Source organism: Prionailurus bengalensis, chromosome B1, assembly GCF_016509475.1.
Source record: "Prionailurus bengalensis isolate Pbe53 chromosome B1, Fcat_Pben_1.1_paternal_pri, whole genome shotgun sequence".
Classification (NCBI taxonomy): Eukaryota; Metazoa; Chordata; class Mammalia; order Carnivora; family Felidae; genus Prionailurus; species Prionailurus bengalensis.
Genome location: NC_057344.1, coordinates 168,760,681 through 168,832,606, shown reverse-complemented (window position 1 = coordinate 168,832,606; position 71,926 = coordinate 168,760,681). Strand labels below are relative to the sequence as shown.

At 35.6% G+C, this 71,926-nt stretch overlaps 2 protein-coding genes and 1 long non-coding RNA gene across 5 annotated transcripts; 2 read left to right on the top strand and 1 right to left on the bottom strand.

The window, feature by feature from the left end:
* Positions 1 to 11,611: 11,611 nt before the first annotated feature.
* On the top strand, positions 11,612 to 34,843 carry GUF1 (GTP binding elongation factor GUF1). 2 transcript variants are annotated; one of them, XM_043572744.1, is made up of 17 exons: positions 11,612 to 11,985; positions 13,444 to 13,555; positions 13,890 to 14,038; positions 14,310 to 14,390; positions 15,244 to 15,321; positions 16,610 to 16,693; positions 18,541 to 18,605; positions 19,606 to 19,809; positions 21,642 to 21,781; positions 23,289 to 23,412; positions 23,767 to 23,899; positions 24,717 to 24,860; positions 25,758 to 25,891; positions 28,929 to 29,030; positions 30,476 to 30,595; positions 32,187 to 32,223; positions 33,722 to 34,843. In XM_043572744.1, exons 1-17 carry the CDS (start codon positions 11,821 to 11,823, stop codon positions 33,857 to 33,859), a joined length of 2,010 nt encoding a protein of 669 aa, XP_043428679.1. In that variant the 5' UTR covers positions 11,612 to 11,820; the 3' UTR covers positions 33,860 to 34,843. The 2 variants fall into 2 exon arrangements, with proteins under 2 accessions (XP_043428679.1, XP_043428678.1); XM_043572743.1 differs by lacking the exon at positions 11,612 to 11,985 and adding an exon at positions 12,002 to 12,127.
* A 499-nt stretch (positions 34,844 to 35,342) lies between these two features.
* LOC122478932 lies at positions 35,343 to 36,951 on the top strand. Its single transcript, XR_006296194.1, has 2 exons — positions 35,343 to 36,237; positions 36,486 to 36,951. It is a non-coding gene; the product is annotated as an uncharacterized LOC122478932 (long non-coding RNA).
* Positions 36,952 to 37,248: 297 nt separating this feature from the next.
* Positions 37,249 to 68,236, bottom strand: GNPDA2 (glucosamine-6-phosphate deaminase 2). 2 transcript variants are annotated; one of them, XM_043572746.1, is made up of 7 exons: positions 68,066 to 68,236; positions 64,786 to 64,947; positions 57,730 to 57,831; positions 56,069 to 56,251; positions 49,789 to 49,973; positions 43,722 to 43,896; positions 37,249 to 38,266 (listed from the first exon to the last, which is right to left on the bottom strand). In XM_043572746.1, exons 2-7 carry the CDS (start codon positions 64,907 to 64,909, stop codon positions 38,205 to 38,207), a joined length of 831 nt encoding a protein of 276 aa, XP_043428681.1. In that variant the 5' UTR covers positions 64,910 to 64,947; positions 68,066 to 68,236; the 3' UTR covers positions 37,249 to 38,204. The 2 variants fall into 2 exon arrangements, with proteins under 2 accessions (XP_043428681.1, XP_043428682.1); XM_043572747.1 differs by having other exon boundaries at positions 68,082 to 68,197.
* Positions 68,237 to 71,926: the final 3,690 nt, after the last annotated feature.

The window sequence follows — 71,926 nt, the reverse complement described above, 5'->3', positions numbered from 1 at the left end:
TCTTCTAGTGAGAAGGAGGCTCGGTGTTGGGGAATACCATGAAGAGGAGTTGCAGCAGTAGCACTGGGGTGGAAGTTGTTGATTGTCAAGGTTGATGCATCCTGGAACTACCGTCTCCCCTCTATGCGGCTATTGGTAGTGTCAAAGATAAGAGGTATTTAGTGACAATTTATATTGGGGGAATAGAGCTTTTCATGTCACACAGTACTTTCGCTGAATAATCTGATGATCCAGCCTACTATAAAAATCCAACAGAAGAACTACCATTTGTATTTATTCTTATCCAATGAAAAACAAACATTAAGCTTTACCAGTATTTTGTATACAAATCTATACTGTACCCTCCTTCTTTTCCAGGGCTCATCTGCAGTGTTAGTGAGGTTTTGAGGGAAGAGTCGGAGCCCACAGCTTAGAGGGCTTGACAGGAGTGCCCGTTTTCATCCCTTCCCTTTTGCAGGACAGCAACATATTGTGGTTTATAAATGCTCACTAAATAGAGTAATGGACTGGATTTGTGTTTAACTTAAATTTTCCTCATAAGATCACACATGTCTTCAAAGTCAAAGTCAGAGAACAGATTAAATGAGAAGACAACAAATTAGAACAAAACATAAGAGGAGGAAGCTGATACCAAAAAGGAGTTGGGTTATTTAGGAAGCATGTAAAGAAGCCATTTAGTAAAACAGAATAATTTAAATCCTCAATGGAAATGATAGAGTATAAATGATAGTTCAGAAATTTTAATCAGGGCTGTAGAGAATACACTTAAGATATTACCTTCTAATTCAGAAGAAAACGACAAAGAGATTAAAATGAAAGAGAAAAGAATAGCAAAGAAATGAGCAATTAATAACAGGCAAAAATTTAAAGTATTAATAATTTTAAACTAAAATTAGAATTAACGTTGACCCATCAAATTAACATAGACAAAATTAAGTGAAAACATCTAGTTTTAGTAAATATGAAGGCAATCAGAACTCTCTTAGAGTTTATTTTACTGTACATTGTATTTAAAAATCCATAGCAGGTAATTAGGCATTGAAACACATTATAAAACTTGTATGTTACCTGACTTATCAAATCCAATGGAAAGAATTTATCCTAAGAATGTAATCAGGGACACACATAAAGTAAAATCTCCTACTGGCCTGAATGTCTAAGGGACTAGTTAAATAAATCATGATACACCTCTGCAACTGAACACTTTGTGGTTGGAATTATAGAGTATATAACCTTTCCAGATTAGCTTCTTTCACCACGTAATATATATTTAAGTTTCCTGCATATCTTTTCATGACTTGATAACTCCTTTCTCTTTAGTGCTGCATATTTCATTGTATGGATGTATCACAGTTTATTTATCCATTTGCCTAATGAAGAACCTGTTGGTTGCTTCCAAGTTTTGGCAGTTAAGTTGCTATAAACAACGTGTAGCTTTGTTATAGACATACATTTTTCAATTCCTTTGTGTAAATGCCAAGGAGTGTGATACGTCTATTTCTTAATAGAAATGTTTGTCATTAATATTTGCTAACTTCATGTATATAGGAACATATATGTAAAACATATATAACACTGTAATATATGATATTTAGAAAAAGCAAAACTATGAACACATTAAAGACCAGTGATCTCCAAGGGTTGCAGGACAGTGTTTTTATATGGAAATATCCTGCCAAGCAACTGTTAAAGCTGTGAATTTTAGGCTGTGGATATCATACTATAGTTCTCACAGAATAATAGTGATATTGAGAGATCTTATTGGAAAGGTTGCTTTACAGTTGTTGTAGGAAGCATCTTATATGGTTCTGATTGATACCAGCATCCTGGTGTTCATGTTTTGTATAATACCTTTCCTTGAGTGTAATCTGGACAAGTAGCTTGGTTCTAATCAGTAAAACATGACAATGGTCATGGGGTGTAATGGCCACGATTAAGTTACAAATGATTGTGACTTCTGTCTTGTTGGGAGACTCTATTGTCTGCATGGCTTGCACACTTTGATGATATGAGCTGCATTGTGGGAGAGGCCCAGGAGGCATGTAACTGGGAGGGCTCCAGTAAATAGGTAAGAAGTGAGGATCTCAGTCAACCCAATCTGAATGCTGCTAACAGTCACTGAGTGAGCCTGGTGACAGACCCTTCTCTGGCTGCAACTTCAGATGAGATGCTAGTTCAGATGAGATTCCTAGTTCAAACACCTTCATTGCAGCCTTGTCATAGGCTGTGAAAACAGGGGACCCAAATAAGCCATGTGAGGTTTCTTGACCCAGAAACTATGAGATAATGAATGTGTGTTGCTCTGTAACAATAGATAATAAAAGATCCTTTTCAGTAAAACTGCTTTTATGTAAGTTCTTAAAAAAAACAAAAAACAACTAATTAAATGAACAAAACTCATCTTCATAAAAATCATGCCAATTTTATGAAACTCTCCTTTTCTAAGAAAGTCATATAATTCATCTGGCAAGGCAAAACAGTATCTACTATAATGTGTCTTCTAGATGTCAGACACTCATGCTATTTCTCCCTAAATCATCTGTTATGATGAAGAAGGGAAATGGGAGATATGAGATTCATCCAACAAAACCTACATGATACCAGAGGACCTACAGCTCACCTTTTTCTAGAGGGAAGGACAGTATCAAATTCCTTCACTAAGACCACCACAGAGTTTTGTGTCAGAGATTTCCCTAGTCATCATTTCCTTCAGACACAGAAGCATACATACAATAATGTAAGATGGCTTCTTCCCCCATTTGACCTCAGGCAATTTACTTAGCTTCCCTGGATCTCCATTTTTTTATCAATAAAATGAAGTTTTTGGATTATATGATGATGTATAAAAACACCTCCCATAACTACTAAAATATTGCAAATAAGTGCATCTAAAAAGATGCTACATTCTTGATGTGGCCACTCCAGTAGCTTCTGATAAGAGACTATAATCTTTAATGCAAAGTTGTTGGATGTACAGCCTGAATGTGCCAACAATTTATGCTCACACATTTTATTGCAAACTTAAATCCTCTGCAATCCACAGAGATTCTTTCGAGTAGAGCCTCTAGGCTTTTGTGTTTTTTTGGACACTTATTTTTTCATATTCCTAGTTCAACTTTAAAAGTATTTATTCCTCACACAAAAAACCATAAAATACCTAGAAATAAATCTAACCAAAGACGTGAAATATCTATCCACTGAAAACTATAGAAAGCTTATGAAAGAAATTGAAGAAGACACAAAAAAATGGAAAGAGATTCCATGCTCCTGGATAGGAAGAACAAATATTGTTAAAATGTCAATACTACCCAAAGCAATCTACATATTCAATGCAATCCCTATCAAAATAACACCAGCATTCTTCACAGAGCCAGAACAAATAATCCTAAAATTTGTATGGAACCAGAAAAGACCCCAAATAGCCAAAGAAATCTTGAAAAAGAAAACCAAAGCAGGAGGCATCACAACCCCAGACTTCAAGGTATACTACAAAGCTGCAATCATCAAGACAGTATGGTACCGGCACAAGAACAGACACTCAGTCAATGGAACAGAATAGAGAACCCAGAAATGGACCCACAAAGATATGGCTAACTAATCTTTGACCAAGCAGGATAGAATATCCAATGGAATAAAGACAGTCTCTTCAGCAAGTGGTGCTGGTAAAACTGGACAGGAACATGCAGAAGAATGAACCTGGACCACTTTATTACACCATACACAAAAATAAACTCAAAATGGATGAAAGACCTCAATGTAAGACAGGAAGCCATCAACATCCTCGAGGAGAAAGCAGGCAAAAACCTCTTCGATCTTGGCCGCAGCAACTTCTTATTCAACATGTCTCCAGAAGCAAGGGAAACAAAAGCAAAAATCAACTACTGGGACCTCATCAAAATAAAAAGCTTCTGCACAGTGAAGGAAACAATCAGAAAAACTAAAAGGCAACTGACAGAATGGGAGAAGATATTTGCAAATGACATATCAGATAAAGGGTTAGTATCCTAAATCTATAAAGAACTTATCAAACTCAACACCCAAAAAACAAAGAATCCAGTGAAGAAATGGGCAAAAGACATGAATAGACATTTCTCCAAAGAAGACATCCAGATGGCTAATTGACACATAAAAAAATGCTCAACATCACTCATCATCAGTGAGTTACCACCTTACACCTGTCAGAGTGGCTCACATTAACAACTCAGGCAACAACAGATGTTGGTGAGGATGTGAAAAAGAGGATCTCTTTTGCATTGTTAGTGGGGATGCAAGCTGGTGCAGCCACTCTGGAAAACAGTATGGAGGTTCCTCAAAAAACTAAAAATAGAACTACCCTATGACCCAGCAATTGCATTACTAGGCATTTATCGAAAGGATACAGGTGTGCTATTTTGAAGGGACACATGCACCCTCATGTTTATAGCAGAACTATCAACAATAGCCAAAGTATGGAAAGAGCTCAAATGTCCATCGCTGGATGAATGCATAAAGAAGATGTGGTATACACACACACACACACACACACACACACACACACACACACACACACACACTGGAGTATTACTTGGCAATCAAAAAGAATGAAATCTTGCCATTTGCAACTGTGTGGATAGAACTGGAGGTTATTATGCTAAGTGAAATTAGTCAGAGAAAGACAAAAATCATATGACTTCACTCACATGAGGCCGTTAAGAGACAAAACAGATGAACATAAGGGAAGGGAAACAAAAATAATATAAAAACAGGGAGGGGGAGAAAACAGAAGAGACACATAAATATGGAGAATAAACTGAGGGTTATGGGAGGGGTTGTTCAAGGGGGGATGGGCTAAATGGGTAAGGGGCACTAAGGAATCTACTCCTGAAATCATTGTTGCACTATATGCTAACTAATTGGGATGTAAATTCAAATATAAATAAATAAATAAAACTAGGGAAAAAAAAGTAATTATTCCTCATATTTGTTACTCTAGAAGTGACAATTCCTTTCCTTCAGAGCAAGAAAGAAATAAAAAAATGTTCCACAACAGGGGCACCTCGGTGGCTCAGCTCAGTCACTCAAGCATCTGACTATTACGGCTCAGGTCATGATCTCACAGTTCATGGGATTGAGCATTGAGTTGGGTCATGGGCTGATAGTGTGGAGCCTGCTTGGGGTTCTCTCTCTCCCCTCTCTCTCTGCCCCTCCCTCTCCCTCCCTCTCTCTCTCAAATAAACAAATAAAGATTAAAAAAAAATTCCACAACTGCCAAAGAGAAATAAGCACAAAACTGAATGATACTCCCTATGGTAACGCACTTTGAAATAAATGAATATTTATGAAGTGTTTAATGAATCTAAAACTAATGATAAAAGTCAGAGAAATTAGAAGAGGAAAAATAATCAGCACTGTACAAATAATTTACAAAAGAAAATCAGAGAAGCAAAAAATAACATAGGTAAGACGCAGATGCTAAAGTGATTTTCTAAAAGACAAATGAAGTCACAAAAAATTAATTCCCTTAAGGAATAAAAATCTATTTTTCCTTGGCATTCTTGCTCGTAGACGTGCACTCTCCAGGATTGTTTACTAATCCTTTAATACCTATAGAGACATTATTAACACCAATATCCACCATTGTTTCATTTACTGTCAGCACCTAGTTTTTCTTTGGGAGAACACCCTGCTGAGGTTTGAGGGCCACGTGGTTCTGACCAGAATGACAGCTCATTCTCTGGGAGAAACACTGCAATAACCTTCACTTAGCTATTGCTGTACAGTTTGGGTTCTGATACTCTCTTCAACACTTCTAATCTTGGGGCACAGAGCACATGAGTCTTAATTTCAAGGTCATGAGTTCAAGCCACACGTTGAGCATGGTGCTTGTGAAACGGCGGGCCTACGTCGGCTGACTCCACCTTGTTCTGTGTCCCTCACCTTGACCACGCCTCCTCCCCTTGAGTAACCTCCTGCTCACCCATTCAAACTTCCCGATCAAAACACGCCTGGCGACCTGCGTAACAGGACTCCAACCCTTCCCCAGCTAATTGGCTGAGGCCACAGCCATTACCTCACCAACTGCCCCTAGGCCCCAATAAAACCTTTGTGCTTTTGAAACTCGATCTCTCTCCCTGGCATCTCACCGACGCGTCGGTACAGGTAGGGGATTGAGCTCGTGCTAGCTCCAATAAAGGCTCTTTACTTTTGCATCGGACTCGGCTCCCTGGTGGTCTTTGGAGATCACGAATTCTGGGCATAACACTTGCACTTCCAACCTTATGCCTCCCCATATTTTAGGAGGATAAAAATTACACATTAACATCCATAATAAATTACTTATTTAGGAATTTAACTTTTTATAACAAAATCGATTAAAATGTTTAATTCAGTATTTTCTTTAAGTAAAATACAAATGTTCACTGATATAGCTTTTGGAAAAAGACATAGCTTTCATAGTTTTACTAGTGAAGATCTGTGCTCCCAAATATATGATATTCCAAAGAGTACAGCCATTGTTGAGCATTCCCTTGTAGTTATGAAAGCTACATGCCTGAAGGACACAGCAGCCAGGCTATTCATGTGTGACATAATTTGGTGCATGAGTACTATATCATTCCAGCAGGTCAAGACATTAGGCTAGGTTATCAAACAGGTTTTTGTATACACAAACAATAAATATAGGAATCCAAAGACAAGTCATTTCAGTTATTTCTAAATCCCTGAATCAATAAGTTTCATGGAGGAATTTGTGAACCAGAAGCTTTGCTTTTAAGGTGGTTTTTTTTTTTTTCCTCTTATAAGTTTATTTATTTTGGGAGAGAGAGTGCAAGCAGGGGAGGGAGGGCAGAGAGAGAGCAAGAAAGAATCCCAAGCAAGCTCTGTACTGTCAACATGGAGTGGTACGTGGGACTCAAACCCATGAGCTCTGAGACCATGACTTGAGCTGAAATCAAGACTTGGATGCTTAACCGACTGAGCCACCCAGGCGCCCCACTCCCAACTTTTTTTTTTAAATCATAAAGACTAATACACCATGAAGTAGTTGAATTGTAAAGGCAGTCACAAGAGTCTCACTGGGGCAAAACAAAACAAAATGGTGCCTCTTCCCTTGTATTCTTATTTAATCTTCTAAACCAATAGATATCTGTGATGAATGAAAACCACAGGCCAGTTGATACATTTCAAGTGTGAAATAGGAAAATCTTTTTTTTTTTTTTTTTTTACTTTGGTGTTCTAAAAGTTGCCTTTTTCATATTCAATTCTCTTTTCAAGGCAGGCCAATTTTATCTTTTAGTCAAATTTATTTCTTCTCCATCCCTACCCTATCACTGCCCTAATAAGACATCATCATTTATCTCTCAAACCTATCTTCTAACCTGCCTTCAAGCAGCTGTCAGATTGACCTATATGAAACACTATCTAGCCATGTTACTCCCCTTGCCTAAAACCTTTCCAAACCAGCAGTGGCTGTAACCACCTACAACATGAAGGCCACACTACTCCTTCCATGGTCTGGCTTCTGATTTCTTTTCAAGCTTCATCTCTTTCTGAATTCTAAACTTCTGCAACCTAGAAGTGCTAGAAGTTTCCTACATGTATCATGCCTTTCCTCACATAGGATCTGGAATGCCAAGCTCCACTTTGAATTATCAGCCTAGCTAAGATCGGAACACCAACTTAGGTGGCATAATTTTGTGGCCGATGGAATGATTTTGAAATCTATCAGAGTAGTGTTTGAATGTCCCTTTGTTACATACTATGTATGTGGATTCAAACAAACTATTTAACCTGCTAAAGCCTCGGTTTCCCCATCTCTAATATAGGGGATATAATACTGATTATAGAGTTGTATTGAAGATTAATTGAGAGAGTATTTACAAAATTTTTAGAGGAATATGTGGCACATACTAAGTCCTTATAGTGTGTATAAATTCACTTTCACATGAAGACTCTTCTGAGACCTCCACTCCCTGACTATGAAAGGTGCCTCCCTTCCATTCTCCTGCAACAACCTATCCACATTTCTATCATAGCAATTACAATATTGTAATACAATTATCTTTCATATAATGACTTTCTTCCCTTGATGGTGAATCCTTTCAGTACCATAACCACATGTATTTCATTTTTGCAACCCTGAATTAATACTGTGCTTTTGGATACTTACCGGAATTTCTAAAAAAATGTAAATGCACACCTCACATACTATTCCATGACTGTGAACTGTTTCTCTCATTTAACAAAAGAGTATCCTAGTGTGTCAAGTTATTTTCTCAACTAGTTTATTTACTACCCTCTGACTTCAAAAACTCCCACAGTGTTTGTCATCATCTTTTTATGTATGGTTTGCAAAATTCTAGCCCTGAACTTTTTTCCCAAGCACCTGTTAGATACTGAATATCTAAGTGTCACATTCTAGTAAACATCAATTCATTTTCCAATATACCAAAGCTAGAAAATGTGAAGTCATCCTGGACTCCTACCTCTTTCTACATCAAATTAACCCTGTTAATTCTGTCTCCAAAATACCCACCAATTACTCTTTCATCCCTATTCTCTGCCAGTGACTCATTCAGGCCTTTAGCTTGTCTCACTTAGACTATAAAAATCGGAGCCTCCCTGTCTCTGTCTCCATTTCTCTCTCATCACTTCATTTGCTTTCCTCTTCAGTCTACTTACACACCATTGTTACAATAGGCTTCTGAAAACAAAAACCTGATGTGTTATTTCCTTGCATACAGTACAATAGCTTCTGGGCAGGAAAATGGTGAAATGCTAACTAGCAAGACCTTTTTCAAAGTTCTTCACCAACTTGACTGAAACTGTTTTTTCCACACATAACTCCTGCCACTTTTCTCCCTTTTTCCTCAAATAACTTCTGTTTTGTAATATGAAAGTATTTATAAAGCCCTAATTCGAAAATACATGAAACTCTAAAAATTATCACAGATTTTAAAAACTGACTTAAAAAATGAATTCTAAGCTGTAGTTTTCACTGGAGACACACGGTGGCACCATTTTAGCTGCCTAACAGTATTGGAGGTCCTTTGTTAACATCCCCTAAATACGCTTTTAAAGTTGTGCATGTGCTTGTGAGGACTGCTGTCATGTCATCCTAAACATTATTAACAGTATGCTAGGGTTAAAATGCTTCACAGTAACTTTGAAGCAAATTTAGAGGTGCTAGAATTATTTACGTATTAGGATTTTATTTATTATTCCCTTTATTATGGGCTAAATTGCCCGTCCCCCACCTCCAAATTCATATGTTGATGTTCTAACCCCAGTACACCTCAGAATGTGACTCTATTTGAGGATAAGATCTTTAAAGAGGTAATTTAGAATGAGGTTTTTAGGGCTGGTCCAAATCTAAAATGACTGGCGTGCTTATAAGAGGAGATAAGGACACAAAGAGGTACAGAGGGAAGGCCATGCAGAAACAGGGAGAAGACAATCACCTATTATCCAAGGAGAGAGGAGGCCTCAGGAGAAACCATCCCTGCTGACACACCTTGATCTCTGACTTCTAGACTCCAGAGCTATGAGAAAATGCATTTCTATTGTTTAAGCCAACCAGTCCATGGTACTTTGTTATTGCAGCCCTAGCACACTGAGAAGCCCTTTAAACACGTTTTAAAATACATGTATACAATATACATAAATACAATAGTTGTGGATTGATGTAACCAATCCAATGTAACCAAATGATGTAATACTAAGGATGTAATCTCCCTATTATATATTCATGGGGGAGAGGATTCTTGATTTTTGTCAGATTTTAATTATGTGAGTTCTTCAGAAGTCCTTGCCTCAAAATGCCACTGTCCCAAGTCTTGCCCATTTCCCTCTACCGACCATGAATTCAATAGTTCATATGTTTTTACTTATTTTCCCTTGCTCAACAGACTTTAATGGAATGGTTAAGGGTGCAGACTCTGGAGTTAGACTGTTTGGGGTCACAGCCCACTTCATCACTAACTGTGTAACTGTGGGAAGTTTCTTAAAAAGCCACATTTTTCTCAGATGTCTGTAAAAAATAGTCACAAGAATACCTGCATTCCAGGGCCCTGTAAGGCTTAAACAAGTTGATAAAAACAAAGTTGTGTAGAGTAGTACTGGGAACATAGTGGGTACAATTATGTTGTCCACAATCCCTCTGCTTGGTTAAACTATAGTAAAACTTTTTATCCTTCCAGGCTCAGAGGATAATATACCTCCACTTTGAAACTTTATTGACTCAACCTTCCCTTTCTCCCCAGATTAAAAACTAAATAAACTTGTGCTGTCAAAGATATTGCAGAGGGATGAGCTCTGGTTTCAAATACAGAGTTTTCCATTTACCTATTATGTGATTTCAGACAGTTTGCTTAATTTCTTCGAGTTCCCATATCAAGTCCAGTACCTGACACAACAAATGCTCACTGAGTATTTTTCTAATGAATACACATCCGTGGGTTTAGGAATGTAGCATCAACCCCATAAGATATTGCAGTGTTCCCAGAATGTGGGACTAATGGAGGTACCAAGATGACTTTAAGTGAGACAGACATGGCATCCAGAACACTGAATCATACAGAGAAAATTCTTCCAATTTTATTTCAATACTGCTAATTAAGTCAAGGAGAAAAATCTTTGTTTAGTGCTATGTTTCTAAATTCTTCTGTAATGCCCCATGTTTTCAATCAAGAGAGATTCAGAGCCTTTCATAGGTAAGATGTTAGCATTGAATCACATTTTTTAAAAAACTAATTACACTTATTTTTACTGTTTTAATTTATGACAGATCATTCTGCTTTTTCTATTTATAGTAATGATACAAATTTTTCTTTTAAAATAAATTAAGTATCAAAGGTAATTTGATTTAAAGAAAAATATTAAGTATATAAAAGGAGTATAAAGATATGGTGAAATCGATGAGAATAATATTCAAATTACTGCTGTTTGGGCAACACTGATTTCTGTAAAGTACCATGAATTATCATGTTCATTGTACTTCAAGGTACCTGTAAAGTTTATTCTCTAACAAAGGTGACAGTAGTAATTAGTGTTGTAACAAGTACTGTTTTGGTTAATTAATAGGAGTCCAAGAACAAACTAGAACCAATACAACGGTGAACTCAACACAGCTGCTGTTACCATTCCTCTGTATCGAACACTAGATAGTCCAAAAAAGCTCAAAGGTGATAGTGGGGGACAGACACAGGTCTCATTATCTCTTATCATTACCACCCACCTTACTTAGCCAGAGCTCTGCCCTCTGCAAGGTCAGTATTTGTTGACATCGTAACTTGAAGATGATGGAGACTTCTGGGAGTTCAGTGTGTAACTTTTTTTCACCTTCTCTCCTGTCCCAAACTTTCCCAGGATACATTATTGCAATCAATTTTACCACCCGTTTCCTTACAGGTGCACTAAAATATTAGCAATATCACTAACAACACGGGGACTCTATTTCGACTTTCAGACTTTCAAAAACAGTTGCAATATTATTTGCCATTTGATAGGAAGCTAAATGTCAACGCTGTTTCGAGCTCCAGACTGACACTGCTGGAGAGCGCTTCCCCTCACGTGACTCCCTTACAGCCCCGCGCGGAGGCACGCCGGCGTCACGACGTCGGGAGACGTGCAGGCGCCGAACGGCGGCGCTGCGTCCCCTGTGTCGCACCGGAGTCACTAGTTGGGCGGAGTTGTCCCCGGCAGCTTTTCTTCTCCGCCGGTGTGAAACGGTTTAGGTCTTTTTCGCCGGATCTTAGCCGGGGGCATCTTGTAGGAAATCGCGCTACCGGCGATGGCGCAGAACTGTCTCGAGGTGCAGACCTGACGCCTCCGTCGCGCGAAGGGATGTGGACTCTTGTGGGTCGGGGCTGGTCGCACGGCCGCGCGCTGGCAGTGTGGGCCGCAGGGACCGCACAGCGGGGGCGCTTGGAGCCTCTTCCCACGCCGACCCGTGGGGCCCCTGCCGAGTTCAGGGCTTGGGACAGGCTCTACAGCTCGGCTGAGCGCAAGGTGACCGCCGTTCGGCTCTAATTAACTCTGTTTTAAAAGATGGGAGGGCCCTCCTGGCGGATTTGGAAGCGTGAAGGGCTTCCTAAACTACCTGTGGACGCAGGTTGCGATTATTTAAAGGCGGCAAAGCTGAGAGCTCAAGGTGCGCTCTGGGTTCTGAATCCTCCACCACTCCCCCAATGTGACCTTGGACAAGTCACGTTCTGACTTTCCTAGTTTGTAATGTGGTAACTATTGTTTATTTTATGTGACCCCAAACAAACTTGTTTTCTGAGCCTTTGTTCTGGTGGAGGAGGCACTGTTTGATAACTATGAAGAAATACAGTGTAGGCAGAGAAATAGAGTAGCTGGATGCAAGTTATGAGTAATTGGAAAAAATAAGACAAATATGATTAATTGCCCTTTTCTAAAATGCCTGGGGAATGTAAAATGAATTTATGTTGCAATTTCAAGTTCTTAAAAGTGGTATGGTCCTGTATATCTTTTTAATTGAATGCCAGTTGAAAGATGAGGGGGAGGAGGAATCCACGGGGCAAAAAAATTAGGTTTAGTTTTTTTCTTAGAATTTCTTTCACATGTAAGTTGCACCTTCATTGTCTGCTTTGTATTAGAACATTTATAAAGGTCACGACTATTGTGGGTTTCACTGTAATTTTCCAATTTTTAATGCTGGTTATGAAGTACAGATTTGATTGGAAAAATAAAATATTTAGGGTACAAAAAACCAGACATACTCTACTTATATACCCACTTTTAGCAGGTTGCAGTGAGGCTTCCTAAAGCATTAAAGATGATGTATGCAACTAAAACTCAGGAGTCACATTCTAAAATGTTTTTAAATTTTAAGTGATAAGAGTTTTTATTGTTTGTTTTTTGAGAGTTTTTTGCGGATGTTAAAACTTTTTTCTCTGTCTAAATAAGTTGCCAAACAACAACAAAAATTTGTTTAAATAAAACTTTTGAAGATAATATTAGGAGCACAGGTTTTTAACTAGATATGATTGCTGGTTAAATGTATTATGGGGGCAAAGAATTTCCTTTTTTTTTTTTTTTCTCCTTAAAACATTTCTGTAGCTTTTGTTTGTATGTTTTTGTTTTTGGCCTCAAGAGGTTTTGTTAGACAAGGTGCTTGCTCTAAGCTTTTTCAGGAGCTCTAGGTGTCTTGGGTTCCTCATTCATGAAAATCATTTTCTCAGTGGTGGGAATATTTATAAGGGACTCTTAATTAGCTAAGTTATCACCTTAACAGTGAAACTCATGTATTTGATGAGTGCTATTTTAGTCAATTGTTTGTAATAAGAGTTTAGCTGTATATCTCTTTATTGTCAGAGGAATAATATAAATGTTATAAATGAAATTGTTCAAAGAAGACAAAAGGAACATTTTTGAATTAGTATGTTTGTTTCCTATCATGCAAAATGTATACTCATAAATGTTTCATTTCTCTCTTCTTTCTAGGAAAAAATTGACATGTCTAGATTCTCTGTTGAAAATATTAGAAATTTCAGTATCATTGCACATGTGGATCATGGCAAAAGTACTTTAGCTGACAGGCTCCTGGAACTAACAGGTATTTTCATTTTATAAATGGCCATGAGTGATTAATCATTATTTTTACCATGCTTTTTGAAGTTTTATTTTAATTTAATTTTTATTAAAAAAACTTTTAGTGTTTATTTGTTTTGAAAGAAAGAAAGAGCTTGAGCAGGGGAGGGGCAGAGAGAGGGAGAGAGCGAATCCCAAGTGGGGATTCACAAACTGTGAGATCATGACCTGAGCTGAAATGAAGAGTTGGATATTTAACTGACTAAGCCACCCAAGTGCCCCACCTGGTTTAATTTTGTATCCAGTATTGTGTCTTTTTAAAAGCTCTTAGAGATACCAATAACTATTTCTATTTATAGGCACAATTGATAAAACAAAAAATAATAAGCAGGTTCTTGACAAATTGCAAGTGGAGCGAGAAAGAGGAATCACTGTTAAAGCACAGACAGCATCTCTTTTCTATAATTGGGAAGGGAAGCAGTACCTTTTAAATCTCATTGATACACCGGTAAGTTGAGAATTAATTCTGTCTTTATTACTAAAGTCAGCCTTGTATTAAGAGTGCAAACAAATCCTTGTTCAATTTTTGAACTGAACATTAAATAAACACTTAACTTTGCTTTTTGTTTTCTCAGTATTCTTATGTTTGAGTAACTTGTTTCGCAAGCATCCACTAAAAAAAGAAACCTATTAACTTTCTATCAAGAGGAGTCAGTAGGTTTGGCATAAAAAAATAATTATGGCTAACTTCAGAAGTATCAATGATTTTTGTTCCTCAGGGCCATGTGGATTTTAGTTATGAAGTATCCAGGTCCCTCTCTGCATGCCAGGGTGTTTTACTTGTGGTTGATGCAAATGAGGTAGGTACTTTTAATTTTATGTGGTGTGACATGCTCCTTGGTTGTTCAAGAGATTTTCCTTAAAATATATTTTGGAAATAGAATGTTTATGCTTGAAAATAAGATTTATTATATTAGTTAACCAAAATCATATGCTTTGGTCCTGTTAATTTGAAGTTTTATTGCACTAAAGCAGTCTGGAATGGACTAGTCCATATTTTAAACATTCTATGCTGATCAGAACTGTTAAGAGATTTATCCTTCCAAAAACTCAGTTTGGGGTTTTAATACTAATTTTTAGCAGACCTTGAAAATGAATTTATTTTAGAAGTCTTTTTGGATAATTTTAAGGTAATAATTTGGGAAATGCTAGGTTTAAAGAAACATGCCAATAACATTACTAAGTTCTTTTGTGGTATAAAGATAAACATAAAAACATATTGAGTGATGATGTAAGAGTTGTGATATACTATTTAAAGTAAGCTTTTGATGTATTTCAGCTTCTCATAAACTTTTCATTCTAAACCTGAATGTCTTTGTTGTGTTAGACCTTTCTTGATCTTTTCAGGGAAGGTCAAGGCCTACCTTATATGTATAGTACTGGGTTTTATAAACTGACTGCATGAATGTGTTCTTTGGTAAGCTTTTAGGGTTCATGTTTCACGTTTTTGTCCCTAGTCCTAACAGTGTCCTCCCGTAAACGTTTCCTGAAATGAAAGGAATTTTCACAAGGAATCATCCAGATGCATGGAAGTATAGATACCATAGTTTATACCTCTGCTTTTGGGGAAAATGTGTGGGATGGTATTATATTACAAGTTTTATGATAGTTGGTAGATGGTCATATCAGTATCTTGTGTCTTATTATTTCTAGGGTATTCAAGCCCAAACTGTAGCAAACTTCTTTCTTGCCTTTGAAGCACAGCTATCGGTAATTCCAGTTATAAACAAGGTAATTCCAATGAGACAACAGTGCTGTTTACTATTTTACCTTCTAAAAGTAAATTTAGTGTTTGATTATTTGGTATACTATTTTAATATGAGGGATCTTCAACTCTATATTAAATATATTTGTAGGATTTACTTCTTTGAATTTGCACAGAATAGAATTGCAGCTCAAATTCCTGTATCCTTACATGTAGTTTAGAAGAAACTCTCCCTGAATTACATGGAGGGATTGAGGGCTATTTCTGCAGGAAAGGAATATAGGCAGGGCAGCCAAAATATGTCTGTTACACTAAAGCATAGATAGGAAGGGTGCCTGGATGGCTCAGTAAGTTAAGTTTCCCACTTCCACTCAGGTCATGATCTCATGGTTTGTGAGTTTGAGCCCTCTGTCGGGCTCTGTGCTGACAGCTCAGAGCCTAGAGCCTTCTTTGGATTCTGTGTTTACCCCTCTTTTTGACTCTCCTTGACTCATGCTGTCTCTGTCAAAAATAAATATAAAAAAAATAAAGCATGGATAGGAAAAGAAAAGGCACTTCTAATCTTCGGGGAAATAATGTAATACATGAAACATAAGTGCTAAACTGAGCACTGTTATTAAACCTTAACTTTTATGTTTTAAAACTAATAAAGAATCTTAATTTAAAAATCTGCATTGCATTTAGTTGAATTTTTTGATATTGGAGTTAAATTTAAAAGAGGCAAAGTTGGGGCGCCTGGGTGGCGCAGTCGGTTAAGCGTCCGACTTCAGCCAGGTCACGATCTCGTGGTCCGGGAGTTCGAGCCCCGCGTTGGGCTCTGGGCTGATGGCTCAGAGCCTGGAGCCTGTTTGTGATTCTGTGTCTCCCTCTCTCTCTGCCCCTCCCCCGTTCATGCTCTGTCTCTCTCTGTCCCCCCCCCCAAAAAAATAATAAACGTTGAAAAAAAAAATTTAAAAAAAAAAAAAAGAGGCAAAGTTGCCTTACAGGTAAGACAGTTTGTTGCCATAAGTTATATCTAACTTATAAAGTCAGTTTACAGTTTGGTTGACAAATTGTTACTGAACACTTCTCCTGCCTTGAGTTGCCAGCTGCCTAAATTTTTTGCACGCCCTGCTATCTGCCCTTTGTTTTTCAATGGCTATACTTGTTAAAATTGTATTGCCTGTATCTAGGTTATTTTAACCCTTTTGAAAAGAAAAATAGAGGGATCAATTAGCTTATAAGTATGCTTTTAAATATTTCCAAATACTATTAATATGTAATACATTTTATTTTTACTGCATTAAGTAAGGCATAATGATTTTTTTTTTAAAGATCGATCTGAAGAATGCTGATCCTGAAAGGGTTGAAAAACAAATTGAAAAAGTGTTTGATATTCCAAGTGATGAATGTATTAAGGTAAGATACCCCCCCCCCCTTTTTTTTTGTGAAGACATAGTTATACTTTTAAAAATCTCAGGTATTGGCCTAGTGAAATTTCATAGTATTTGAGAGTCCTGAAGTTTTCATAGTTTTACAAAGTTCTTCATATTTCATTTGATCCTCCCAGAAATCCTTGTTACATGGTTATGACAGATAGGAATTTTCTTGTGATACAGTTGTAAGAATGTTTTTTTTAATGTTTATTTTTTGGGGGGGGAGGGGCAGAGAGAGAGAGGGAGACAGAATCTGAAGCAGGCTTCAGGCTCTGAGCTGACAGCACAGTGCCCAGTGTGGGGCTCTAACTCACAAGCTGTGAGATCATGACCTGAGCCAAAGTCAGATGCTTAACCGACTTGAGCCACCCAGGCGTCCCACTTGAGATACAGTTGAAAGAACTAAGGGTCAAAGATTTTATCCCATTCTTAAGAGTAAGATCTAGAGAGCTAATGTGCCAAGACTAAAATGTAGGCCTTCTGCAATTGATTGCAGTAGTATTTCTTGTTAGCCATTTTGTCCCTATCGAAATACTTCCTTTGATGAGCAGGTTCAAACCAATTTTAAGACATTTGTATGTGTTACAAATCAGGGAGAGGCAGAGAGAGACAGAGAATCTCAAGCAGGCTTCATGCTCTGTGGAGCCCAACCTGGGGCTCTGTCTCCCCAACAGTGAGATCATGACCTGAACCAAAATCAGAAGTTGTATGCTTAACTGACTGAGCCACCCAGGTGCCCCAAGTTGATACTAGTTTCAATTTGAATTTTCATTTTCAAATGATGATTTAAGTGTTGAATAGCCACAACCAAACTGTTGTGCTAGTGCTTGTGTAGTAACTATGTTAGTGCAACAATGTAATGTTTAGCTTCCACTTTCAGTCTTGTTTGATTTTTGAAAAGGCATATTTCAGGTGATAACTGTTTTTTATCTACTTAACCTTAACACAGTGGTTGATTACATACAACATTGTAATAACTGAAAAGCAGTATTTTTTTTTTTTCCTTAGAGACAGATACACATACACAGAATTTAATGTTTTTTATTATAAAGAGGGACCTCATAAAGCAGTCCTGGAATTATGGTTTCATAACTTGGGTTATGTTTTATTATAGTGTAATCAACTATTCTGATTTTAATGCATCTTTACAAAATTTATTCAGGTACTTATTTGGTAGATGTCAGCTAGGAGCACAGCAGTGAGCAGAATAGACAAGACCCCTGTCTCAGTTCATCAGAGAGGCCTCCCTAAGTTACTATGCATCATAGCATCTCTCTGAGAAAAATGTCTCATTGTATTTACATTCTCCTTGGGGAGACAGTCATTTAATAAGTAAAGAAAGTAGCAAGCATAGTAAATAATTGAATAAGACAGGTGTTGTCATGGATATTCGTTTAACAAATTGTGGTGTTTTAGGTGGAATGCCATACTTATCATCCACATATATTGTTTATTCTCTTCACGTGACAATCTTGAGATTTAGGAAAAATATAAATAATCATTTATTAGATGAGGAACTTGCAGCTCAAAGAAATACGTATTGGTCAAAGTCATGCATTCCATACAGAGTCATAACTACTCAGATTTTTTAAAACACTTAGACCGCTGTTCTTTCAGTACCATAATCAGAATGCTTTTGTAATTTAATTAAAGAACTATAGAGTCACCCAACTGTAATGGAAGGACACTTGACGTATAGTAAAAGTTTTGTGCTTCCTTTTACTACTTTCTTTAAATTGATAACTGTTAGAATTCTTTCTTTTTTCTCATCATAAAACTCAGTCACCAGGTAGAAAAATAGTCTTTAAATGCTTATTTTTTTAAATTTAGATTTCTGCTAAACTTGGAACAAATGTTGAAAGAGTTCTTCAGGCAGTCATTGAAAGAATACCTCCGTAAGTATTTTGCTATTTTTCTATAGTTTGTTTGTCTTTAATGGTATAAAGACTGTCAGTCTGATGTGTTCTTTTAAATTTTTTTTTTTTAACGTTTATTTATTTTTGAGACAGAGACAGAGCATGAACGGGGGAGGGTCAGAGAGAGAGGGAGACACAGAATCTGAAACAGGCTCCAGGCTCTGAGTGGTCAGCACAGAGGCCGACGCAGGGCTTGAACTCCGGACCGCGAGATCATGACCTGAGCCAAAGTCGGACGCTTAACCGACTGAGCCACCCAGGTGCCACCCATGTGTTATTTTAGATTAGCCCATTCTTGTGGTTGGAGAGGATAAGTTATTTATTTATTTATTATTTATTTAATTTTATTACCATTTATTTAATGTTTAGTTATTTTTGAAACATCACAAACAGGGGAGGAACAGAGAGAGAGGGAGACACAGAATCCAAAGCAGGGCCCAGGCTCTGAGCTTTCAGCACAGAGCCCGACCTGGGGCTCGAACTCCTGAGCTGTGAGATCTTGACTTGAGCCAAAGTTGGACGCTTAACCGACTAAACCACCTAGGTGCCCCTATTTTTTTAGAAATATTTATTTATTTTGAGAGAGAGGGTGCATGCCAGCGGGGGAAGGGCAGAAAAAGAAGGATAGAGAATCCCAAGCATGTTTCATGCTGTGAGCCTGACTCAGGGCTCAATCCCATGAGCCCCACTAACTGTGATATCATGACCTGAGCTGAACTCAAGGGTCAGGCACTTAACCAACTGAGCCCACCAGGCATCCCCTCATAAATCATTTTAAAACATTCATTAAAACTTAAGGTTGAATTAAAACTGATTTAAAAATAGGCATTGTACTTTATGGGAAGATGTTTTTATCTTGACAGTTATCAGCCTTTCTCAGGTATAAGAGTAAATTAAGCATAATATTTGAGTTGAAAATAGACATTTTATTAAGATTTTAAATTTGTTATGTGTGTGTGTTTTTCCTTATTTTTAATAGTCCCAAAGTACATCGCAAAAACCCCCTGAGAGCTTTGGTATTTGACTCCACCTTTGACCAGTATAGGGGCGTGATAGCCAATGTAGCGTTATTTGATGGAGTGGTTTCCAAAGGAGATAAAATTGTATCTGCACATACTAAAAAGATACATGAAGTTAATGAAGTAGGAGTTCTGAATCCTAATGAGCAGCCAGCACATAAACTGTAAGTAATCTACAATAGTAATTAAAATACATTTGTATGTGTTTCTATCTCTGCCTTTCTTAGATTGGTATCCTTAGTCCCAATTTTGTAACTCAGACAAAAAAAAAACAAAAAACTTACCATTAAATGCAATTAAATATTAAATGCTTTTGCAAAAGGAATTTCATGTGTGAAGGACAGTATAAATTTGATGTATTTTTATTCCCTTTGACTAGTTGTGACAAATTTTATGATCCTAGTGCACATTGGGTCCTATATTGATACATTTGATGAGACAATGAAAGAGATGGCTCTGTCACCCATATATATCCACATTATACTGGGTATCAGTTTTGATACTTAATTTTTTATAATTAGATTTTTCAACATAAAAGTAGTGAAGAAAATTTGGTAATTCTTTTCTTTAGTATGGAATTCATGATAAAACTTTGATTGGGATCCATGGCATGTGGGGTTTAGCGAAAAACTGAATTCTGAGTTCACTTACAAATATTTGCCTGCCTACTCCATCAGTATTCTGGGTACTGATGGGATAAATCACCTAGTACATACTTGGAGCATTCTAAGGTCTTTGTTTCCTCATCTGTAAAAATTAAGGTAGTAAATTAAGTGGGTATATAGTCACACTTGATCGTTTAATCTTGTATGTCTAAAACTAGCACTATTTTGCTCGTTACATTTTTTAATTGAGTCATAAAATCTATTTTATTTTTATTCTTTTTAAGTTTCTTTTTTTTTTTAATGTTTATTTATTTTTGAGATAGAGACAGAGCATGAGCGGAGGAGGGGTAGAGAGAGAGAGGAAGACACAGAATCCAAAACAGGCTCCAGGCTCCGAGCTGTCAGCACAGAGCCCAACGTGAGGCTCGAACTCACGAGCTGTGAGATGACCTGAGCTGAAGTTGGATGTTTAACCTACTGAGCCACCCAGGCGCCCCTTAAGTTTCTTTTTAATGTTTATTAATTTTTGAGAGAGAGAGCGAGACAGGACATGAGCGGGGGAAGGGCAGAGAGTGAGGGAGACAGAATTGGGAGCAGGCTTCAGGTTCTGAGTTGTCAGACTCAGACAGAGCCAGACGCAGAACTCGAACCCCCGAGCCGTGAGATAATGACCTGAGCCAAAGTCGGACACTCAGCTGACTGAGCCACCCATGACCCCCCTAGTCATAAAATCTATTTTAATTTTACTCAAATTGAGGTCTCAGTTACATCATATAGATCATAACATTGACTATTACTGTATCTTCACTAAAGATTTTGGTACTTTATCCTAAATGTAAATTAGTTTGTTATCATGTAGGAAATTTTCTTAAAGAAAAAAAAGAACTAGAACTAAGGTAAAAACTCTGAAATTTTGGGATCTGCTCTTTTCCTATAACAGGAACGTCAAATTGACATCAGATTTATTTAAGAGTTCACATTTTTCTGCTTGGTTAAAAATCTATTTTTTTTTTTTTAAGTACATTTGTGACACAATTCACTAATAAAAGTGTTTTACACTATAGGAAGCATTTGGTGTTTTTGCACTTAGTTTTACTGTGTTTACATTATATTTTAGAAGCTGTTGTTTAATTTGCAAAAGTGGGCAGAGTCATGAAGAAGACCATAGACTTGTTGTGTTGCAGAGGTCCTTGATAATGGATTGTAAAGCATGGTATGTTTTTTTTGCTGACAATCCTTAGCATTGAGAATTGTGATATGTAATACTTACTTTGAATTAGACAAGGTTTTGTTTGGAAAGTGTAATAATTTCCTGGAAAGGTGGAGCTAATTATGAGTTTGCATTTGAAACACTAAAGCAGTCAATATTTCCATATAATAATTTTATTTAGATATGCAGGACAGGTGGGCTATCTGATTGCTGGGATGAAAGATGTCACTGAAGCACAAATAGGAGATACATTGTATTTACATAAACAACCAGTGGAGCCCTTGCCTGGGTTTAAATCAGCGAAACCAATGGTATTTGCAGGTGAGGAGCTCACAAATTCAAAGGATGAGGGCCAATTTGTTGTGTAAACTGAAATAAAAATTACTAGAAATACTCATTTTAAATAACAGCTAAACTAGAATTCTCTGCTTCTTTTAGATTTTTTGTGTGCTGTTCATGTGTATTAGTTAATTTCATATGTGTAGTGAAACTTTATGTAGGAAATCATTTCCTAAACTTTTAGAACTTAAAAAATACAAGCGCTTAAGAAATAAGCTACCTGATGTATGAAAGAGCATAGTAATATGAATCTCCTTCTTGTTTTCCTAGAGAGTAAGTCATTAATTACATTTGGAATATTTCTCTCTCTTTTTTTTTTAAGTGTATTTATTTACTTTTTGCTGGTGGCAGTGGGAGAGAGAGAACATGAGTAGGGGAGGGTCAGAGAGTGAGGGAGAGTGAGGCTTTGCCTGCCAGTGCTGAGTCTGACACGGGGCTTGGACTCGCAAACTGGGAGATCATGACCTGAGCCAAAATCAACAGTGGGATGCTTAACTAACTGAACCATCCATGAGCCCCTGGAATATTTTTCTAATTAGGATGTTTTTATCACTAATTATCAGTGGACATTTACTGAGTGCCTTCCTGTTAGTTGGACTTTCTTTAATACTGTGCAGTGCTGAGGGTGCTTGGGTGGCTCAGTTGGTTGAGGATCTGACACTTGATGTCCACTCAGGTCCTGATTTCATTGTTTATGAGATCAAGCCCCTTATCAGGCTTCATGCTGAGCGTATAGCCTGCTTGGGATTCTGTCTCCTTCTCTGTCTGCCCCTTCCCCACCTCAAAATACATAAACTTAAAAAAAATACATTGTACAGTGCTAGTGTAGATAGTGGATAGTGGGGATAGTGTTACCTCTCCTGTGTATAACTTCACAACCTTTTACTACTGTGTGGTATTACAGACGTTTAAAAAAGAAACACCTGATTGAACGTCATTAAGTTACTCTATGCTGGGTATCTAGCATTTGGTTTTCTCCATTTAGGATCTTGCACTGGGAAGTAGGAAGTTTGTTTATGCCCACTTTTAGGCAAAGTCAATCATATCTTTGGTTTTAATAGATTATCTGCCCTGAAGAATTAAGGATTTGGTGTAGTTTTTATTTTTACTTGTTTTTTTATCTACTAATGGAGTTTCATTTGTAGCTGTGGAATGTCTTTAACTTTTGTTTCTTGAAATATATTTTTCTTACAATAGGTTTATTTTTCATGGTTCTTCTTTATTTTAATTATATTTGTGCAAACACATAAAAAAATCACTTGTAGTGTGAATCCAATTGTAAATTCATAAGGCTTTGAAACTTAAAGATATTTAAAGCCAATGTAACTTAACATTCAGTTTTTTTAGCATGCCAGTTCTTGTGGTCAGTGAAATATAGGGAGGGAAGTAATTTAAAAGGTAAATGATTAATTTTGATCTTGGAAGCATTGTATATTTAGCTTTTAGGCATATTTTCACATGTGATAATTAGAAATCATTGTATCCTTAGGAATGTACCCTATAGACCAATCTGAATATAATAATCTGAAGAGTGCTATAGAAAAACTGACTATAAATGATTCCAGTGTGACGGTTCATCGAGATAGTAGCCTTGCCTTAGGTGCTGGCTGGAGGTAAGATTCTATTACACCGTAGTGTCAGATTTTTATTGAAAAATGAAGTTTAAGTGGTGTATTGCTCCTGTACATTTGATTACCGAGGATAAGTTCTTGTTAGTGTCAAGCTAACTAAAACAACCATCTGCCTATTTCACCCTGTACTCATGTCCTGTGGGTAAATTTTATAGCAATTTTAAATAGAATCCCAATGGAAATTTTGAGTCCTATTTAATAACAGCATTTAATTATGATGTGAATTGCTTGAATGACTTTTGATTCTACCCTTCCTCCACAAAGTAAGACTATGTTCATCAAAGGAGCTAGACCCCTGAGACATAGATATTTGGAGCTTGGCTTTTTCTCCCCCAGGTTGGGATTTCTTGGACTTTTGCACATGGAAGTTTTCAACCAGCGACTAGAACAAGAATATAATGCTTCTGTAATTTTGACAACCCCTACTGTTCCATATAAAGCTGTTCTTTCATCAGCAAAATTGATAAAGGTACTGTTGTGAACCAGCATACATGGGAAAACTAAATGTGTGTGTGTGTGTGTGCGCGCGCGTGTGCGCGGAATGCAAGAGAAACTTTTTAGTACACCATTAGCTGAGTAGCTATTATGTGAGCTATTTCTTGATTAGTAGACATTAAAAATTGAATTACCTTATGACTAATGATAAAGAAGCCGCTTAACTAATCCATGCAGTATTTTTCTTAACCTGATAAAAATCTGTATATTGTCAATATTAGCCTGTTACTGAGAGTAAAAAGTAGAATTAGTAATTTAAATACTGTTCAAAATCTAGCACAAAAATGAAGAATATAATTTTGGTCATAAGTAGTTTATCTTATGAAAAGTGAAGCATTTATTGCTATCTGGCTGTAGGAAATTTTAGATTTCAGGTTAATGATAGAGACAATACTGTATTCCATCTAAGTGGCAATATATTCATTCTAAACAAATTTTAACATTGGCATCTGTAAATATCTTCCTACAAAATTAACTTAGGAAGCTAATGCCTTATAATGGGCAGATTAAAATGTACTTTTACATCATACTATTTCTCAGTGGTACATGAGATGTGTTTAGTAAATGTCGATGAACACAATATATTACTTATGAAAAACTAAGTGGTTATAATTCGATAGTTTTAAAATATAAAGCATGTTAAGTTAATAGTCTAACCTTGAGGAATTATTTTGTTTTTATTCAACAAGTGCAATAACAAAGTAAATGCTAGCATATACTGTAAAAATTGAAAATTTTCAAATGTAATTATTAAGATCTTGCTTAGCTATTGGTGGTTTTCTTATTTTTAGGAATACAGAGAAAAGGAAATTACAATCATCAATCCTGCACAATTCCCTGAAAAATCAAAAGTAACAGAATATTTGGAGCCAGTTGTTTTGGGTACCATTATCACACCAGATGAATATACTGGGAAAGTAATGATGCTTTGCCAGGTATAAATGTAATACAATTTAATATAAAAGTAAATTTAGTCCTCCCTAACTGGTTCCTGCTCAGGTTTTGAAAGGTTTCCTTCTGCAGAGCACATTGAATTTATAAGAAATTTTCACAAAGGTCTTATCTACATGTGTATATATAAAGAGAGAGGTGTATAGATATCTATACTTTTAAAATCAGTGATTTTAAGTAAGAGAAAATAGAATTGCAATTTTGATCATCTGTCTTAATTTACTGAGTTGATAGTTTAGCAAAGGAAAGAAACTTGATGCTTATTTATGCTGACTAGCTGAAAGAATAATTTAGCCTTTTTAGTACTTGAAATTGAGGATAGTTTGAAGGATAACTATAATATTTGAGACTTTTGACTCAAGTTTTTGCCACATTGTAATAAATGACTTAATCCACAAATCACAGTCCTCAAAACAAACCTATTGAAATACTCTGACCTGTACTGGAAAGAATTCTAAAATGATTACTAGTGGACTTGCACTTTAATTCTTTATTCACAAACTAGAAAACTTTGGTCAGTCACTTAATTTCTTTGGGCCTAAGTTTTTTTATTTGTAAACCAAGAAATTAGAACTTTTACTTTATCTATAATTACATTTGGTTTATTTTTGCATACTATGTAATTTTAAAAAGATAAAATTCTTAGATAAAGACAAAGGATTAAAAGCTTTAGTAATAAATATGTTATATACAAAATAGTCCTCTGTATTATAAGTATTGTTTTCAGAATTCTAGTAGACCATTAAAGAAATATTCCTTCATTTTGCCACTCTTTATTAGGATTTGTAAGGAAATTTTTAAATTGGTAATCAACCTCTTTCTATATTCATTTTAAACCATTTAAATAGGTTATCATTAAACACATTTTTTTTCTTTTTTAGGCTCGAAGAGCAGTTCAGAAGAATATGATATTTATTGATCAAAATAGAGTTATGCTTAAATATCTTTTCCCTTTGAATGAAATTGTGGTGGATTTTTATGATTCTTTGAAATCCCTGTCTTCTGGATATGCTAGGTAAAAATTTAATGAGAAATTGAGATACCTGGACAATTCGTTTGAAATATTGACCAGCATGAGTATTCTAATATTCTATTTATTTAATAATCTCTGCTCTCTTGAGGATAGTTGGAAACCACTCTAAGGATAGAAAGTCTTGGAGCAACCTTGTAAGTGTTAGGGAGTACTCATAATTTGCTTATGGAAGAATGAGTTCCTTTGATTCATCAAGCTATTACCCTGCTTTTAGGAAAAAAAAAAAAATATTGTAGTATCCCCTTGATAAAAAGAGTGTACTCCCCCAGTCCCTTAGAATTATATGTAATTTCAAGAAGCTACTATGATGGAGTGCCCGGGTGGCTCAGTTAAGCGTCCAACTTTGGCTCAGGTCATGAGGTTCGTAAATTTGAGCCCCGTGTCAGGCTCTTTGCTGACAGCTTGGAGCCTGGAGCCTGCTTCAGATTCTGTGTTTCATTCTCTCTCTGCCCCTCCCCTGCTCATACTCAGTTTCTCTCTCTCAAAAATAAATAAAACATTAAAAAAAAAAGCTACTGTGATCTCAGTGGCACATTTAATATGTATTTGTAGTTATGTAATCCTAAGAGCACCTCTATACATTTGGAAAACAGAAGTACATATTTAGTCTGTAAAAAATGGTCGGTGTGCCCTTGTATCTGTGAACACTTTAATAACTTGTTCTTCCCTGGAATAAGTGATCCACATTGTGAAAACCATGGTCTCATCCCCAGGAGTACATGGAGCAACAGCCCTCTAGAAGTGAAAGAAGATTTAATACTAAGTAACAACTCAATGCATAGCATTTTAGGAATAGTTTATATTGGGGTAAATAACTCTAGATGCCCTGAGTATCCTGAAATCTTAAATTACTGGAATATAAATATATTTTTATAAATATATATACATTTAATTTGTATATATTTAATTTAATATAAGTTTAATTTAAATTATAAATTATTTAAATATAAAATAAATTTAATATATTTAACTTAATTATAAATATATAAATTACTGGAATATAAATATATTGGAATACAAAGAAAATATAGAATATGCTGGGGGAGTAGAAGGGAAAATGAATATTCACATCTGTAAAAAACACATTCAAAGGAAAATTACAATACTCAAAGAACATGCTACAGTGACCTGGAAATTTAGCTTTATGAAAGGAGCTTTTTAATGAAAAAGTCATTATAACCCTTGATACAAAGGAGTATTCTTTGTGTGCGTTTGTATTGAGAAATTATTTTTTCTGCTTTGTCACCCAATATTTTTCTTCTTTGTCTTCTTTCAGACAAGAACTTAAATAAGTGGCAATGGGATTTAAACTAAAATGAATTGAGGCAGCATGTTATTAAACAATTACTGTAATTAAAAGATCACTAAGCTAAGTGGTTATAAATAACATTTTAAACAAAAGCCTGTCAATTGTAGTTTGCATTTGGATACCACTGTGTGAATTAAGTGATCTTAAAATCTTTTAGTTTAGAAACTTAAATTTCAGATTAAATGAGAGAACATGTTTAATTTTGAACTATGTAAAAATAAAATAATGCCAGCTTCCAGAATTGAGGTAATTCTTATGTTCAAAATGTATCTTTTTTATATGCAGTCAATTCGTTACTTAAAAAAAAAAATCCATCATAGCCTAGGTTATCGGCTTCTCGTGGATTGAGATTAGGAACAATTTCTCTTAAACCAAGTGGCAAGAATCTTCTGCAGATGGGTCAGAAGAGGAAATTCCTTTCTTATATAAAGACTATATTGAAGCTGCTTCTGACACTTACTTTGATAGACCTGTTTGCCCTCAAACCCCAAGTAGCCTTTTGGAATTCTAAATGTGTTTCCTTCATTCTAGTGGTACACTTGAATGAATATTTTGAATAGAGGTTAGGTTTCCATTGGGCTGGCTTAGAAATACAGACATTTGTATAATGGCTTCTTTTGAAAAAATGAGTGAAGAAATTGTAAATTTTTGGAGCACAGAACATTTTTGAAGTTGTAAACAGGTGATATCTAGGGACTATGTCTAGGTCTTCTTACCTCTGTTTGTGTTCTGCATAGTACTTATGATGGTATATAATAAATGCTTAATAATGTTTGTTGAAGAAAAAGGATTTAGCAAAACTTGATAATAATCTGGTTTTAGAGAGTATGAGTATCAACTTGTCACCTTCCTGCTAAAAGCTTTAGAAACCAAACATTTGCAACTCTAGGCATGAGTTCGTTTTCCAGTTAAGACAGTTTAGGACTATCCACGTTCTTATCCATAACTGAAAAGACATGCAAGCATAATTAAAGTTTTCTTTCTCATTAGACCTCAGTTTTGTAAGTTAACACGGTTTTAATTGGCATGATAAGCTTTGACCATATTGTTTAATAGTAAACAGCTGATGCTAACCAAGTGCTTCTATGTGCTAAGCTAGGCTCTGTTCTAAATAGCTTGTTTTTTTTTGTTGTTGTTTTTTTTTTTTTGTTTTTTTTTTTTTTTTTTTGTATTAGGTACTGTTCAAATGCTTTATATGTATTAATTCATTTCATCCCTAAAAAAGCAAACTCAAACTGAATAGCAATATATGAAGTCCGGAAGTCTTATTTATGATGACTCTTTATCAAAGCCATAACATTTATTTAACTGGCAACAGAAAACTAAACAGAAACCCAAACTTAGTGAAATTCTGAGAATTAATATATACTATTGTCTACAGCCAGCAAGCAGCTGTTGGGAGGAAACATTGGGAAGAATGTGACATTTGCCTTCATTGTCCCATTTTCCTAGACTGGCTTACCAATTTATTTTCCTTTCCCCCATAAAGCATGTTCCCCTTGCTTTTGCCTCTCATTTCATAAATGTGAAAAGATGAGGGAGTTTGTTTCTCACTCTGGTCATTTAGATTTGTTTATGTGAAATGTATGTTTAATATTTTGATAGAAAGTTGGGTGGAGGATAGGGGAAGAAAAAAGATGTTTTGCAAAGAGAAATAATCTGTTGGGAAGTATAACGTTTATCTACCACTTGGATATTTTTCCTTCATAGTTTTGATTATGAAGATGCAGGCTACCAGACTGCAGAACTTGTAAAAATGGATATTCTGCTGAACGGAAATATTGTAGAGGAGCTGGTAACTATTGTTCACAAGTAAGTTGAATAGAAATTAGCATTGATGGAATGTGAAAGTTACCACTTTTGACATGTTTTTAAATTATTGATCATTTTTATTTGACAATGACATTTTGAAAACTTAAAAGTAATTAATTAAATTTCCTTGTACTAGTTTCTCCTTCCATTCTTTTTCCATGCTTCTTTTTTCCAAGCTATTAAATATGAAAGAAGGGAATTATAGTAAAAAAGGATAGTGTCATGGAAAGAAATGTTTTCCTTACCAAAATAGGACAAAATAAATGATTTTTAAACTTCATGATAGGTTTAAAATTGAGAACAAGTTTTTATCTTCATAAAAAATGTTTAATAATGAAAAATGAAATACCTTACACATTGAACAAATAGCAGATTGATAAAAATAATGGAGCACTTGTTTAATAATCATGTTATGTTAAACCATTCTAAAACTGTATTGTGGAGTACTGTTAAGTGACAAAAATGCCTACTAAATAAAAAGCCAAACATATATACATTATGTTCCAAACTGTAAAATAACAAATATAATATGTATGCAGAAAAATAGCTGGACGGATATATGTTTAACACAGAGATTCTAAAATGTTTAACATTGGTTTTCTATGGGTGAGGGGAATGGTTTTTATGTATGTTTTTCTAGATTTTCTGTAATAGGTCATGTTATTTTTGCAATCAGAGAAGTCCTATCATTCAGAGAGAAGCGATGTTTATGACAGATGAGTTCCATTTGAACCTCCTGAAGAAATCACCTTTATTGGGCACCTGGGTGGCTCAGTCTCTCTCTTTTTTATATTTATTTATTTATGTATGTATGTATGTATGTATGTATGTATTTATTTATTTATTTTGAGAGAGTGCAAGCAGGGGAGGGACAGAGAGAGGGAGACAGAGAATTCGAAGCAGGCTCCAAGCTCTGAGCTGTCAGCCCAGAGCCCAATGTGGGGCTCAAACTTGTGAACCGCAAGATCATGACCTGAGCCAAAGTTGGAAACTCAACCGAGACACCCAGGTGCCCCAAGGTCAGTCTCTTAACTCTTGATCTCCTCAGCTCAGGTTGTGAGTTCAAGCCCCGTATTGGTCTCCACACTGGGCGTGGCGTCTACTTAAAACAAGAAATGGGTTAATACAAAAAAAAAAGAAAGAAATCACCTTTATGTTTATTATACATATAGGCTAGAAAGCTACTTTGTTATTATTTTTAGTTTTGAGAGAGCGAGCATGAGCTGGGGAGGGGCAGAGAGAGAGGGAGACAAAGAATCTGAAGCAGGATCCACACTGTCCATGCAAAACCCGATGCAGGGCTCAGGGCTTGAACCCGTGAACCATGAGATCATGACTTGAGCTGACACTGGACCCTTAACCTATTGAGCCACCCAGGCACCCCTAGAAAGCTACTTTAAATGTTTGTATTTAGGATGTGTAAATAGTTGCATTTTCTCTCTCAGAGACAAAGCACACTTTGTTGGCAAAGCCATATGTGAACGTCTGAAGGATTCTCTTCCTAGGCAACTGTTTGAGATAGCAATTCAAGCTGCTATTGGAAGTAAAATTATTGCAAGAGAAACGTGAGTTGAAATTCATTTTTGTTCCCTGTTTTAGAAATGATAAATGGTTAGAAATGATATGACTTAAGAATGAAATAATACTGAAAAATTTAACTTCTCATTGGCCTAAGCTTTATTCCTACTCGGGGAAATACTAAACTGGTTTTTAATTCCGTTTAATTAAGTGATGACTGTTATAATGATTTACTTAAATTTAACATTTTAAGCTATATTATGTATAATTATTAACATAATGGACATTGGTTTGAGGAATTGCTTTATTTCCACTCATTTTACTGAATGACTACTGAATTTCCTGAGTTAGGAATAGTGTATAAGCTACTAGCAACTGAAACTTTTGAAGAAGTTTTGAAAAAAAAGAATTGTTGGAGATATTCTTCCAAAAGACAAAATTAAATTATGATTTTTACTTAAAGCACTTAATATTACTTCCTCAGAGTTAGCAGAATTATAAATCAGAAAGATGAGAGAAGAATGCTAATGTATTAAGCTTTGCATTGTAGATTGATTGTGTGATTCAGTAGACATGGAAAATAGGCTAATTGATGTAGGAAACTGGTCTTTTTTATGATATATGGTCTATAAATTGGGACATGGAATAAGCTGTTCTACTAGTAACAGTAAGTGCAAGAACTATCTGGTAGCATATTTCTTTCCTTGACTTCTGGGAAATCAGAAGTCTTTCCTTAGCTGGAAATTGCTATTCAGTTGTAGTTTAAACCCAAACTTGCATGTGTCAGTAGTGGTGAAGTGACAACCACCATTTTTATATAGTCTTTGGATAAATTTTATGCCTGTATTTGTAACGAATTTTTCTTTCCTAACGCAATTTTGCTTTAGTTAATTGTTTTGAGTTTCATGAATACCCGGAGATTGGTCAGGAATTGATAACCAGGGAACATCCTGGAAAGTGCAATTTAAAATATCAAATAATTCTAACGTAAGTGTGTTGAAGTAGAATACCTTAAAGGAAAAAAATAGATTTTTATATCCTATGAATATATATAAATGGAGCTTTTTTCAAATTTCCTGTTTTCCACCAAATGCTATAGAAATTTCTTAATTCTTATCCTTTTAGAGGCCCTATAGAAAGATTAGTTTATAACTGCTTGAGTGGATATATTAAAATTAGTTTTCCCAGAAAAGAGTTTTATAAAAATAATATATTCTTTATATTCCTAGTCACTCTTAACCCACATTTTGTAGAGTTAGTGATGCGATGATAACCATTTTTAAAATTTTTGGTAGTAGTGCTTAGTAGTAGTTTTAGGTTGAGCCAGAAATTACTTTGTATAATTCTTATAATTAAGGTCATATAATTAAGGCTTGAATTTGGCCTAATCAAGACTACACACAAGCCTTGACCTTTTTTTATTCTTAATAAAATTTATGTTGATGTTCATGCTGAATTCATTTTCTATTTTATGTCAAATACACCCAAATAGATACAAGAGCATTTGAGCTAATTTTAGTTACGTATAACATGATCATTTAAATCTTTAGTAAAGGAGAGATTGTTTTTGAAAATAAAGTACTTTTAAAGAGTGTAATGAAATTATGTAATTCTTATATAAAATTTCCTCTTTTACAGTGTGAAAGCCTATAGGAAAAATGTTTTGGCAAAATGTGTACGTATCGACCTGTATTCTACTTTGAATAATAGATCTATTTTATGGGTTTAAAGTCAAAAGCAGTATAAATATATTGGTTTCCATTGTTTTTACAATAACTTTTTATTTCATCTCTAGGTTTTTGTTTTTGTTTTTTTAATGTTTATTTATTTTTGAGAGAAAGAGTGTGAGCAGGGGAGGGGCAGAGAGAGAAGGAGACAAAATTTGAAGCAGGCTCCAGGCTCTGAGCTTTCCGCCCAGAGCTGGACGTGGGGCTCAAATCCACCAACCATGAGATCATAACCTGAGCCGAAGTTGGGCGCTTAACTGACTAAGCCCCACAGGGTCCCCTAGTTTTCTTTTTAAATAGGTAAATCTCAGGTTGACTAACATATTCATTTTGATAACATTCTTATTCCATCTTATTTATAAAAATTTCCTTAGGGGCGCCTGGGTGGCGCAGTTGGTTAAGTGTCTGACTTCAGCCAGGTCACGATCTCGCGGTCCATGAGTTCGAGCCCCGCCTCAGGCTCTGGGCTGATGGCTCGGAGCCTGGAGCCTGTTTCTGATTCTGTGTCTCTCTCCCTCTCTGCCCCTCCCCCGTTCATGCTCTGTCTCTCTCTGTCCCCCCAAAAAATAAATAAACGTTGAAAAAAAATTAAAAAAAAAATTCCTTATATTAAGTACTGTATAAGATAGTATTTTGTAACAGTTAAGATCAGGATAACATTATTGACCTAATTTCCAAGGAGAGATTTTGAAGACAATGACTGTGGGAAGAGTATGGCAGTTTGAAATCCACCTCTCTTTTTTTTTTTTTTTTTTTTTAATTTTTAAAAAAATTTTTTTTTTCAACGTTTATTTATTTTTGGGACAGAGAGATACAGAGCATGAACGGGCGAGGGGCAGAGAGAGAGGGAGACACAGAATCGGAAACAGGCTCCAGGCTCTGAGCCATCAGCCCAGAGCCCGACGTGGGGCTCAAACTCACAGACCGCGAGATCGTGACCTGGCTAAAGTCGGACGCTTAACCGACTGCGCCACCCAGGCGCCCCGAAATCCACCTCTCTTATATTGCTTTGTTGAGGTGTCTTTTCTGTTAAAACGTTTTCTTAACTCAGTTATGAGAATTCACCAGTAAATGCCTTTTCTAAATCCTTAGCATAGGGACTGGCACATTTGTGCCTATGTGAGTTTATTGGACTATAGATAAATGATGCAAAATTTCAAGACTTGAATCAGTAAGAGGATTGATAATTCTTTGACATGCATAACATAGTACTAGATTTCACTGGTGAGTTTCATCTCATCCAAAATATAAATAAAGCCTTTATCATTCTTTGAGAAGATGTTAAATTAAGATCTATGAAAGGATTAGAAAGGTAACTGCAGATGTGTATCTCATGGGTAATAATTGTAAGGTTATTGTAGTTGTGTTGATGTCTGTATGTAATTGTATGATTAATTTTCTATGGAGTAATTTGTTGGACTTCAAATTTTTAAAAATATTTTTCAGTATGGTGGTGATATTACCCGAAAAATGAAACTTTTGAAGAGACAAGCAGAAGGAAAGAAAAAACTGAGGAAAGTTGGCAACATTGAAGTTCCAAGAGATGCTTTTATAAAAGTTCTAAAGACACAATCTGATAAGTAATTGTTGGAAAAAAAATATAATGAATTTTCATAAATTAAAATTTGTGTATCTTTTTTCTTAGTAACTGTATATGTTGACAACAGAGTGAAAATTATAAAACTTGCTTGTTGCTTTCAGGGTTTTTGGGTTTAAATAACCTATTAGCAGGGGCACCTGGGTAACTCAGTCGGTTAAGTGTCCTACTCTTGATTTCGGTTCAGGTCATGATCCCACGGTTTGTGAGTTCGAGCCCCACATCGGGCACTGTGCTAGCGACTCAAAACCTGCTTGGGATTCTCTTTCTCTCTCTGCCCCTTCCCCACTCATTCCCCACCCCCGCCCCCTCAAAAATAAACAAAAATAACCTATTAGCTTTTCTTTGAAAAGGAAGTAGTAGGTGGATAAGAGCTTGGATTCTGAAGCCATATTGTCTGGTTTCAAACTTCTGTTCCACCACTCACTGGCAAGGTAGATTGTTACTTAATCTCTGTTTACTCTTTAGTAAAACCAGGATTATACTATTATTTACCTCCATAGGTTGTTGGAAAGATTATATCAGATAGTATGCTTAGAATATTCAGAAGAGTGTATGACACAATAGTATGTACTTAGTGAATCTTAACTATTTTGTTTTCACGCATATTTTTTTTTTTAAGTTTATTTTGAGAGAGCAAGCACACATGAGCAGGGAAGGGACAGAGAGAAAGGGAGGGAGAAAATCCTGAGCAGGATCCTTATTGTTGGGGCAGAGCCTCACATGGGGCCCCATCTCACGAACCAAACTGAGATCATAACCTGAGCTGAAATCAAGAGTTGGACGCTTAACTGACTCAGCCCCCCAGATGCCCCATGAGTATTTTTCTTACACTGAAAGGCCCCATACTTAAGATTCTCTCTAGTTCAACCCCAAGATATTCTCAAAATCACCTTATCAATTTATTGTTAGCTGGATAAATTTAGATTTATAGGAGTTATTAAATAAAGTCAAATAGCATACTAGCTGGACATGCACTGTTTAGTTTTTGTTAAAATCTTTATAAATATTTGGAACTAGACAATTTATATACACATCTAAATTAAAATTAAGGGTAGGAGCTGTCTTAATTTTATAATTAAAATGCATTGTTGCAAAATGATGGGTATTTGGTATTAGCAGCAGTATTAATATTATTAATTGCTAGATTTCATAATTGAAAATTTGAGCTTTAGTTAATTTAGTTGAAGTCACACAGGCAGTAAATGGTTGTCATGCTTTAAAATATGTCCTTTTGGGGCGCCTGGGTGGCTCAGTCGGCTAAGCGTCCGACTTCAGCTCAGGTCACGATCTCGCGGTCCGTGAGCTCGAGCCCCGCGTCGGGCTCTGGGCTGATGGCTCAGAGCCTGGAGCCTGCTTCCGATTCTGTGTCTCCCTCTCTCTGACTCTCCCCCATTCATGCTCTGTCTCTCTCTGTCTCAAAAATAAATAAACGTTAAAAAAATTTAAAAAAAATAAATAAATAAAATATGTCCTTTTAACTACCATGTTTACCAAGTTAATGAACAAATGAGAGGGCAGATGGTATTACAGTAAGAGAAATAATTTAGCTATTTAATTTTGTCCTCTACCTTGAATGTACTGAATGACGTAAATGTCTTTTGGGGATAAGACTATTGATACATGTTATACTAAGGTTATTACATTATGAAAAGATAGGATTTATTAAAATTGTGTATAGAAGTTAATTACCTGTGATTTCATCCTTATATAACCTTAGATATCTTTCCTATCTCTTCTAGCTGTATTAGAACAGATGAAATATGAAATTCTATAACAGTATTTTGGAAAATGGCAGTATATTTGAAACTAGAAGAGCATTTACATATAATTTCTAATACAGAGTGTTCTGTTCTACCATTACTTTCAGGAGAAAGAAGTTGGTACTTGACATGAAGTATACACCATGTGTGTACTATGTAATATTTGTGTTTTATTAGCAGGCATAGAATTTGGACACATTTAATTTTCTTCCTTTAAGCTCTGACTTTTTAGGAAGCAATTTTACTTAAAGTAATAAAATATATTTTTCAAATTTTTTAATGTAAGCTTAAGTTCTCTCCCCTGGTCACTCTACCAAACAGATGATTTTCATGGTTTAGAGTTGTGTGCCTTCTAAGTGTATCCCTGATAGGACCTTGCTATACTAAGATTTTTGCAGATACTACAATAATGTAAATGAGTATTAGAATAGCCACCATTTATTGATTTTAATATGTGACAGCCACTGAGCTGAGCTCCATAGGCATTGCGTCATTCAGTCTACAGTCAAGATACAGATACTATTACCATCCTATCTTACAGGGCGAGAAGCTCAGACTCCCACATTGCCAGTGTCATTGACAGAGCTAGGATTTAAACAGTGGTTTCTTTCTTTTTTTTTTTTTTTGAAAAAATTTTTTTTTCAACGTTTATTTATTTTTGGGACAGAGAGAGACAGAGCATGAACGGGGGAGGGGCAGAGAGAGAGGGAGACACAGAATCGGAAACAGGCTCCAGGCTCTGAGCCATCAGCCCAGAGCCCGAAGCGGGGCTCCAACTCAAGGACCGCGAGATCGTGACCTGGCTGAAGTCGGACGCTTAACCGACTGCGCCACCCAGGCGCCCCAAGAGTGGTTTCTTTATCCAAACCCCACCAGTTCTTAGCTACCATATTTTATTGCCTTGTGGAAATATCTATTAGCCTTCTTAGTTCTTTACTTAGCAGCAGCTTGGCCTCTGAGCTAGGGAGCTAGAGTCACCAGAAATCAGTTTGCTTGAGGACCTGAACCTAAAACCAGCACCTAACATCAGGGGCAGTGATGGTAAGATCTTCTAAACTGTGTTTCAGCTATGCCATTTAAAGCACAAAAGTTAACTACTGAACCATGTACTAAAACAGGTATCTTTAGCTATTTCTCTATAATACTAGGACATTCTTAGTTAAGATTGTTTGTAGTAAACGGTACAATTTTATTACCAGGTGTGTGACTGGAAGATTATACTGACATACTAGTCATTTAAAGACCATTTGTAACACTTAAGGTTATTATAACTGCATTACCTGTAATTAAAGGAGCATATTTTATTTTAAACATTATATTTATTTTTGTTTAATTTTTATTGTTAATACATTTCAATCACATTTCAATTAAGGTATGCTTAATTATGTTAAATAATGTTCTTCTAGGTGCAAAATATGCAGAGGGGAGCGTTTTTTATTCCCCAAGGAGTGACTAAGAAATTATAGGTAGAATCATTGCCTTTTCACTTAGATCTCCCCAAATGCATGATGGCAACAAACAAAAATAAATGCGGGCTCAATACAACTATTAATGTTGGAATCTCTCAGATGTGTGTATTCAGTTTCATTTCTGGAAATAAAATTTAGATAGCATTTGTTTATTATAAGCTTTATTTGAATTAAAGATAGAAAACAATAGTTTTATTTGCAGTTTAATGATGCAAGTTGTTAATGGCAATCTAAAATAGTTTACAGTAATTCCTTTTATATATACTTTATCATGTTATCTTTTTAGACATATAAGTAAGGAATAAAGCTAATCATTTATGAAGTTTAACAATAATCAGAAAATTGTCTTCAAAAGAATTTCCTTAAGAGTGTTGCTAGGTATAAAGTTCATAATTGCCAAAATACTTATTAAAAGCATGAACCCAAGTCATTAAATAAAAATAAGAGCACATTTGTAAAAAAAGTGCTGTAGAAGGTGGTGCACAAAAATCATGCACTTATACATACTTTCCAAAAGGACGTAAACTGTACTTTTAGGCACTGTCATTTCTTCAGATTTTCTGTTCCAACAATATACAGCAGGACTTTTCATGTCCAGATGCCACTGCAGGAAGGGGCTAAGGCAACCACGTGCAGAAAAGCTTGTGTGTAATGCACAGAAAATACAAAGATTACATTCCAAAACTAAAGGTTTGCAATGATTTTTTGATATCTGAAAGGTGGAGTGTCTTTATGTGATTAAAAAATAAAATTCTTGAGAATGCCACCAGATTCATATGAATGATACTTGATGTATATTCTTCACATTTAAAATGACTTGAAATTTTTAAACAGACATTTCATTTCTGCACTGTTTTATAGAGTGGCTGTGTGGCTTCTGTACTTTACAATAACAGCTATTTGTGAGAGCCAACTACTTCTCCTAAACCTTAGTATAAAATGGACACATTGTAAATATGGAATGTTTAACATATAGGTATTGGACTTCAAAAATGACAGTCTTCAAAAAATCCCCATGTTTTATCATATTGCATAGCTGAAAATTCATCTACTTATAAAAGTGTTCTGTTCATTCAAGCAGAATTTTGCTCCAATCTCCTTCAATTTCCTTCTTTCATACTGTATAGTGGATCCACAAGTTTATTGTGCACATGCATTAAACCTTAAAGAAAAAAAGCACAGTTCTAGTTTTATTTTTAATTTTGAATTATATCTCATTTACTTTAGAAAATAGAAGAGTTTATAAGACACAATAAGTATATCATTTCCTGTCTGATACAGAATAAAGTTTTATTGAAAAATGAAAATAGAAATGTTCTATAATGGTTAGTTGTAACTACCTAGCAAACAGCAATTTACAGTATTTATGGAGCTGTAGATCTAGGATGTGTACAGATTCTTTGGGAGTAACCAGAAGTAGAAGCAGTTCTTGTCTTCAGAGCTTCAGTATGACAAAACTAACAAATGTGAATACTGACTTGATGAATACACTTTAATTGTATCTGTAAGTGTGTTGAATTTGATCCTCTGGCATTTCCTCTACCAGACTCCAGCTAGGGACCTAACTGTTGTTACACTAGGATAGTATTACCCTATTCATTCGTCTGGCAAATTATTTTCCATTATTTTGGCGTGTGTGTTTACAGTAATAAGCCACACTGAAGGAAGCTAGTGAAAAAAAATCCAAGGTACTATTAAAAAGTTGGACAATCCAGGGGCGCCTAGGTGGCTCAGTCGGTTAAGCGTCCGACTTTGGCTCAGGTCACGATCTCACGGTCCGTGGGTTCGAGCCCCGCGTCGGGCTCTGTGCTGACAGCTCAGAGCCTGGAGCCTGTTTCAGATTCTGTGTCTCCCTCTCTTTCTGCCCCTTCCCCACTTGCACTCTCTCTCTGTCTCAAAAATAAATAAACATTAAAAAAAAAAGTTGGACAATCCATATTTAAACGTTAACAAAAGAGTTAAACTTAGAATACAAGAAAAAATAGAGCAGTCAGTACTGAGCCGTCTCTGACTCCCAAATGCTGAGAACTGGAAGCTGCCCACCTGGCAGAAATCAAGTACAGCCCCAACTCTTAGGATGTAACAGAGCTAGAGACAGTTCAAGGAGTCTTTGAATCTCCCACATTAATATACGAATGTGTGTGAGAATGTGTGCATTTTTTTCTGAGGACAGTCTCTTCACCATATTTTCAAAGTGGCCCATGACCCAGAAAGTGAAGAGCCATGATATGAATGCTGGTTTTTCTTTTTGCTCTTAACCCCTACCTTCCATTTTGCTTTAAAATTTTTGGAGTATAATCTGCCTGGCTGGCTCAGTTGGGAAGAGCAGGTGAGTACTGATTTCAGGGTTTAGTTCAAGCCATATGTTGGGGGTAGAGATTAAAAAAAAAAAGTATAATCTAGCCCTATTTTATCAATACACTTTAATGGTTCTCTGTTCTATTAACAGGAACTTTTTCTGCTGCTTTATTAGCTCTTCCTTACATTTGTGCTATTGCTTTTGCCATTTCCTCCCAATCTAAATGCTACTATCCATTTTCTGGGGCTTTGAATCCTATCAAGTTAGAAGTTAAACTATGCTATTTAACTCTTTCTCCTTATTTAACATCCTTTGGACTTCATGGGGTTATTTATAGAATTCAGTGCTTAGATGGTTTCGTAGTCTTGTGTTCTCCCATCTATCTACCTATCCGACTATCCACCATTTATCAAATGCCTCCAGTATACCAAGCAAACTTCTAGACAGTGAAATAATGCAGTGAACAAAACTTAAGTCCCCACCTCTATGGAGCTTTTATTTTAATGAAATACATTTTATTTTCTCAAATCACTTAATGAGCCAACTTGTTATGATACTGAGTCACCTACTTGCAGATAGGGATACTTGTTACATTTCTTTTTGCTAACACTATGGGAGACTATGTATTTGAAGGCACTTAAGCCCCTTGGCTGATGACACTACTTGGTAAATATACTTTATGTTTACCAAAAATATACACTAAAAGGTAATGTGTATAGTGCAGAAGAAATATTTGCTAATAAAAACTATCAGATGATATCTCCTATTTAAAATAGGATTTAACTGAAAAGTTTAATTCAACAACCAATATGTACAGAGCAGTAAAATGGGGACTAGAGAAAGCCAGGAGGAGAGGGAACAATAAAGACAAAGGTAATTTTAGCCACTTTGTTTAGAAGATGTATTCTCTTATGGAGAAGTAGCTATAATAAGGTTCATTCTACTTGATACAATTCATCTATCATTTACTTACAGCTTTGATCATGGAGATAATACATTAGAGATTTAAAACACAAAACAAAATAAACAAAAGTTCAACTCTATAAGATTTAACTATATATTGGCTGTAACTTTTAAACTTAAGGCTGTTTCCAAACTAGAAATTATTTTGAAAATTTTATTACTTGCATTTTGGAGGACACAAAGAATTTACTATGACCTAAGGTTAAACTGACAACTTTCAATACAAGAATTTGATAGAAACAAATCATTGCTATTTAAATCACTAACAGACAAAAATAAATTGAATACTAAAACGTATAGACTTCCTGACATGTTGCCAGAAGAAGTGAAATGCCATAGATTCTAAATGTCAGTTTTATGGTTTTGGCTCAATCTGAACTCATTCGACCTCTGTCAATCTATTGGAGCAGGGCCTACAAAGGATGAAGCCAAAAAAATGTTCACTATGATGATGATGTCTTGAAAATATATTCTCTTAACATAAAATAAGTTTTATATAAAATTAGCAAAAACAAATCAGAAAACATTCAATGTTAAACTATATTTTCCTGTGATTTACTGCTATCTTTTAAAAGGTATACCTGTATACTGAAATAAACTTCCATTAACTAATGATTTTTATTTTAGATGCAGTTAACCTAGATTTTCATAGAGAGCTAAATAATTAGAACCCTTTTAGGCACTTTTTAGTGATGGCAGAAGAAAGAGTAGTGATGTGAACACAATACGAAGAATTATAGACGGTAACCACAAGATTCATATTCTCCAGTACATCTTGAAGTGATAGAATGACTCAATGAAGATATGGAAAATATATAAAACTACATTTGAATATGCATAAACCTATGAATATTCAGTTCTACCCTGTATTAAAATACCGTACTATGAAATGAGGTCTGATATAACATGAACAAGATCTCAATTCCATTTTTCTCCATATTGGAGGCACCCTGACTGAGGCCGATACCCTAAACCTCTTCAGAAATATATGCAGCTCCCCTGAGGTACAAAATACAGTGTCTTCAAAAGAGCAGTGTGGTGATTTTCTCATAGTCTACACTTCAAGATGTTTCAGAAGAGCTTACAATCTGATAGATGAATTAAAAGAACAAAATATATATAATCACCTACCTCCTGTTTTAAATTACCTTTGAAATAGGTCGGAAGCAATTATTTTAGTATGAAAAACTAAAATTGCTTTTGGAAGCAGTTGTTATAGTATGAAAACAACCCAAACAAACAGAAATATGGTTTAGATAGCCAATTTATACCTATTCTATGAGGTAGTATAAGAGTGGACAAAAGCCTAGACTCCAGATAAGCGTGGTATCACTTAACCCGCTCTACCCACATACAAACTGACTTTGGGTGACAATATCTCTATTAAGCCTGTTAACTCATCTATAAATGGGATTATATAAGAGTATCCACTTCATAGAATTGTGCAAATTAAGTAAATCAAGTATAATCCATTTAGAATAGTGACTGGTCATTTAATTATTATAGGCTATTGAGTATTTTATTAAATATTTACTTCACATAAAATGTAAACTTTTTCTATAAAAAACAAATGGACAAAGTCTGATAAGCACAGGGGTTTGAGGATTGCTGGTATATTAAAATATGAGAATGTTAAAAAGAATCTCCTTAAAACCGGCATTAAATAAAACATGTGGATAATGGGGATTCCTCCTGTTAATTTTTTCAAGGAGTCTAGTATTTGTAATGAAATCCAAAAGACTACATACATGGGTAAAACTCCATCCAAGAGCTCTGTCATATTCACAACTCATGACAGATATTTCTGCTTTTACCTCTCAACTTATTAAACAGAAATTTTTCAGTTTAATTTGATATCTGTGTGGCTTGGCAAAAAAAAAAAAAAAAGTAATTTTGATGAAAATATAAATACTGGAAATAATAAGGAAATGTTGAAGTGAATTATGATACATCTACTTGACTATTATATAGTCATTAAATTTACTTTTGAAGAATATTTAGTAAAATAGGAAAATGCTCACAACAGTTAAGTACAAATACAAACCATATAGACATCAAAATTGTGTTTTTTACTGTTCATCCAACTTCCATCATTTGTGCATCACCTTCAAGATTTCTGCCACATTCACACATTTACATGAACTATGGAGTTAATTTAAAAATTTCCTTTAAATTGACATGATTTAAGTTACATACTATATTTCATAAATGAGACACTGAAGACTATAGAACACACATTATTTTATGTACCATTAAGAAAAAAAATGCTACCAGGTAACTGACAGTGACACGAATTTTAAACACATCCCAGTTTCAGACAAAACAGATGAAAAAAGATGTGTCTTGGAGGCAATAAAATATGGTAACTTCTTTAGCCCTGTCAAGCAATTATATTCATGAAATATAGGTTTGATTGGTTCAGTATATTTTTTCTAATACATGTTAAATAAATACCTAGTTACTAGAGTAAGAAAATTAAAAATACATATTCATTCATGTAATAACAGTATTACACATAACTACATACTTTGTGAATTACTGACGTGTGTGTCTCTATATATATGACCAGTTATATTTTCGTATCAGCTACAGGTACTTTATAAAGAGCACCTATTTATACAGCTTTTTATGTGTATATGTGGAATTCACTCTTAAGCAGAGAACAGGTTCTAAACAGTATAGTCCTTGAAAACCTGTTAAATCACCCATTATATCAAGCACTTGTGGTTTCATATATAAAACCTGGTACAGCAAGGTTTAAGAATTACTGAACTAGACTGCAGGAAGAGTCAAAAGGAAAATCTACATGCAGAAGTCTGGGCAGTCAAACCCTGCTCACTTGCAGAGTTTATTCCATACTGTTGACATAGAACCATTATAACTACATGGGAATAATTTGAATTTGTGAAGATTAGATGAGATAGTGGGTGACCCAACCTATCTGCCGATTAGGTTCTATTTTAAACATAGCTTGGCGAGGGAGATGGAACAGGGAAACAATGGAAAAATCAGAACATATATACATTTCCTTTTGGGTTATTTAATTTTGCATATACAATTATGAAAGTAAATATTTTATTAAATTTGGATTCAAGAAAAATATTGTTCACTGAAAATACAGATTGAAGAGATTCTCTTCATGAAAAAAATAGGAAAATATTCTGAAAGCAACTATTATCTGCAGTGAGACTTTTCTATTTTCCTTAAAAAAAAAAACAAAACTGGCTAGTGTGTTGGTAAAAAGCCAGTTTTCAATAGGCACAGTGCAGGATGTAACTCCACAGTCTCATTAAGTTTTAACTGTCATCTATAATGGAACGTCCTCATAATCTGATTCTGAAATTTCAATGCTCACCTTTAAAGTATTTCACAGTTTTAACTCTTAATTCTAAAGTAGCATCTTCATCACACACAAAAATAGTTCGGGGATGCTGCTGGAAAGCGGAAACAGTCCACATGTGATTTACTCCTTCTTCTATTGCTTTGTAGAGAGCAAATGCCTTGTGTGCACCTGTTATGAGGATCATTACCTGGAAAATCATGACCATTACATATTAATTCTTAAAACATGTTTCAAATGACGAAAAAGCTTTTTTTTTTTTTTTTAAGAAACAAAGATGCTAGCACCAATATTCTTCTGAAGGCAAAACAAAAATAAATAGCTACATATTTCTTCACAGTTCAAGAGTTTTATTTCTGTTCAAGATTAAAGGAAAGCATAAACTGTATCTCTCTTCTGGTTTATGAAAGTAAAATAGTATCTCTATAATGAGTATTACTGAATATACCATAATGCATATAGTTATTAATATATTAAATACTGACGTGCAGAAGAGCCCTGGGAGAATGAAGAAGAAAGAAAAGGGCTGTTTTGCAAAAGCAAAATTACAAGTCAGCAAAGAATTTATATAACCAAGAATGATATACCAATTGCTCTAGTCCAGACAAGCAATACAGTAGATATTACTTTGAAAGTAAGAGAAAGAAGCCTAAAGACTATTTCATTGAACATGTGCTATCTAAAGTTGTCTTGAAACAAAAACTAGATTTAAAAAAAGGATTAGGGATCTATTTAAATGCAAGAACTGCCCTTCAAGCACACATGACTGAGAATACCCTTATGAACTATAGAAAATCCAAGCTCTTGGTCCCCAATTCCTACAACCTATAATTCAAAGAACATGTGCAAATGAAAGTGGCTATGCATCAGAATGAATCCCTACCATTTTTAGCACTAAATCAATTCTATTTTATAAGTTAATCTAAACAATATATGTAATCTTTCAAACATGATTTTTTTTCATTGTAATGGTTAACTAAAAAATGAATATTAAGGTGGTTTTAATTCAAAAATATTGTAACAACATAAAAATTCTGCTTTGCCTATTTTAAAACCACACTTCTAAACTAGGAAGAAATTAAAGATTAATGAAACAGATACTAATTTTATCAAGATTTAATACTTTTCATTTTGAAGCTATACATACTCATTACTATTAGAGCCCATGAACTGAGAGATATGTATGAATTTCTACAAATGTTCTTATTGAGATTTCTTGTTCTTAAATATAAAGATCTAGGCTAGTGGAAAATTCATTATAGCATCATCACATAAAAGCTTTTGTTTTTTTAAAAAACTGTATTTGATATAATAAGGTAAGCATAACACAGATTAACAGATTTGTTAATTAGTTTTCCCTGCTAGATATTATTAACCAGTGTTTTGTATTGTTTTGTTTCTTAAGAGTAATATATGTGTTATAGAGGCATTAAAAAAAAAATACAGGTTCTTTGTTTCATCCTGTCTTTCAACTTATAATGTTTGGAGTTAGGACCCAGGGACCAGGGTCCCCTAAGTGATTATTCAGCAATCTGGCAGAAGTCCTTAGACTAACACCTGAGAAGTCTCTACCAAGTTTCTTTCATGCTTTCTTAAATCTAGTGATTACGGCATAAAGGATACTTTCTCAAGTTTTATTTTAAGACACCATCAAAATATGATTTGGTGGTTACAAAGTTCAAACACTGAACTTAGCACTTTCCTTGAATTACCTCATTTATCTCCTCAAAACAACAGCATGAGATACTGTTCTTATTCACATTTTACAGAAAATGAAATAGAAGCACAGATATTCTGTAACTTGCCCAATATTCCTGTAAGACTAAGATATAAACAAGTCTTATTCCAGGGTCTATATCCTTAACTACATTAGATTGTCTCTTGAGAAATAAGGAAACTGTTAAAAGGTCTGCCAATTAGACAATATGAGCTAACTGTCATTACTGAAGCAAATAATGTAAAATAGTAATGGGAGAAGTGGCAACAAATTTCTATGTTGAATGTATACTGTGAAAAAACAAAGACAAACATTTACCAATGAGTAAGGGTAAATACACAGTATTATGAAAAGAGTGAAATGAAAGGAAGCTGCTGAAAGTCCGGTGTGGGATGAAGAATTACTCATTAGTGTGTGTGCAAGCAAGCCTAAGACATACATAACCTTTAACTGAGAATTAAGAAGATATATCTAGAAGAAATGAAAAAAATGTTGCTCTCGGAATGTAATTTGATGGTGATATGTGATTAGTTTTACTCTACGCACTCCAGTATTCTCAAGGAAAGTATTTCTCACATGAAAAAGCTTTAGAGTAGCTCCTATCTGAAACCAAGTCTTTAAAAATAAGCAGGAAAGCTCCACACAGGGGGCATGTCAGACAGTTATGGGGTGGTCAGTAAAAAGCTAGAAATTTGATAAGGCTGGAGTATAGGAAAATGAAAGGAAATGCTTGAACACTGGTGGAGATCTGATAATACAGAATCTTTTTATGGCAGAGAGGCTAGGCTTCATTTTTTGATAGAATAATAGGGCATCAGAGACTCTTAATTACATAGGTAAGTAATAAACTGAACTATGGTTTTGAAAAAAATAATTCAGACTGTAACACACAGAACGTGATAAAGAATGGATATAGCCATGATTTAAAATGGGTTTGCAGTAATTCTTGAAAAAACTGATATAGGCTTAATAGGCAGTGGTGATGGAGGGAGGGCAGGATCCTTATTTACTTTTAAGTAGTTTATTAAATAGTTGGAATTTGGTGACTCATTAGATGTAGAGAAGATGCTGAGAATGACCCATGTTTCAAGCTCAGATAATCTTCATGGTGAGTGCTGTTATTCACCGAGAGGGAATATTCAGAAGAGAAAGGCAAATTTGGTAGGAAGATAAATTTAAATTTTGGACAGTGTAAGTATATAAGGAGTCTTTAAACATCTCGATGTCAGCTAGAAGTTGGAAATATGAAACTTGAACCTTCAGAAAGTTAAGATAAAGATATGTATTATTATTACTGTACTGAGAGTACTTTATCTTTTTGGAATAGTAATAAAACTACAGAAAGAATGTTACAAAAAGTTACTGCTGTTGACTTATTTAAAAAAAAAAAAAAAAAAGTCATGCTCTAAAGCATGCAGAGTGGATATACAGTTCCAGGATGAAACCCTAGGGAACAACAATATTCAAGACGCAGATGAAGGAAGAACAGCCTGGGAAGCAGACTGAGAAGGAATGCTCAGAAAGAAAGAAGAATGCTAGAGTTTTATGATGGAAGGAATGGTCAACAGTCGTAGATGATGAAAAGACACCCAGTTGGACCAGAACTGCAGAGAAGATGCCAGTTTTAGCAATGAAGAAATCATTGGTGACGTCAGTGGTTTCCAGTAAGGCAACAAAATCAAAAGCAGATTTTTAAGTTTTATTAGTTTTTCTTATGTCATCTTAAGAATAAATATCTAAAGCATTACAATAATATAACAAATATAAATGTTACAACGGTGAAAAAAATTTATCTTTTCTTTTGAAATTACCTTTAGAACATATGACAATATCTTTAAATATACCTCAGTAAAAACAAATTTGAATCCTTTGAAGGCAGATTTAGCTTTTGACATAGAGCCAAAAGTCAATAAAAATCAGATCTGATGGTTCAAGTAAATAACCAAGCTGTGGATAGAACTAACCTTGTCTAACATGAATCATGAACATAATGCATTAAAACTATTCCCCAAAGTTATTAAATACTTATTATATTGCAGGCATTGTAAGGTACTAGATATATATGACCTATAAACTCACAGGATTGTAAGTTAGTAAGAAAAAAGATATTAAACCAGTAAACATACAAGAACAATCAGAAATTGTGAAAAGTGCAAATAAAGGAAAAGAAAAATGGTATGAGAGAAAATAGAAAAAAGTAACTCTGATTATGAGGATTATGGTTAAGAAAGGGGTTTCTGAATGTTGAAAACTGCAAGGTGCCATTTCACCTAAGCAAGGTCCAGAAAAGTAGAGCATTTCACACACACCATTAGTGTGAAGGCCTCAAGCCAAGGAAAGAGTGATAAAGTAGTGACGGGTGTGGTTCCTTATCTAGTTGACAATTCCCAATCTTAAAGAAACCTGTAATAACTTCCAGGGTGTCACCTTCAGGGTGTGTACAGAGGTCTTCATTAACCAAGTTGCCAAAATGACGCTGCTTAGTGATGAACTAATTAACCACTTAGGAATTTACTTTCCTATTCAAATGTACTTTCCATTTAACAGTAGCATCTGCCCCATACATTGATTCAGAGTTCTATTAAGTGTATTTTTTAATTAAAAAAAAATTTTTTTTACATTTATTTATTTATTTTTGAGAGACAGAGAAAGAGCACAAAGCGGGAGATGGGCAGAGAGCAGGAGACACAGAATTACAAGCAGGCTCCAGGCTCTGAGCTGTCAGCACAGAGCCTGACACAGGGCTCTAACTCACAAACTGCGAGATTGTGACCCGAGCCGAAGTCGGACGCTTAACTGATTGAGCCACCCAGGCGCCCTTAACTGTATTTTTTAAAATATTTTATTTTTAAGTAATCTCTACACCCAACGTGGGGCTTGCACTCACAACCCTGAGACTAGAGTCGCATGCTCTACTGACCAAGCCAGTCAGGCACTCCTTAAATGTATTTGTTCTTAATGAAACTGAAATTGAAGAGCAGCTTACATCACAGCTAATACCACTGGCAAATGAAAAGCTGTACATTAAGCTCCTTAAAATTAAACATAAGATGATCATTAAGTACCATGACATGATATTTATTTCAAAAGAATGCTATAAAAATCAAAGTACTAAGGCCCCTGGGAAAATAAGAGTCCTACAATAGTTCTGCCATAATGATTTATAATCATGCTAGGAGTGAAAATTGTGAGGTGAGTGAGTGGCATCATAAAATCTTGTTGGAAAAACTGACCAAAAGAAAATCAATACTTGAACAACCCTCTGGTCATTCTAAGAATTAATGTAAGTACGTTATAACTTTAATCTGATTAAATGGAAGGAATCTATTTGTATAACTTCCATATTTTAGAAATACAATTGCTCTAAAATCTTTTTTCAACTTATAAAATTTCAATCCTTGAAAGGCCTTTCTTCATATAGTGGAAGTGATAACTTCCACATGAAAAACTACATTTTGAATGACAGTTGCTAGGTGTACGTTAAAGTCTAGACATATTTACATTAAGATCATTTACTTACTCATCATAACTTTTCTGTACACTTTACTCAAAACCTATCCCATCTTGTTGCCACAAAAGAATTTCCATATAATGTAGCCACTTAGAATCATGAGCTGACTATAATTTTTTCTCTTATTCTCAGGGAAGGAAATGAAAGCCCAATTAAAAATTAAAAAATTAGGGGGCACCTGGTGGCTCAGTTGGTTAAGTGTCTGACTCTTGATTTTGGCTCAGGTCATGATCTTACAGTTTGTGGGTGCAAGCCCATGTCAGGCTCTGTGTAGACAGTACAGAGGCTGCTTAGGATTCTCTCTCTCAAAATAAATAAATAAACTTTAAAAAACATAATGGTTCTTTAAAAAAAAATTAAAAAGGAGGGAAGGTCTGTGCAGAGTTCTTGTCTTTTTAAGTATACCAAATTTAGAACAGATCCAGCCTTAGACGGGTTCTTTTTCTGTTGGAAACTAACTGGCTATCCTCCTACAGTCAAGATGTACTTTACACTGAATTATCCCAAGCCTCCAAAATTATCTACAGCCTAGGGCTGTAACTAGCCTCATAGTCCTTTCACCAGATTATTTCACTTAGAAACAGACCATTTGATCAGTATAATTTTAGAAACCCAAACTGTAACGCAAGGAATAGGCACATGAAGCAGTACTCCAAAAGGGATGGTACCTAATTCTTAGTTTACATAAGCTACAAAAACTTAATTTAAATTTTAAACACTGCAATGAGACTTACAGAAGCTACTGAAAGCTAGAAAACAATTTACATTGTGAATAGGATGTAACCAAAATATCACTTATTTGGTGCTGTATTTCCTCCAAAATCTATAGACATCAAAGAATATTTAATTCTTACTTCTCTTGCATCCATCACTGTCCCCACGCCAACTGTTAGAGCCATAGTTGGCACCTTCGATAAATCTCCATCAAAATATTTAGCATTTGCCAAAATGGTGTCCATCGCTAGAGTCTTTAATCTTGTCCTTGACACTAAACTGGATCCTGGCTCATTGAAAGCGATATGGCCATCTGGACCAATTCCTTTTAAAAGAAGTATACATACACATATACACATAAAGTAAATAAGGTTTCCCAAAGTTCAAGTTGTTTTAAAGAGCAAAGTCATAAACACGCTCACCTTGTTTTATTTGATAGCCGAATATCTAATGCTGCATGAAAATATTTGTTCCTGTATTTGATTCAACAAGTATTTCAATGTTTTCCACATGCTTAGCACTGAGCAAGAACGATTGTAATAGCAGTAAAATTAAGTAGTACCTTATATCAGCATAACACTTCACAGTTTATAAAGCATTTTTGCATCTCAACAATACATATTTAAAAATCTTTAAGATAGTCTTATTAGGCCTATCTATTTGCCTCATCTCCCCACCTGTTTTTGAGCTCAACGCTTTGTTTTGAGTGCAAGCTTCTCCCGCTTGCACTCTCTCAAAAATAAACAAAGAAACTCTGGCATTCAAGGGTAATACATGACTTATTCAAGATAACAATTTAGTAAATACTGAGACAAAACTGAAATCTAAATCTTCTGATGCCTAACACAGTGGTGTTTAATACTTTAACTTGGCTTGGTTCTAGTCTAGATGGGGCCATTAACTACTGGACCTCCCTGTAGCAGTTTCCTCACTTACAAAAATGTCTAGAACGGATAATACTGGGCAGTAGTTTGCTTCAGACTTTTTTGACTAGAAATATATTTGACACTGCATCTAGTAGTACACATGTAAACACATAAACACAAACCAAAGTAATTAAAAACAAGAATGCATGAAACAATACTTACCCTGCTAGGAGCCATTGTATTTAATTCTATTTCATTAGCAAAACACACAAAAGGGAAATGCTAAATGTGAATGACTATATTGATTTCATGACTTAATAATGGGTGACAACTACAAGTTGAAAACACTGCTTTAAACAGACATACTGACAGTTCTAATATTCTAGGATCGCCTCTAAATAATAGATGGGAACATGACATTCCTTATTTGAATGAAATTGGAAGCAAATCTTTTTGTAAAATGAAGAATCTCTATAGCATGAATAAATCAAGTTTTACACATGGGTACTCTAATAGATTTCTGGCAACCTCAATGAAAAAATAAACTCATACGTTCTGAGTCAAAATATCTGTTACATTTATATTCTTCATATTAACTTTAATGATAGATATGTGTATTTTACTGACTCTTAACCTACAAGTCTAACCAATTTCTCCCAGATTACAACAAAGCAAAAATGACAACAAATAACCTGGTTTTGATGGAAGAAATGAAATCTAAGGGAGCAGATATAAGCTACCAAAGCACTACATTCTAGAAATTTTTAATGTGGTGACCTAAAGTCTGACCTACATGTGGTTAATATGTATGGACTTTTTCCATTAGTGTATATCTGCTTGTTAATAAAATTTTTAAATTAAAAATATGAATTTCTCTCTAGGTTGGTAAAATTGTTCTGTTTCTCCTCTTAAGTGTACATCGGTGCAAATATTTACATTTTTCTATTTATGTATAAAGAAGAAAGGATAGAACCATGAAAATAAAAGTTCCAGAAAAAATAGGAAGTCCTCAAGGATCAACACCAGTGTTGTCAGTGGTGATGTGGGTCATACAAAAGTGTACAGTACGGCTGAAATTATCAGTAGTGTCAATACAGCCCCTTACTAACCAAGAGTAACTATCAGAAATTGAGCTTCCTGATATATTTTAAAAGCGTTCAGAATGTTTCATAAAGCTTTACAAAACTGTCTTTAAAATAATCATGAAATGTAACAACCATGGCAAATTCTCAGTATTTAAGTCAACCTAATACATTAGCACCTTTATGAAATATCTCTAAAACCTCACGATCTAGATTACATGCCTTTCCTATGTCCCTAAAGTTCTGTGGGGTAGAATGTAAATTTCACTGGAGTAAGGACTCTCTCTCTATAACCTTACTTACTTACTTAATTACTGTATCCTTACCTCTTAGAACAATACAGGACACATAGGAGGCCCTCAATAAATAATGGCTGAAGAGATGAACAGATGGTTGCTATTCTTTGGTATGCTCAGTATACTTTCTCCCTCCTCCTCCTACACTGCTCTGCTTCCCTCACAATGGAGGGGACCTTAATCTACTCTGTATCTCTCCGAGGGAGGATGATTGTGGTCTAGTGATAAATACTTGTCCCCAGCTGAAACAATCAGAATTTCTCTCAGGAAATTCTGAAAATTGAGCAAGGATGCAGAAAAGAAAAAAAGGTATCTAGAGCTGAGGTATTTGATGATAGCACTGCAGGAGAGGGTCCATGAGTTCCTACTTTGGAGATCTCAGGCTCCTTCATTCTTGTTCTTCCAAAGACTTGGCTGTTTCAACCCGTCTCCAAATTCTGTGAGTTAGCCTAGAATCATTCCAATTAATTCACTTTTGGTCCCAAAATAAGTCACAGTTACTTTCAAACCAAAGAATCTAATCATGTAACCAAAGAAGAAGGTTAAAGTTTTCCCCACTGTCTTATTTTTATTTTTTTAAAAACAGTACCTTAAAATAATTTTAAAGTTAGTAATACCTTAGTTTATTTATAAAATTTCATATTTGTATATTTTATTGCTGGGGGTAGGTAAGGGATTACACGACACACTTTGCTCTTTCTCTTAACAAATCTGTCGTCACAGAAAGAATGAGAACTTCAGAGATTATACATTTTCCTTTTTTCCTTTCTACTGAGGAAAGGGAATTCCTATTCTATTTACCAGGAGTAAGAAATGATGTGTTGATAGTCTTAAGCTCTTCTTATCCTACTATTTCAAATTCAGGTGTAAGGAATAGGAAAACCCATTTTGGCCTCAAGCCCAACCTGAAATCTCTAATCCAACTTTACCTTTATTAAGGCTGTTATTTTGATCCCATTTGGCTCAGTTCTTAGTGTTTTTATTAACCAACAAACCCTGGAACAAAAGAAGGGTAAGTGATAAGACCCAGATACCAAGCCTCATCTTGAAAATCCAATAACAAACCTTGATCAACAAAAGCAAAGAATCAAATGAGATTCTTTCATGAGTATACATCCAATAATAGGGTACCCCCAAATAGGAAAAAGTTCAAAGAAAATGCAATAAGCTAACCCTCCTCCCTGTATACACAGAGTAATTATGTCCTTTGAATTGACCATGACATGACTACAGTGAAGATGTTAATGTAAGAGGAAGGAAATCATCTTTTTATATACATATACATATATATATATATGTCAGGGGAGAATGACTACAGGAAGCTTAAGAACAAAAATTGGTTAGAAAACAGGTTCTTTCTAGAAGTAAGAGTCAGTCATAAACATAAATAACTATAATTTATACTCTATCTGTTCCAAATGGAAAACTAAGGTGACTTATAGTAAGGTAATATACCAAAATCTAAAAAGAAATGAGAAATGACTTAAAGCTATGGGGAAAGAAGAAAGTCCTACTAGAAATCTTTGATACGAGCACCTGGGTGGCTCAGTCGGTTAAGCATCCGCTCCTGGTTTCAGCTCAGGTCATGATCTCATGGGCCGTGGGATTGAGCCCCACGTCGGACTCTGAGCTGACAGCACAGAGCCTGCCTGGGATTCTCTCTCCCTCTCTCTCTACCCCTCCCCTCCACTCTCTCTCTCTCTCAAAATAAATAAATAAACCTAAAAAAATAAAAATCTTTGACAAGGGACATTCAACCTTACACATCACTTTAAGTTATAAATGCTTTCTGAGAAGCGGACAGAAAAAGAAAATGGAGTTTAGTTCTTATGTTTTCCCCCCAACCCCAGTAAATTCTATTTCCTAGCATTGAATCCCCAAGGGATTTGTCACATGGATCCTTATGTAAGGCAAATAAATTAACAGGAAAAAAGATATTCAAATGAAAAAGTAAACAAGATATTTTTCATTAAGCCATGTTTAATAATGAACCTCTAATAACTACCATGCCTTTTTGTATGACGGTAAATGAGTGCAAATATGTCTTGATATAACTAAAATATAGACACATTATGTATAATTATATTACAGTAATTAGGTATACATTATAGTAATTCTACTTGATTTTGGTATGTAGTTTAGAAAATATGAAGAATGCATGGGGAATGCATTCCTTCAACATTCCCCAATACAAACTGCCTTAGTCTTGATACTGACAAGTACAAATGGTAATTATCTCAGAATTAAGCCATATGGACAAAACTGGAATGCAAATGCTTTCCAGGAATACTGAAATATTAGCAAATTTTATTAAAACATAGATAACTTCCAATTTTGAAAAGCAAAACAGCCTAGCTTGGATTCTTGCTCAGAGAACAACCATCCCATCTATAAAAGAAAGTAAATGATACCGGCTCTGCTATGTGGAGATAAAAATTTCCTCAAAGAGAAAATTTCAATCTCACTCAATACGCTTAGAAGTAACCCAGTAAAAAAGCAGGAAATTCAATAAACTACAGAACAATTATTTCAGCATCTACAGTTCAGAAAGAGAAGACTGATGTACCAACCACTATGCAAGACGTTTTACATGTTATAACATAGTTAGTTCTCACAAGTTTTGGAATGGTTAATATTAATTCCTGTTTTACAAATGACTTAATTATACTGAACTTCAATAAATTTCTCAAAGTCATATAGATAATAAGTGGCCAAAACAGAATGCAAATTTATGCCTGACTGTAACACCCAAATTTTCCCCAAGGGCAATCAACCACCTCAACCATACTTGGCCACCTCAACCATAAATTAACGTCAACGTACAGCTCTACTAAAGATCTAATTCATGTACTTTTAAGCAATCTTCTAGTAAATTAAATATAAGATATATCCAGAGAACTTAATGTTAGCTTAGAGCTTTGGCATGTTTAATTGCATAATAAAAACTCCGGCACAAATCAATTTTAGCTCCAGTTTAGTTGATGTTATTCTTATGGTAATTAATTAGCTGTCCCACAGGCTTCATAATAATTACAGAAAACCATGTTGTCGGGCGCCTGGGTGGCGCAGTCGGTTAAGCGTCCGACTTCAGCCAGGTCACGATCTTGCGGTCCGTGAGTTCGAGCCCCGCGTCGGGCTCTGGGCTGATGGCTCAGAGCCTGGAGCCTGTTTCCGATTCTGTGTCTCCCTCTCTCTCTGCCCCTCCCCCGTTCATGCTCTGTCTCTCTCTGTCCCAAAAATAAATAAACGTTGAAAAAAAAACATTTAAAAATAAAAAAAAAAAACAAAACATGTTGTCACTACAAAGAAAGACACTTCTGGAGCACCTTGGTGGCTCAGTTGGCTGAGCGTCCAACACTTGATATTGGCTTGGCTCAGGTCATTATCTTGCAGTCATGAGATCCAGGCCCACATCAGGCTCCACCACTTAGAATTCTTGCTCACCCTCTCTCTGCCCCTCTCCCTTCCCTACTCGCATGCACTCGAGTGGGCACACTTTCTCTCTCTCAAAATAAATAAACATTAAAGAAAAAACATTCCTCCTATTTTCAATGGTATGTCATGCACACACATGTGCACGCATGCGCATGTGTATATATTATATATGTATGTTTGTGTGTATATATATGTATATACACATATATGTATACATACATATATACATATTTTAAGTGGAGTTTAGCCAATTAAACATTTATTTATTTGGAGTTTATAAAGATAATTATACAGCTTAGTTCATATTAACTAAAGGGTGATGATAAAGTCTTATATCATTCTTAACTGACTTTTTAAGTGAGATGAAGCCATTTAAGTGATCAGTACAGAAATGCTAAAATCTATCTGTTCCACATGCAAACGTTTAGAGACTCAACCCTGTAATTTGGTAAGAAAGCTGGGCTGGAATTGTAAAGAAATTGTAAAAGGTAAGAATAGTATTTAGTTAAAGAAACAGCATGCATTTTGTAAGATGTGATTAATTGTGAATTCTAAACAGATAATAGAAAAGTTTAGCAGGCATTGGGACTTATTTCTCAAGACATAATTTAAACAATTCTAACTTAGAACCTTAAGATTACTGTTGATGAAAATAAAAAATAAAAATCAGTATGGATATTATAGACAGTTACAGGTGTTCCCCACATCACACAAAGAGTAATGACAAAATGTTTTACATACCTCCAACAAAAAGGTCAATTCCTCCAGCTTCTTTTATTTTTTTTTCAAAAGCATCACATTCTGCTTGTAAATCTGCAGCATTCCCATCAAGGATATGAGCATTATTTGGATCTATATCAATATGCTTAAAAAAGTTATTCCACATATAAGAATGGTAGCTTTCAGGATGATTTCTGGGAAGTCCTAAATTAAAAGTTAATATATAAAAATGTAAGTATTTCTAGGAATAAATCCAAAGTTTGCTTTTCTGATTAAGCCACAGATGCTATTTAAAATATATAACTTTTCTACAACCATATTCAATTTAAAGGCATTTTTATGTGGAATATACGCTCATTATATTCCAGACATTATATTAACCACCTTACATGTATGTATCAGTTCAAATAATTTGTACAACATCTATGGAAATACTGTTATCATTCCTATTTTATAGATGAACATCAAAAGCACAGAAAAATTAAGTAAACTTTCCCAAGGTCACACAGCTCACAGAGAGGCTGGAATTCAAACACAGAAGTCTAGTTCACATGCATTTAATCACCGTACTTCACTTCTCAAACACAGAAAATTTTACCAATGGAACTGATTTGTGTTAAGCTCCACAGAAATTAATCTGCCATACCTCTGAAATGTTGGTCTATGTTTCTAATCTATTCTTCCTGCATGCAAGCAAAGTATACTGAATCCTAACAGTTCTTTGACTATCACTTGGGCTACCATTAAAAATGTATTCTTGTGTTCCCTGTTAAGCAAGTTAACAATGAATCATAAAATCTTCACAGCCATAAATATAAATACATTTATATCTGAAAAATCTTTATTTTACTAATTACTTTTACATACATGGTACTCAATCCATCTCCACAAAACCAGTTTTAACTCTGCCTTAGGAAAAAACAAAGAGGGGCGGGGGGAGGCAACCCTGGGTGGCTCAGTGGGTTAAGCATCCGACTTCAGCTCAGGTCATGATTTCACGGTTCATGAGTTTCTCATGAGTTTCAGAGATCCCCTGCACTGGGATCTCTGCTGTCAGCACGGAGTCCGCTTTGGATCCTCTGTCCCCCTCTCTCTGCACCTCCCCTGCTTGTACTCTCTCTCATAAATAAATAATAAAATATGAAAAAGAAAAAAAAAAAAGAGTAAGAACTGTGAAGGGACTGGCTCAAAGCTGCATGGCTGATGAGTGGCAGAGCCCAAGATGAATATAGATCTTCTGATTTCTAGTCCCATATTCCTTCTGCTATATCATGCTGGCATCACAAAAATAGATTTTTTAATGTTTTTATTTATTTTTGAGAGAGAGACTGACTGAGCACAAGCAAGGGAGGGGCCGAGAGAGAGGGAGACACAGAATCAGAAGCAGGTTCCAGGCTCTGAGCTGTCAGCACAGAGCCTGACTTCAGGCTCATACTCACGAACCGTGAGATCGTGACCCGAGCCGAAGCTGGATGCTTAACCGAATGGGCCACCCAAGCGCCTCCCTCCCCCAAAAATATAGATGTTTTTAATATAAACCCCCAACCGCACCAAAAGGCAGCACATTATCTTCTAGAAATAGTCATATTACATTCAAAACATAAATTCAAATAATGTATTAATTCTCAAACTATATTCTTTTTATTTAACATATTCAAATAATATATTCAAACACAGCTTACCTACATATTCATCCATGTTAAAGGTCTTCACATATTTAAAAGAAAGGTCTCCATTCTTGTGATATTCTATTAGTTTTTTATAACATCCTAATGGTGTACTCCCTAAAACAGATAAAGATTCCATTTTCTAACTTAACATGAAAAATATATTTTAAAAATATTTATATTAACTTTATTCTGTTAATGATATTCTCTATTTCTAATTTACTAGGGAAACCATTATTCATTTAAATACATATTCAATTAACAAATATTTTTTGAATTATACACACATTTGCAAAGTACCTTAAGGCTTAGTAAAGTAGAATTTGCTAAAGAAAACTAGAAATCTGTCAAAAGAAATTATAGTTTGGAAAATGATTCTAGAGTTGTTGAATATTTGGAAATAATGGATACTCCAAGATTAGAAACTTCTAGGAAGCATATGTGAATTAAAAGAAAAATAGGGTCGCCTGGGTGGCGCAGTCGGTTAAGCGTCCGACTTCAGCCAGGTCACGATCTTGCGGTCCGTGAGTTCGAGCCCCGCGTCGGGCTCTGGGCTGATGGCTCAGAGCCTGGAGCCCGTTTCCGATTCTGTGTCTCCCTCTCTCTCTGCCCTTCCCCCGTTCATGCTCTGTCTCTCTCTGTCCCAAAAATAAATAAACGTTGAAAAAAAACATTAAAAAAAAAAAAAGAAAAAGAAACACCCCACCTTTTGAGAAAAAGCTTTTTTAGAGAAGGATTTGTAGCATGAATGATATATAAATAGGTCAAGTTGACCATTTAATGAAATCAAAAGGGAAACCAGAGCTAAATTTAAGTATTGCCTCCACTTTCAAAATAGACTCAGAACTTGGCAAGGACTCATTGAGGAACCTTAGCCTTTATGATTTTAACTGGAGGTTCTGTGTCTTATTTTGTGTTATCTTCAGCATGTACTAGCTAAAATGTATAAAGTAAAATGACTTCTGGGAAATGGGATCTTGGCTTTGGATACTTCATCTGAGTCTTGATTTTATTGTTTTATAAATGTGATTGTTTTACAGGTTTTATAAAATTGAAATCAGTTTGATAGTGCTACATGACATGGACAATAAAGAAAAATAAATTAAGCCACTTGAAGACAGCCTCTGTTTTTAAAATTGCTGTATTTTTTCATTTTAACTACAAATTGGAAGGGTAGATTGACTGCATCCTTAACAAGTGACCTGGCCCTCCCAATCCTAGCTGGAGTATTGATTAATTCCTAATCTATTCATCATCATAAAACAAATTATACAAAAAACAAAACAAAACAAAAACCGCATGCACACAAAATTTCTGCTAAAGTGGCAGACAGAATATGACAGGAGTAATCAGTCTTCAACAAAAAAAAATACAAAGCGAATTCTAGAGTAGTAAAAAGACTGCCTTTCACTTGAGATGAAAGAATAATACAAGTGGCTGCAAATAATACATCGTATAGGTTCAGAGAACAGAAGTCTAAAAGAATTTCTTAAAACTAAAGAAAACATACTGTTTTCAACTCTAATTAATAATTTAATGGTCAAATTTCATAATTCCATCTCTAAGAACTATGGCCCTCTAATATAAAACTTATCTAACAGATGGATAAATTGCTTTTTTTTTCTTCCTTTCTAGAAGCATAAACAAATCTGTGTTTGTTTCGGTGTCAGGAGAATAATTATAGGATTCCTTCCTTAATTTAAGAATATATGAATAAAAAAAGTAAGAAGTTGGGGCACCTGGATGGCTCAGTCGGTTGAGTGTCCGACTTCTGTTTAGGTCATGATCTCAGGGTTTTCCGTTTGAGCCCCACCTGGGGCTCTGTGCTGACAGCTCAGAGCCTGGAGCCTGCTTCAGATTCTGTGTCTCCCTCTCTCTCTCTCTGTCCTTCTCTCACTCAACTCTTCCTCTCTCTCAAAAATAAACAAACATTAACAAATTTTTTAATAAAAAAAAAAAAAAAAAAGAGAAGCGCCTGGGTGGCTCAGTCAGTTAAGCCTCCGACTTCAGCTCAGGTCATGATCTCGTCGTGGTTTGTGAGTTCGAGAACTGTGTTGGGCTCTATGCTGAGAGCTCAGAGCCTGGAACCTGCTTCAGATTCTGTGTCTCCCTCTCTCTCTCTCTGCTCCTTCCCTGCTCACTCTCTGTCTCTGTCTCTCAATAATAAATAAACGTTAAAAAAAACTAAAAAAAAAAAAAGTCACAATGGTGATGACAAAAAATAACACATTCACTTTCTAGTTGTTTTTTTTTTTTAATTTTTTTTTTTCAACGTTTATTTATTTTTGGGACAGAGAGAGACAAAGCATGAACGGGGGAGGGGCAGAGAGAGAGGGAGACACAGAATCGGAAACGGGCTCCAGGCTCTGAGCCATCAGCCCAGAGCCTGACGCGGGGCTCGAACCCACGGACCGTGAGATCGTGACCTGGCTGAAGTCGGACGCTTAACCGACTGCGCCACCCAGGCGTCCCTCACTTTCTAGTTTTTAATCAAAGTGGCTGAAGAAAAAAATAATGAAATATATTGGTACATAGTGAACTGGTTAAAGAAACTTCATTTTAGTGCCCACTTTGCAAAATTTACTAACATAATTATTATCAAGTGTTTACTATGATACAGATAAAACAAAGATTAAAACTGTTTCTATCCTAAAAAAAACTCACAAGATTAGGCAAATACAAATAACCATAACAAATAAAAATGTTGTAAATAACTTATAAGAAGTTTGCAGAACTGTTGTAAATCAAAGAAGAAAAGATTACAGTTTTGTTTGTTAGAGGAAGGATTAAACAAGATGACATTTCATCAGTCTTGAAGAAGGGGTAGAATTCCAATAGTCAAAGATAGGGTTGAGTTGTAATTGAGAACAGATAAAAGAGGGAGGAGGTTGAGAGATAACATTTGTATGCTTACCTTATGACAGCTATACTAGTATTTTTTTTAAATTTTCTTTTAGTGTTTATTTATTTTTTGAGAGAGGGGCACAGAGCATAAGTGGGAGAAGGGCAGAGAGAGAGAAAGATACAGAATCTGAAACAAGCTCCAGGTTCTGAGCTGTCAGCACAGAGCCTGACGCGGGGCTCAAACTCCCTAACCATGAGATCATGACTTGAGCCTAAGTTGAACGTTTAACTGACTAAGCCACCCAAACACCCCTTAGCTATACTGGTATTTTTACACATCAGCTCATGTAAATCACACAACCTTGGGAAATTGGCATGATCTTTCCCATTTTGAGGACTGAAGAATTGGGTCAAAAAGATTAAGGAATTTGCCAACTATCACATGGCAGTGAAGCCAAAGGTTCAAGAGATTCTGTCTGGTTCCAAGGCTCACATAGTTTTCATTACTTAATATACTAGCAACATGAGTGAAAGTAAAGCCAGCAAGTTCAGGTCTATTCTTTGAACTATAAGCAGTCTAATTATCCTATCATGATTCAGAGTAAGAGAATCAGGGAATAAGTTTGAGAGGCAGGAAGCATGCAGGCCCTTACATGTGAAGCTTGTTAAGATCACATCAATAAATACCAAGTAGATATTCCCCAGAAACTGTGCTTTGTGGAGGGAGAATTACAATACTGCTGTCTGCAATTACAGAAATGTATACTCAGGGCTGCCCAGGTGGCTCAGCTGGTCAAGCGTCTGACTTCAGCTCGGGTCACAATCTCATGGTTTGTGAGTTTGAGCCCTGCATCAGTGTCTATTCTAACAATGCAGAGCCTGCTTTGGATTCTCTCTCTCCACTCTCTCTCTGCCCCTACCCCACTCATACCCTCTCTTTCAAAAAAAAAAAAAAAAAAAGAAAAGAAAAAAAGAAATGTATATTCAAACTTCAAAAGCAAGGAGGAGAAGAGAGCATGATTAACATTGACAATGGTCAATGAAGGAGGAAACAAAAACATCCACGAAGGTTTTCCAAAATACTCCTTGGCAAGTGCACTACTAGGCAGTTAGACTATCTAGAACTAAAGCAAAAGTTGTAGATCTAAACACACAAAAGCATGTTTAGGACTGCTTGCATTTGTGACTTTGAAGATTTCCTGCCCCTAAGCTAAAATTACTGTTTAGTTATACATCGTATTTAAAACAGAATAATCAAAGCAACTAGCCTGAGTGTAGCCCTGGTTTGCAGTAAGCAAACAGATACAGAGGCCATATTCAACCATTGGGGCTCATGTATCAAAAATGTGGGTGCTGAGGGGGCCAGTCTGGTGTGTACAATTTTTACAAAGCCTCCTTTGCCTGGACCAAAGACAAAAAGCAAAATAACAAATGAATGAGCTAAACAATACCTTTCATGAAAATTATACAAATGGAAAAAATTATGATTGTAGCTTTTATGTAGTTAGCACATATGGGGGAAGGAGCAGAAGGAAAAAAATACTGTTTTAAATAAGACACACTTATGGGAACCTTAAATTCACATAGTATTAAAGTACACAAAGGAGTGAACGAGCACCACCTTATCTGTGCCTCAAACAGCATTATCAGCTATTAATAGCCTCATCTTTCTTAAAGGTAAGGAAACCAAAGATCAGGGGTGAGGAATATATGCCTTGCAGTCACCAAGAAAGTAGCAGCTCTGATTCCAGGTCCAATACCCTTTGCTGTGGAAGTCAACAATATCAAATTAAGTGAGATCATGAGATCAATATCACTACTTGGTTAATTTTTAAGAAAAACCTTAATAGTGAACTAAATACAATAAAACATGAAATTAATACTTAATTGTCATGAAACATATTGTCATGAAAACATATCAGTCTTCAATTTTTCACTCTTAATACTTCTATAATAAAAAGAAAATACACACAGGAATAGTAAAGGGCTAATAAGATAGTAAGAGTATATGAGGCAGAGAAGATGAAATGAAGAGACAATAGTACATACTTTTGGTACCTCTTAATGATTACTGAAAAGACTAATTCTACTAATTATATGAATAGGAAAAGCAATATCCCTCAAAAACCATACAATACCTAGGAATAAACCTAACCAAAGTGGTAAAAGATCTGTACATTGAAAACTATAGAAAGCTTATAAAAGAAACCGAAAAGGACACAAAGAAATGGAAAAACATTCCATGCTCTTGGATCACAAAAATATTGTTAAAATGTCAAAACTACCCAAAGCAATCTATACATTCAATGCAATCAAAGTAAAAACAGCATTCTTCACAGAGCTACAACAAACAATCCTAAAATTTGTATGGAACTACAAAAGACCCTGAATAGCCAAAGTAATTTTGAAAAAGAAAACCAAAGCAGGAAGCATCACAATTCCAGACTTTAACCTGTATTACAAAGCTGTAATCATTAAGACAGTATGGTGCTGGCACAAACACAGACACAGATAAATGGAATAAAATAGGGAGACCAGAAATGGACCCACAAATATACGGCCAACTAATTTTTGACAAAGCAGGAAAGAGTATCCAATGGAAAAAAACAGTGTCTTTAGCAAAAGGTGCTGGGAGAACTGGACAGTGACATGCAGAAGAATGAAGCTGGACCACTTTCTTACACCATACACAAAAATAAATCAAAATGGATGATAGACCTGTGAGACAGGAAACCATCAAACTCCTAGAGGAGAAAACAGGCAAAAACCTCATTCAACATCGGCCACAGCAACTTCTTACTAGACATGTCTCCAGATGCAAGGGGAATACAAGCAAAAATGAACTATTGGGACCTCATTAAGACAAAAAGCTTCTGCACAACAAAGGAAACAATCAGCAAAACCAAAAGGCAACTGACAGAGAGGGAGAAGACATTTGCAAATGACATACGCATAAAGGATTAGTATCCAAAATCTATAAAGAACTTACCAAACTCAACACCCCAAAAAACAAATAATCCAGTCAAGAAATGGGCAGAAGACACGAGTTGACACTTTGCTAAAGACATCCAGATGGCAAACAGACACATGAAAAGATGCTCAACATTACTTATCATCAGGGAAATACAAATCAAAACCACAATGAGATACCACCTTACACCTGTCAGAATGGCTAACATTAACAACGCAGGAAACAACAGATGTTGGCAAGGAAGTGCAGAAAGGGGAACCCTCTTGCACTGTTGTTGGTGGGAACGCAAACTGGTGCAACCATGGTGGAAAATAGTGTAGAGGTTCCTTAAAAAATTAAAACTAGAACTACCCTAAGACCCAGCAATTGCACTACTAGGAATTTATCCAAAGGATACAAAAATGCTGACTTGAAGGGGCATATACTCCTCCATGTTTATAGCGGTGCTATCAACTACAGCCAAATTATGGAAAGAGCCCAAATATCCATCAACTGATGAATGGATACACTGATGGACAAATATCCATCAACTGATGAATGGAATACTACTTGGCAATGAAAACAAATGAAATCTTGCCCATGCAACAATGTGAATGGGTCAGGAGGGTATTATGCTAAATGAAATAAGTCGGTCAGAGAAAGACTAATATGTTTTCACTCATATGTGAAATTTGAGAAACTTCAGAGATGAACATAGGGGAACGGAAGGGAAAATAAGATAAAAACAGAGAGGGAAGCAAACCATAAGAGACCCTTGAAAACAGAGAACAAACTGAGGGTTGATGGGTAACAGGCATTAAGGAGGACACTCTTCAGGATGAGTACTGGGTGTCATATTTAAGAGATCAATCACTACCTGAAGCCAAGACTACATGTATGTACGTATGTTAACTAACTTGAGAATTAAAAAAAAAAAAATCCCTAAAAACAAAAGACTACTAGAAAAAGGTACAAAAAATACTATGACCATCACTTAAGTTAGGATATTTCCTTTTGCATTTTGGAGATGCAAGTGATGTATAATTTTAATACAAGAAATTTCCTTTTGCATTTTAGAGTGGTAAGTGATATACAATTTTCATACAAGAAACAATAATGAAACATAGATACTAGATAGATATACACATTTCTGGCTGTATACACTAACATGTTCAATCAGTGATATGGCAAGAAATAAAGGGGAAACATATTTTACTAAAGGAAACCCTTCAATCCCATGACCTTCAGTATCTAAAATGGAAAAAATGGTGTATTACCTGTTGGTAAACCCAGTGTAAAATATCTGTCCTGTCCAGGTTTGAACTGAATGATGCGATTACAGATGTATTTGGCTGCCCATTCACTAGCCAAGTCATAGTTATCAAGAATTACGAGCCTCATTATGGTGATGAACAGTTTCCAGGACAAGTAGTTCTAACCTGAGAAAATTCCATTGTAGAACACTTTAATTTGCAGATATTCAAACAGAAATGTAATATACTAATGACTTTAAGAACATTACTTAAGAAAGACATGCGTATATATGTGTGTGTGTGTATATATATATATATATATATATATATATATAAATACAATATGTACTTTTAAAATAGCAATAACAGCTGCTCTCTTTTGAACAGACATTGGTTCTAGGCAGTGGGCTAGGTAATTTAAATGCATACAACAATCTTCTAAAGTAAATATTTACAACACCCAGTTTTAGATGAGAAGAAGGGCTCACACAATTTAACTGAGGTCACATAGTTACTAAATGACAAAGAATTCATATCAAGGCAAATTTAAGTCTTTGTAAGATAGCATAGCACACTGTCCTGACAGATATTATATAAAGCAACATGAAACAAACCTAAAGGCAAACAAAGCAGTTCTCGTTTTTTAAAGGCAAGTTAATGTTAATAATGATTACTCAGCAACCTTTAGGTTACTTACTAAAATCCAGAACTTTCTCTGTAAATACCGTAATAACCAAACCTCTCTGTGTTAAATGTTTTTATAAAAATTATGCCTGCACTTCTTAAAAATTTCTTTCAATATAGAAAGGTACAAGAGGAAGAAAAAAATCAACCCAAATCCTAACTCAGAACTAAAAAACTATTATCATTACGTATATAACATTCCAGATGTCTATTTAATGCACACATATAAATAGAATGTATAGAAATAATTTTTAATAATGAGATCATAATAGACATGCCATTTTTAATAAAAAGCATAACATTTCATTCTTTCTGAATTTAAACAAAAGAAAAAGTGAACTAAAACTGCTGATCTCTGAAGAAAAAAGAAATTCTTCATAAAAAGCAATTTTAGTTCCTTAAAAACAAAAAAAGCAATTTTAGTTCCTTAGAGAGTACTCTAAGGTTAAGACAAAATGCTGCACAAATATTAAAGATCAGAGTCATTTAAAAACTATGATTCCACTTCAGACAATGTAGACTGACCTACTACCATGAGAGATATGAAAATTGTACTCTTACACTTCCTCACAACCCCTGATTTCTGTAAAATGTATTATTTTTACATCGACAAGATTTGTAATATTTACACTGTGTTCTATAACCATAGTTTCCAGAATTTAATTCTTAGTTTCATATTTAAATGGATCTGTCACCCACACCAATCCTTTTACAAATGGCTTCAGCAATCCTGAGTTCCCATACACTTTCCATACGATAATAAATCAAATTCCTGAAATTAATGGGAATAGTAGGTGAATATACAATATACAATTCATATGAAAATACAATTCATATGAATATACAACTCATATACAGTGAATATATGAAATCGGAATGAAATTCTTGAGAACAAAATGATTCAGAGTTCTGGAATAGTAACAAGAAATTATGATCACTATGGTATAGAATTCTGGCACAGTAACAAGAGACAAATAGCATTTACAGACAATAATGTACATAGTAAGTCATAAATTCACTTCAACAAATGGACTCCGCCTGTATTTAAATTCATTAATGATCTAATGCTAGAAACAATTTCAAAGTTACACCAAGAATCAGAAATATTTTCTGGCCATAAAGAGGTATACTTACTTCTAACAAGTATGACCATCAAGAGATACACTTACTTCTAATAATATTCAGCATACTCATTATTCATAAAAAGGAAAAAAAAAACCTGTAAGGTACGGAGGGAGGGCATTAGAGCTTTCCAAGTGTTTTCTGTCTTCTGGGAATACGATCTCTTTTTCTCAGTTCAACATACTTGTGAGGGCCTATTAAACGCCAACCACCAAGTTCTGTAGTCACAAAAATGATTAAGATATGGGCCCTATTATGAAAGGGCCTGGATCACTGAATAGTCTGTGAGATAGAAATTATCATCCTCTTTTCTCAGATACAGAAAACTGCAACTCAGAAATTTATTGCTTAAGTTATAAAGCTATTAATGGTAGAGGGTCTCTCTGAGGGAAAGATCCCTGCTCCAGATGTGCTATGTAAGAATCACTTAGGATGCTCCTTAAAGATCTAGATTTCCCAGGCTCCTCTCCCTGGACACAGTGTTTCAACAGATGTGAAATGAGATCAAGGGAATCTGCACTTTTAGAAATCTCACAGGTTGATTATTAAAATCAGGCTAAATTTCAAAAAAAAAAAAGAAAAAAAAAACCACCACAGGAATCGACCTCATTAAAAGAAGTTCTTAAGTCTCTTAGATCGGGTACAGGCAAGTTTTGTTTGTTTTAAACTCCTCAGACCGCTCCGAGTTCATTACAAAAGTCTCAAATAAAACCTCCCAAGCAGAGGAAATCAGAATGTTTTTGCCACATTAATGCAGATTAAAAAAATGTGTTTTTGCCAGTTTTTGACAATCCTCATCAATCCAAACTGCTGTGGCTCTGGGCAATTCTCCGACATCAAATCCAGATAACACGCAAAAAATGACAAGGCACCCCCTCCATTCCCTCATTTTCCTCTGGTGCTGATTCATTCTGAATGTGCATTAACTTGGAGACTGGGCAGCTGAATACAAATCTCAGAACTTCAGAGCTGGATGGGAACTTCCACACGACTTAGGCTGCACAGTTAGTCTAGAATCTACACTAGCATCTAAATTTACAAAATCCCTGCTCTGTGCTTGTTTCCTACAACCTGACCTGAAAAGGTCGCTGAAGTGCTGGACGCGGAAGCCGCATCCCTGATGGGGGAGAAGCAGCAGAGAAGGCTGAGGTCCCTGCCCGGAAGGCCAGGGCTGCAAACCCACCTCAACTGCATGCCTGCTGGGCCCTATCTGTCCGCAAACTATAAGGAATACAAATGAGGATGGCTGTTACTGATTTTTAACAAGTGTCAGGAGAAAGCCGCCAGAGAAACAAAGATAGGAAGCCCCTCCCGGAGGCCCAATTCCGGAGAGCACCAACAGCCTCGGCCCACCCTCCGCCCCGCCTCAACGCTCCCGGGACCCCAATCAGCCGGGCCGCGCGTCCCCGTCTCGGCACAAAGCCCACTCGGGGGAGCAACGACCCACCCCCCGCCCCGACTACCTTTCTATGCCCCCCCCCCCCCCGCCCCGACTCACCTGTCTGCCCACCCACCCGCACTTCCGACGTTGGAACAGCGGAAACAACCAACACCCAGCAACCCTGAGCGACCCCAGCCGGCTAGAGTAGCGCGAAGCCCAAAGACCCGGATGTAACCCAAGGCGCTGAAGGAACGGCAGCGCAGCTTGAGGGTGCTGCGCATGCGCGTGCCTCTAGTTCTCTAGGGATGAGCTGTGCTGAGGTCCTGACGAATTCCGTGAGGCAGGAGCCCCATCCAACTTGGGACTCTCCGGTTCCTGGGCCATCACCTTGCCGCTATTCTTTTTATCAACTCTCAGAGGTTGAATTGAGGTAGATTCTTTGGGTTTATGAAACTTAGTATGTAGGGCTGCAGTGCTCATACATAAGCATTACTTAAGTTGTCGCTTATAATGGCAATATGAATTCATCTCTAAGCTATTGAATGTTTACTGTGCACGCACAGCTAAGAGCCTTTTATCAATAAGCTCATCAAAGTTAAGTTTGTTACATGTTGCAGAAAAGCGAAGCGTATACCTTGGGAAGCCTTGGAGTGGCTCAATAGGAATAAGCTGTAGGACACTAGGGCAGAATTCTTCCTCTACCCTTCACAGTCTTTCAGCTAGCTGGCTTAAGAATTCAATTTTTGTGACAAAGAATAACAGGAGGAAAAATAAAAGTTTTATTACCCATGCACAGAAATTGGGACCCAAAGAAATGACCAAGTCAGGCAGTTTTTATACATTTTAGACAAACACAATAAAATTGTCAGGAATTTACAGAATAAAGAAAACAGGTGTTTGGGAGCTTACTAAGGGGCTGAGGTAGTAGATTGGTCAAAATGTAACAAGGATTATTTCTGCAGCTTTCTCTACTTTAAAGTCCCTGTCTTTGGGGATAAAGGTGTCTTTTTATTTCTTAGTACAGGGAGGAGTATGGCAGAGTGGTTTCCTGCTTTGGGGGTGATACACGAGGGTCTCAGTATCCTTGCACTGGATTTTTCCCCAAGTAGCTTCAATTCAAAATAATTAATATACCATTGTGGTACATTTCCAGGCGGCTTGTCCTGGGCTCCTACAAGACTGTAATAGGATATGGACTTGTGCTGAATCATTCTAAGAGGGGTAGAGGAAGTGGAATCAGCTATGAACTGGGTATCATAGATCTTTGTTCAGGATGGGGAATGATGGAAGCACGGATAGGGAAGTTGTTGTTAAGACAGCAATCACTCAAAAGAAGGTTGGGTGGCCTTATTAATGTCCCGTTAGAAACACTGTTTAGGGTTCTGTTAGGAATAATACAATCTGACTACAATCATGGGGTGACAGGTAGACTCAAGGTACTGTTTCCTTGGACATGACAAAATTAGGATAAATGAATTGTCCGTAAACTACTTATCTGAAGTTCTGCACATGGGTTGTTAATCCAGCCTGTTTCTCAGAGTCAAATGATGCCCCCTTGCTTAAATTCTTTAGGTGAGAGTGGGTGTTGCATTCTCAATGGTATCAGGAAACTGATTTTCCTGAACTTATCAGAAGACAAGATTTCTTAGTACTAGAGCCTTGAGTTTGTTTTACAGAAGCAAATTTTGACACCTTCCCAGTACTCTACTTGTCATCTAACAAAATCTACTGTACATCTATTGTGGTCAAAAAGACCTTCAATTAATAAAAAAGAGCTTTTCAGGGAGTATTATTAGAACATAGAAAGATATTTGTGTAATGTATTCTTTCCCAATGGTTTTACTTCTTTATGTGTTTCTGACACTAGAAAAATAAGTTCTGTCTCTAAGTACTGACTATGATTAATGTGCTTTATTTGTCCTATATCATATCCTGTCTTCCTTTTCTCTCAAGTTGGTGTTTCTTACCTCTTGCAACCCATATGCCATTCTCTTTGTACCAAGATCAAAGCAAGAAGTTACTTCCATTAAAAGAAAAGTACCTAATACTAAATGGAAAAGTTACTTATGTCAAGGGCAGGGACATTTGAATTATTTATTTGTTCATTCAGTAAATACTTGCCAAGCCCCTATTATGTGCCAGACACCAACATGAGTAAAACAGACCACAGTCCTTGCTGTAAACTAAGTCTTGTGGGAATATAGAAATCACCCAGTAAATCCTAAAAAGGCCAAGTATTCTCGGTCATGAGACTATAATTAAGGTATTCCTTTATGTTTGGGGATGACCTGGGCATAGAAAGGATCTGTGTCTTCTCCAAATAAAGCCCCCAAGGGATGGCAGGATTAACAGAAAGGTCCCCTGAACCAAGGCTTTGGATGAAGAGTTTAGAAGAAAAATTTTAATAGGCTGTCACCCGAGGAAAGTGACAAATTTACAGTAGTATAGGAGCATTATAGTAGAGGTGGCTATGTAAGTGACAGGAAAATGTGCCTGATGACAACACTGGTCTACTACAGGGCACTGAGAAAAGCATCAGGCAACAGTCATACCTGTAATCCTGAGTAACTGATGTATAGCTGAGGTTAGCTGACATAGAGCCTGAAGTGGTATTTTAGTTAACATGGATCATGCCAATGGAGACCAATGGACAAAAAATGTTTCAGCAGGTATCAATTGGGATATATACTAAGAGACTAAAAATACACAGGTAGAGATGACTATCATTTTAGTGGATAGCAGAGAAGAGAAAATGACACCAGTTACAGATGCCTCCATGGATGTAAACACCAGTGGTCTCTCTACCTTAGATGCCATCCTGTATCAAAGGTAGGGACGAGGGATACTCAGAAAGGACAACATTTATATTTGAAATGACTAAGTAAATACTAAGACAATTTAGTGAACCTGAAAATAATTAAGTTTCCTGTTGTCATGAGAATGGGGCTTGAGGGAAAGCTTTAAGTAAAAGTTTTATTAAAGACGTAGGTTACATAGATATATTAAAAGTCAGACTGGCATATTGGAATTTACAGCTTATGAGATTTCTGTATGCTACAGGATGTTTTAGTAGGGTATACCATGATCAAATTTGTATGCAAAACAAAAATTGTCCTATATGCCTGTAAAATATAGGTTGAAGTTGTATCAGGAGTAGATCAGGGTAAGCTGGATTTTTTCAGAAAGAGAATACAGAGGAGGACTTTTTAAGCCCAGGAAATAGCTTGCACAAGGTATGCATACAGAAAAGGAAAAAGGATGCATAGGGAATTCTGAACGACTTCATTAACTAGCAGAAATTGAATCTCGAGAGAGAGATGGAGATGAAATGAAGTACCTCGTAGACTATGCATAGGACTTACACTTTTTACTGTAGTCAGTGGGGAGCCATGTAAACTTTATGAATGCGGTAAGAGACTAACAGATTGGGTTTTAGGAAGAGGTAGAATGGCAAGGATTGTATTGTAGAAACAAAGATCCAGACATAGAAAGATTAGGCTCATTTTGTATTTTACCTGACCCACCTCTAGTATCAGGAATTTCACTAAGGCTGATAGTTTTTATTATTTTTTTTAAATCAAGAATGGACATTAGGTTTTTACCAAATACTCCCTGTATCTATTGAAACAATGGTGTGGTTTTCCATTTTAGTCTGTTGATGAATCATAGTGATTGATTTTTGAATGTTAAATATACCTTGCATTGCTGAGACAAACCTGGCTTGGGCATGGTTTTTCTTGGTCATGGTCTTTCAACCGGAAACTACTAAACACTTGGCAGTGAAGTTTTTGACAAATGCTCTTTCCCCCCAGGACTAGCTGTAGCCCTAGAGGAGAATTCTGAGTTTGACAAGATACAGACAGGACTTTCAGTGGCTTTTTTTCAAGGCATGTCCAGTATTTCCATAGTAAGCGTCTTTTCCATAGGCATGCCCACACATTTTCACTGCATAACTAATAATTGCAGTGAATTGGCCAT

Bases quoted from the DNA above. Each gene is read 5' to 3' on its own strand.
- GNPDA2 (XM_043572746.1), bottom strand. From the start codon at position 64,909: ATGAGGCTCGTAATTCTTGATAACTATGACTTGGCTAGTGAATGGGCA. The intron at 49,974-56,068 runs GTATGTAAAACA...TTCTTTTAAAAG, and splicing joins AATTGACCTTTTTGTTGGAG to GAATTGGTCCAGATGGCCAT. The intron at 38,267-43,721 runs GTGAGCATTGAA...TTTTTCTTTAAG, and splicing joins AACTGTGAAATACTTTAAAG to GTTTAATGCATGTGCACAAT.
- GUF1 (XM_043572744.1), top strand. From the start codon at position 11,821: ATGTGGACTCTTGTGGGTCGGGGCTGGTCGCACGGCCGCGCGCTGGCA. The intron at 19,810-21,641 runs GTAAGTAATCTA...AATTTTATTTAG, and splicing joins GAGCAGCCAGCACATAAACT to ATATGCAGGACAGGTGGGCT. The intron at 29,031-30,475 runs GTAAGTTGAATA...TTTCTCTCTCAG, and splicing joins CTGGTAACTATTGTTCACAA to AGACAAAGCACACTTTGTTG.